The sequence below is a fragment of the Rattus norvegicus genome, chromosome 1 (assembly GCF_021556685.1).
Source record: "Rattus norvegicus strain SHRSP/BbbUtx chromosome 1, alternate assembly SHRSP_T2T, whole genome shotgun sequence".
NCBI lineage: Eukaryota > Metazoa > Chordata > Mammalia > Rodentia > Muridae > Rattus > Rattus norvegicus.
Window position 1 is genome coordinate 72,731,954 of NC_141534.1, and position 72,089 is coordinate 72,804,042.

The 72,089-nt window shown below is 38.6% G+C and overlaps 1 protein-coding gene and 1 pseudogene across 1 annotated transcript; both read left to right on the forward strand.

Moving 5' to 3' along the window:
* The first annotated feature begins 27,030 nt into the window (after positions 1-27,030).
* On the forward strand, positions 27,031-49,740 carry Vom2r12 (vomeronasal 2 receptor, 12). Its single transcript, NM_001099488.3, is given in 6 exon segments — positions 27,031-27,227; positions 29,093-29,384; positions 30,192-30,992; positions 38,147-38,374; positions 46,599-46,722; positions 48,821-49,740. Coding segments are annotated over 6 exon segments (2,562 nt in total).
* Positions 65,797-72,089, forward strand: part of Vom2r-ps25 (vomeronasal 2 receptor, pseudogene 25) — a 15,369-nt pseudogene continuing 9,076 nt past the window's right edge.

A 72,089-nucleotide genomic window follows, 5' to 3' on the forward strand; every position in this document is an offset into this window, starting at 1 on the left:
AAATGAATAAAACTGTCTAAGACCTGAATATGAAAATAGAAGCAATAAAGAAAACAGAAAATACGAAATCCTGGAGATGGAAAACCTAGGGAAGAGAACAGGAACTATGGACACAAGAATCACCAACATAATAAAAGAGATGGAAAAGAGAATATCAGTCATAGAAGATGCAATTGGAGAAATTGATACATTAGTCAAAGAAAATGTTAAATCTATAAAGTTCCTAGCAAGAAACACCCATAAATATCTGGAACAGTATGAAAAGACCAAACTTATGAAGAATAGGATTAGAAAAAAAATCTCTCATCTTCAAGACCCAGAAAATATTTTCAATAAAATCATAGAAGACAATTTTTCCAACCTAAGGAAAGTGATGCCTATAAACATACAAGAGGCTTACAGGATAGCAAATACCTTGAAACAGAAAGAAAATCCTCCTGCCACATAATAACCAAAAGACTAACTGTATGGAGCATTTTATTGAAATTAAACATTTTCTTTGACTGAGTCATCCTGCTCTTTTATCTTGTCTTCAAGCTTGATATTCTGTCTCTGAGTTATTAGATTTATTGTATTTTTTCATTTCTTGCTCCATCCCAGTTTGGTTTTTATGCGGTTTCTAACTATTCCATTTCAGTTTTCTTATCCTACTCTGTGCCTATTTCATTCACCTGCTCCTTCATGTTTTATTACACATCAATCATTTCACCTATAATAAGGCCCTTCATGACTCTGGGTTTTGAATGGGATACTATTTAAATTGCTATTTTTAGGGGATACAGTTATGATTGTGATTTGAGTCCAGTGCAATTTTTCTTATTTTTCACACTTTGTGTTGGTAATGAGATCAAAAGAAATCAGAGTGTATTTGGTTGTCTTTTGTGCCTTTTTAGCCCAGGACGCTTGTATTCTGAGATAAAATGTTGGGCTGTCTAACCTTTATCTGACGGGTTCAGAATTCACTAAGAGGATCAGATATCAGCGTGCTACTATATCCAGTTGAGGTCTAGGCTGTCAGAAGGCATGTGGGGAGGCTGTGCACACAGGGTACAGGGCAGCATAGCAGCTGGATCTGTGTGGCAGGAAGCCTGAGGATGAGTGGGAGGGAATGGTCTCTGCTGGGGAAGGATTCTCACAGGACCAGGAGAGAGAAGTAGAAAAGAAAATGCATGGGTAGACTCTCCAAAGTAGGAGGAGAAAGCACCTGGCTTGAAAAAGTTTAGAACTAACATATTTCAGGCACAGGGGTGAAGTGTGTAGTGGGTGAGTCTAGGACAGCTACTCCAAAGATACAGGCCAGAGTGACAGGAAAATCCATCATTTGCTTCTGTACCTGAGGAGCCAAGTGGTCCTCAACTGCAGGCAAGTTACCTGTGTTGGGGTTTAAATCTCAGCTCTCATCTGGACAAAGCACACCAAGCCAACATGGTTCCACATGGAGAGGTTTTAATGGGAGAACAAGACAAGGGGGAGGGATGAGAGAAAAAAGAGAAAGAGAAAGAGGGCAGGAAATGTCTGCCTTTTATTTGGAATATGACGTAACTGCTCTCAGGTGAAGGTGGGAACTAAGCCAAAGGTATGCTGGGAATGTATGCTGTTGCTGTGGCAACAGTGACCAGGTGGTATTGCTACTGGATGTGAAAGCAATTTCTGATACCAACATACCTCCCTTTTTCTTATCATAAAAAGAAGGAAAAAAAGGGAGGCGAAAGCTGTTGGTGAAAGGAGGGTACGGGCACAAAATCTTTTAGGCTACTTCCTGCTGTCTTGGGGAGTCATCAAGTTCAGGGTATACTTGACTTTCACCATCAAGGCCCTCTTAGTAAACATTCACAGCAGACTCCTCAATGGACATTGGCTGATAATCCTGTAACAGGAACTGATTAATAGAAATTTTCTTTATCTGTCGTTGAAGGAATGTAGAGACAACATTTATGAGGCAGGGAGAGGATAGTAATGCCAGAAAGATGACTAGAAAGGTGTTATGAAAGAGGTTATCCACTTTCATATAGGGTTTTTGAAAGTCCAGGAACTGGAAGCCTCACGTTCCTTGAAATTTTGCATGTCTGATTGAAGCTTCTGGATTTTATTTTCCACTATCCCAGATTGGTTGGTTGATACAGAAATAGCATTCTTCTTGGAGGAACAGGCAAAGACCACCTTCCTTAGCCTTCAGGACATCCAGCCCCTGTGGGTTCTGAAGCACCACAGCTGCCAAACGATTGGTCTGTTTCTGGATGGTAATCATTGTTTCAGACATTTTTGAAAACCATTGTCAAGCTTGTAAGTGAACTTATTATATTCGGTCATGGAAGTAGTTACCCTTGCAATCCCAGTGCCAGCACCTATGGCTATCCCTGCAGCAACCAAGAGTGGCACGACCTGAACTGCCCTCTTATGTTGGGCAGTTATATCTACAGCTGGGATTGGCAGGGTCTCATTTCCCTGGATTACTTTTAGTTCAGGGAAAAGGAGTACCAACATACAAACTCCTGACTACCTGTCAGGCAAATGATGATATACCTGGGTGCCACAGAAGATCGATGTGTTCTGGACTGCAGGGCATTGTGGCAGAGATGGGGTATCAAAGGTTGTGGTTCTATTGCAGTCTAGGGAAACTAGTATTCCTACATAATGTGTCCCGGAGGTTTTAAAACAGTTTCCACACCAAAAAGAGAAATAGAGAAAAGTTCTGGAGTCATGGCGACATCAGAGTCAGTGCAGCTGACAAAAGGTGAGATAAGGTTTTTGGGTTATATCACTGGAGAAGCCATAAATGGCAGCTGTGAGTTAGTTCCCAGGGGTACACACAGCCAGCAATCTTTGAAGCTACTAGGTTGGGTTAAGGACATGGTATGCTGAGGTCAAGGTCTGGAGCAAAAGGTTGAATGACAAGTTGGTGCCATTTATGAGGGGGGATATCAAAGAGGTAAGGACCTTGAAAGAGTGTTTGATTACCTCCCCTAGTTTTCTGATATTTAGAGGTTGGGCAATTGAGACATATTTTCTCTGAATGTGGACAGAACTTACTGGAGTACCTGCTTGATTTTTTTCTGGTAAAGCTTACTAACAACTCCTGTTTCCCACCTGGAATTCCATAAGTCTCCTATGTAGAAAAAGAGCATCTTGTGTGATTGATAGAAGAAGTGATTCGTCCATGATCCTAGCATATGTATCTGACAAGACCAATATGGGCAGCCCCCATATTTATCTGGCCATTCTTTACAATCATCTTTTGTCTGGTCAAAGAGAAAGCAAGTAAAGAGATCATAATACTTAGATGGGACAACCAATACAGGGATGACAGCAATTTGGATCCATTCCTGGCCCCTGGCCATGAAGCAGTCTCCACACCCTATTTGGAAAGACTGTTTGTTATCTGTGGGTGTTTCTTGAACCTCAAATTTCAGGATGTACGGGCTACCCTGTATAGAAACAAGCATCAAGGGGAGGATGAGAAGCCCATGTCTAGTCCTGTGGTGTTGAATGAAGCTAATGGAGTGCTGGTGTCTCATTTTCTGGAGTTGGGGACAAGGTGGGTGGTCTCAATATCTTCTGGAGCTTAACAGAGTGCAGTTCTGTTAGGGTCGATGTGTATGAAGAATATTCAGGAGGAGGGGTAAAAGATTTGAGGTGGAAAAGGTGGACCCAATGAGGTAGTCCCTCAAATTCAGCAGCTGTAGGTATCATGAAAATCATCTTAAAAGGGCCCTACCATTTACGGGAGAGATGAGGCCTGGTGGTCTGGAGGGATAGCAGAATTGTTCTCCAACGTTGATAGGCAGTGGACAAGGAACAGTGTATGGCAGAAGTAGATGGTGGTCAGCAAAGTTCTATAGGAGAGAACGAAGGTGGCAAAGCAATGGGGTGAGTAGATGGTCTGGGAGGGGAAAGCATTTAGGTGAGGCACCCGGTGTCCATACATGAGTTCAAAAGGTGAGACTTAGAGAGGTCACTTAGGGAGAGTCTGAAGAGAGCCAGAGGTAAGAGCTTTACCCAATGTAGTTGAAGTTCCTTTGACAGCTTGACAAGATTGATTTTTAAAGAATGGGTAGTTCTTTCTACCTTTCTTGATGATTGAGGGTGGTATGGAATATGAAAATGCCAGGGGATTTCTAGGGCCTTAGAATTTGAGAGATTTGGGAGGTAAACTCAGGTCCTTTGTCTGACTGGAAGGAGGCTGGGACACCAAATCGGGGGATGAGCTCTTGGAGGAGGAGATCAGAGACTGTCTGAGCCCTTTTGTTAGTTGTGGGAAATTCCTCTACCCACCCTGAGAAAGTGTCTACCAAGACCAGGAGGTACTTAGCACATTTGACACTGGGCATGTGGGTGAAGTTAAGTTGCCAGGCGGTTCCAAGAAGGGAGACTTTGGCCTGCTGGGTAGGGGGAAGGAGAAAATACATGCAGACAAGATCCATCAAACAGATTGAACATACCCTGCTTGGATCTGAGGCAGTACCTGACCATGATCCCTGATGGAATTATAATTCCACGGGTGGTATTTTTACCTAGAGATAGATTCATAGCCTGTCTCCTGGCCGGTCTCCACAGGGCAGTCTTAAAACCAGTGAATTTTGAAAAAAACTACAAGAGGTCATGCAAGGAAAACAGGAAAACCCATCCCAATTTTTAGAATGTCTTATAAAGACTTTATTATAATAGACTAATCTGGACCCTGAAAACCCAGAAGGTCAACAACTTCTGATGACCTATTTCTTTTCCCAGCTACCCTGACCTAAAGGACAAACTTAAAAAGCTAGAGAGTGGGCCCCTAACTCCACAGGCAGAAGATTTGGTGCTGGCCTTTAATGTATACCATGAGAGAGATGAGAAGGCTCGCAGACAAAAATACCACATGCTGGCAAAGGTTGTTTGACCAGCCTCAGCCACTGCCCTGGACTCCTGGTCTTCTAAAACTAAGGGACCACCAGCTCCTGCTACAAATGTAGTCACCAAGGTCATTGGGTGAGGGTTTGCCCTAACTTCCACAAGCCAGGGGGCCATGTCCTAGGAGTCATTAAGAGGGACACTGGGCTGTAAATTGATCTCATGTTGTGCACAGGCGGAAAGGGGAACATCACATCCAGATTACCCTCAAGCTGATCTCCTAGGCTTAGCTATGGACCATTAATGGGGACTGAGTTCCCTGGACCTGACTACTGCTATCACCAGCAGGGATCCCTGGGTAACTATCATGGTATGTGTGCAGCCCATCTCCCTCCTTTTGTACTCTGGGGCCAATTACTCAGTCCTAACAGAGTTTTGGGGACCTACTTCTCTCTCAAGTTTTCCCATTGTTGACGTAGGGGGGCAACCTTACCTTTCTCACCAAAACCAGTTTAGTTACATATTTAGGGCTGTACCTCTCACCCATTTATTTTTGGTAGTTTCAACATGCCCTGTCCCCTTATTGGGAAGGGATCTTCTAGCTAAGGTGGGAGCCTCTATTTTGCTCCACCCACTTGCCTAAACCCAAGCTCACCAGCAGCCCTTCTGCTCCTTCTAGCAATCTAACCTACTAACATGGACATGTTACTGCCTTTACCAACTTCTCAGGTAGACTCTCCGAATCTGGGAGGTTCAAAACCCCTCTGTTGCTAAATAGTCTTTCCAAATAGGATCTGGAAACTGCCTTTTCTATCTGTCTTTTTGTTGTGGCAAAGTGTTTTAAGACATCCAGGACATGTTCTGTAGGACAAATTCTTCCTTCTGGTCCACAAAAAACAAAACAAAACAAAAACCAACTTATCTTAAAGGATGTTCATGTTGTTAACTCATGTTTTCTCTTTAGTAAATTTATAAGCTACAGGAAACCCACTCAAACCTACCTCTCATGGACCAAATAGATACCACCCCAATAAGTGCATCTGCATAAAGTTCCCACCCACTACCTGTTCCAAAGGGTGGGATTCCTCTGGGTTTCAAATGTACACCTAAGAAAAAAATGTTTTTTTCTTTTCTCCCAAATTCACTTAATCTTATTCTCAACCTATATATATATATATATATATATATATATATATATATATATATATATATATATATATATATATAGAGAGAGAGAGAGAGAGAGAGAGAGAGTGTGTGTGTGTGTGTGTGTGTGTGTGTGTTTCAGCATCTTGTCAAGTCCAGCCACTTACTACACCTGGGACAGCTCCAGAGAAGCAACCTCCAGATGTTCCAATCTCTTCTTACAGACACTTCTATTGGGCCTGTTCCTTCTGACATATTCTCAGATGGTTCCACAGACACTGGACAACAAGGAAACAGCCAGCTCTTAAGACTGGACAACATCCCCATACCCATTTTTCTTGGTATATACACACCACCCCAAAGCAAACGGGAAGTAGTCAGAGATCACAATGACCCTATTCCTGCTCCACCATCGCCTTTCTAATTTTCTTTTTTAAACTAAACTAAAACAGGGGAATGTTGGAATTCTGTCTAAGATTCACTCTCACAGCTACCTGGCAACAGCCAGGTCTGCTCCACCCCGCAGTTGCCTGGCAACAGGCAGGTATGCCAGACTATAAACAGGGCTGCTTGTCCCCAGCTCCTCTCTCTTGCTCTTTGCTCTCTTCTCTTCCCTGCTCTTCCCCTTTGTCCCTTATTTCCCATTCTCCTCTGCCCTTCCCTCCACATGCTCATGGCTGGCCTTCCTCTTCTCTTCTACTCTTCTTCTCTCATTAAACGTCTCCACGTGGAACCATGTTAGCTTGGTGCTTTCTGTCTGGACACGAGTCAAGATTTAATCCCCAACAATCAAGGCCTGGTTCTCTAGGACTTTGAAAACTATTTTAAGAGGTAGTTTCCGGCTGAGGCTTGGATAACCTGCTCAGTGATCAGAACCCCAGCCTTTTGACCCTAGAACCTCCCAAGTCAGAAGAGTCACAGGGCTGGGAAATGGGTTGGAGTGGAGCAGGGGAGTGTATTCCTCAGCTGGTCTTAAGGATGCTACTCTCACAGTTCTTTTGTGGATATCTAGTATTGTAGCAAGATCCTATGATTTAATGTGCTTTTTTCCCATTTATGGTTACCAACATATTTTCCTAAAATGACAATGTAGCACATCTGCAGGATGTATAGTTTGTACATGAGGTTCTCTTTGCTACAGGAGTGACAAAGCTCCCGAAACTTAATGCATCCATGTTTTCTTAACTCCCCTGTCCCACCATTTGCCTATTCAAGAGAGTGGCCAATAGCCTGAGACATAGGCATCCCCAGATAGCTTTGTAGATACTAGTTGTATGAGGAACCAGTGAACATTTGGCTGAATCACAAGATAAACATTATAAAGCACCATAGTTGTGGCTGTAAACATTAGCTTTTACGGAGCAAAGTTTTACTCTTGATTAGAATTCCATCTTAGATTCATGTTCTCTTTGATGTAAACACAGCATTCAGACATGTGTCTTCATATGCTTAGTTATTAAGGTTACACGTTAGGGCTGAGTGAAAATGAAAAGATGACTGTGCCAAGGTGTGGCTGAGGAAAAGGCTTATTGCAGGTCATGATAATGCTCAGGTTTCCTGGAGAAAAGTCAATTACACCATTTGAGTGAGGGTTATTAAATGGTAAATACTGACCAAGAGATGGACTCTGGTCCCATGCTACAGGAGTTTATAAAGACAAACCTATAGGCCACTATATTTCCTCATGAAGCATTGCTATTTTCCCTAGCATTAGACCTCTCAGCATTCCAGGAAGTCACCTGGTTCTTGGGCTGGCGGTGATTGCTTATAGTGTAATTTGGGACTTTAGGCTATGAGTGAAAATACAGCCAGAGACATCTGGAAAGAGTAGGACTGAACTGTGCTATTTGAGGAGGTGTGAGTGTGGAGAAAGGAAGAAAAGGGAGGAGAGCCAAGGGGCCAAGAGAGGAAGCAGGAGCCAGGGAAGCACCTAGCCAAAGATGTCAAGTTTTTATGTTAATAGGCACCTCTGCCATTCTTCTTGAGTTTCTCTGAGACTTAACAATGTATAGGCCAACCCAGTATGCATCCTGTGAGAGGAGGATAGCAGGCTACACTATTTCATAGATAGAAATCTCAGTATAGATTAAAACAAAATAGGAAATCACCTTTGGAATAATTATGATTGCTGACTTACACCAGAAAAATGTCTCCATTGTTCAAGAAAAGCACTGGGTCTGTTGGTTTTTGTTTGGTAGTTTGTTGTTAGTAGTTTCTGTAACTGTAGACTTCTTGCAGTTGTGGGAATGCCTAGACCCTGCAGTCAGGGATTTTATTGTTTAGAGACCTCATGCTGGAGAAGTATGGATTATGTGGGTCAAAATAATTTTCTTGCAGTCTTCCTTGCTCCTCCTTAGGGATCCTGGGAAAACAACTCTGCATGTTTGTTTGAACTCCATTTGAATGAATTTCACATCCCCTACAGAAAAGTGAAATCTTCAGAGATATTTGGCATGATATTTTCTCTTTCCTTCATGTTTATCCTTTTGACAATTGTTAGAGCGTCATTCATTTTTATCCCTTGAAGTGTTCTAGGTGTTCTGTTAAGAATCTTCTTCATGCAAGTCTGCTACTGGTCACCAGATCTGCTCACTTGTAAACTAGAACTAAAAGTCTTAGGGTCCATGAGTTGCAGAAGAATGGAACCCCAGATTCAAACAATATGCAAAAGCAAGGAGTGTTTATTGAAGAAATTCCTGCATGTAGAGGCCCAATTACAAAAAGATGAAAAGTCCCCAACTGAATTCACTGATTCTGTTTTAAAGCCAAAAAGAGGAACATTAGAGAGGTGTAGGTGAGCTATCTTGAGGGAGGGTGGGTGAGATACCATGATTCAGATTAAGTATTCTTGCTTTGTATCAAGGAGTGGTAGCTCTTGACATCTTGGTAGGAAGCTTGGCTATCTGTTCTTTGGCAAGCTGGTAATAATTAGGCTAACAAGCTGAGGAGGGGTCTGTCTTACATAATCCTGCAGTTTGGACCGACTTACCCATTTCTGGAAAGTAGAACCTCAGGCCTGGTATCCTGAACTGCTAATTTGCAGCCAGTCATGGAGTCAGCCATTTTCACGCCAATTTTCTCATTTCAAGAGCCCTAGATGGTGAAGACAGGAGACTGTAACAAATGATTTAGATATGTTGTTCAAGGGATTGAGCAAGGGATGAGGAGGCACTCAAGTGAGAGTAGAAAGAGGACAAGGAATTGGCTTTGCCAGGCTCTCTTTCAATGATGATTCTGGAAAATTTCCCTGAAAATAACAGATGTGGTGATATTGATTTACCAGTTAAGGCACTGTAGTAAGCAGTCAGCTAGCAACTGTCTTTCAAGTACAGTGACTCCTGCTTCCAAATGTTGTCACTCCACTTCTGTTTTACTGTCTTTCCTGATCTGGCACTCACCCTGACACTGTAAGAAAGTGTCCTTGGTACTCCATGAATTCTGTTTCACTGATTTTTGATTTAAATGTCCACAGTAATTAGTTAAGGAACAATTAAAGGTCAGGACATGTGGCTTAGCTGTTAAGGGGACTCACTGTTCTTGAATTTCCGGATTCAATTTCCTATACATGCCTTGGGACTTTACATCCTCCCAGAACTCAGGATTCCGAGGATCTTTTTTTGCCTTTTATTGAATCTGCTATAAAATCTGCATGTGTAGGATCTGCACACATAGAATGCACAGACCGACATGTAGGCAAAGATACCACTCCAAGTAAAATTAAAATTAAAAACATTTATTTTAAAACACCAGTATAAATGATCTGGAGGTATTGCACATGGATTCAGGATAATAGTACAGGAAAGAACACAGAGGCAGTGCCGGAATGAACATAGAGGTGTCCTTGCTAGTATGAGAGTAAAGGCGAGCTGGCTATGTGACGGGACAACTTACACCTCATATCAACATTCAAAGTTAGGAATGATAATTGCCCTTGCCAGTTAGTGGACTGACCACTGACTGGCTGAAACATTGATTTCCTTTCAAAATTCTGAGTTCCTGAAATGACTTCCCCAAGTCAATATTTCTGACAGTGTAATTTCAGATTATTTGGTTGGCAGTAGTGAACATCTCCTAGGGAAGGGGAAAGATAGATTTTTAGTGTAACTCCATTTGCACAGTGACGGATATGGTTATCAAGCTTACAAAGAAAGTTCGCTAGGATAGTTACAGTGTCAAAATGTGAAATATTTTATGTAAGTGTAGAGAGCACAGCTAAAATTTCACTTTTACATTCAAGTGATACTTGCATGAAGCAATTTATTCTAGTTAGAATTTGTAATATGAAAAATCTGAATATAACAAAATTATTCTTACTCATCATTTTCTTTGACTGAGCCATCCAGCTCCTCTACCTTGTCTTCCAGCCTGATATTCTGTTTGCTATCTAATCTCTTAGAGATACTATTATTAGACTTATTGTATTTTTCTCAGAAATGTTCTGATTTATTGAATTTATCTTTTTTATTAGATATATTCCTTTACTTACATCAAATGTTATTCCCTTTCCCGGTTTCCTGTCCATAACAATCCCCCATACCCTCCTCCATACGGGTATTCCTTCCATCCATTCCCCTTACTGCCCCCCCTATATTCCTCTGTACCGGGGGTCCAACCATTGCAGAACCAAGGGCTTCCCCTTCCACTGCTTCTCCAACAAGGCTATTCTCTGCTATATATGTAGTGGGAGCCCTGGGTCAGTCCGTGTATAGTCTATTGGTAGTGGTTTAGTCCCTGGAAGCTCTGGTTGGTTGGCATTATTGTTCTTATGGGGTTGTAAGCTCCTTCAACTCTTTCAATCCTTCCTCTAATTCCACCCAAGGTGGTCCTGTTCTCAGTTCAATGGTTTGATGCACTGACCGCTGTATTGGACATGCACAGGCTGTGTCTCTCAGGAAAGGTCTGTATCCAGTCACTTTCAACATGCATTTTTTAGCTTCATTAATCTTATCTAGTTTTGGTGGCTGCGGCAGGTTCTGAATGGCTGTACCTTCAGTCGCTGCTCTAAACTTTGCTTCCATATCCCCTCCTATGGATATTATTTTTCTCTTTTTTAAGAATGAGTGGGAGCATCCCCATTTTGGTCATCCTTCTTGAGCTTCCTGTGGTTTGTGGATTGCAACTTGTGTAATTCAATCTTTTCAGCTAATATCCACTTATCTATGAGTGATACCAAGTGTATTTTTCTGTGAATGGGTTACCTCACACAGGATGATATTTTCTAGTTCATTTATTTGCCTATAAATTTCGCGAAGTCATTGTTTTTGATAGCCGAGTAATATTCCATTGTGTAAATGTACCACATTTTTTAATCCATTCCTCAGTTGAAGGGCATCTGGGTTATTCCCAGGTTCTGGCTATTAGAAATAAGGCTGCTATGAACATAGTGGAGCATGAGTCTTTGTTGTATGTTGGAATACCTTTTGGGTATATGCCCAGGAGAGATATAGCTGGGTCCTAAGGTAATGGAATGTCCAATTTCCTGAGGAACCTCCAGACTGATTTCCAGAGTAGTTGTACCAGTTTGACATCCTACCAACAATGGAGGAGTGTTCCTCTTTCTCCACATTCTCGCCAGCATTTGCTGTCACCTGAGTTTTTGATCTTAGCCATTCTCACTGGTGTGAGGTGAAATCTCAGGGTTGTTTTGATTTGCATTTCCCTTATGACTAAAGATGTTGAACATTTCTTTAGGTGTTTCTCAGCCATTCGGCATTCCTCAGCTGTGAATTCTTTGTTTAGCTCTGAACCCCATTTTTTAACAGGGTTATTTGTCTCCCTGCGATCAAACTTCTTGAGTTCTTTGTATATTTTGGATATAAGGCCTCTATCTGTTGTAGGATTGGTAAAGATCTTTTCCCAATCTGTTGGTTGCCGTTTTGTCCTAACAACAGTGTCCTTTGCCTTACAGAAGCTTTGCAGTTTTATGAGATCCCATTTGTCGATTCTTGATCTTAGAGCATAAGCCATTGGTGTTTTGTTCAGGAAATTTTTTCCAGTGCCCATGTGTTCCAGATGTTGCCCTAGTTTTTCTTCTATTAGTTTGAGTGTATCTGGTTTGATGTGGAGGTCCTTGATCCACTTGGACTTAAGCTTTGTATAGGGTGATAAGCATGAATCGATCTGCATTCTTCTATATGTTGACCTCCAGTTGAACCAGCACCATTTGCTGAAAATGCTATCTTTTTTCCATTGGATGGTTTTGGCTCCTTTGTCAAAAATCAAGTGACCATAGGTGTGTGGGTTCATTTCTGGGTCTTCAATTCTGTTCCATTGGTCTATCTGTCTGTCGCTGTATGAATACCATGCAGATTTTATCACTACTACTCAGAAATACTGCTTGAGTTCAGGGATAGTGATTCCCCCTGAAGTCCTTTTATTGTTGAGGATAGTTTTAGCTATTCTGGGTTTTTTGTTATTCCAGATGAATTTGCAAATAGTTCTGTCTAACTCTTTGAAGAATTGGATTGGTATTTTGATGGGGATTGCATTGAATCTGTAGATCGCTTTTGGTAAAATGGCCATTTTTACTATATTAATCCTGCCAATCTATGAGCATGGGAGATCTTTCCATCTTCTGAGGTCTTCTTCAATTTCTTTCTTTAGAGTATTGAAGTTCTTATTGTACAGATATTTTACTTGCTTGGTTAAAGTAACACCGAGGTACTTTATATTATTTGGGTCTATCATGAAGGGTGTCATTTCCCTAATTTCTTTCTCAGCTTGTTTCTCTTTTGTGTAGAGGAAGGCTACTGATTTATTTGAGTTAATTTTATACCCAGCCACTTTGCTGAAGTTGTTTATCAGCTTTAGTAGTTCTCTGGTGGAACTTTTGGGATCACTTAAATATACTATCATATCATCGGCAAATAGTGATATTTTGACTTCTTCTTTTCCGATCTGTATCCCCTTGATCTCATTTTGTTGTCTGATTGCTCTGGCTAGAACTTCAAGAACTATATTGAATAAGTAGGAAGAGAATGGGCAGCCTTGTCTAGTCCCTGATTTTAGTGGGATTGCTTCAAGTTTCTCTCCATTTAGTTTAATGTTAGCAACTGGTTTGCTGTATATGGCTTTTTACTATGTTTAGGTATGGGCCTTGAATTCCTATTCTTTCCAGGATTTTTATCATGAAGGGGTGTTGAATTTTGTCAAATGCTTTCTCAGCATCTAATGAAATGATCATGTCATTTTGTTCTTTCAGTTTGGTTATATAATGGATCACGTTGATGATTTTCTGTGTATTAAACCATCCCTGCATGCCTGGGATGAAGCCTACTTGATCATGGTGGATGATTGTTTTGATGTGCTCTTGGATTCGGTTTGCCAGAATTTTATTGAGTATTTTTGCGTCGGTATTCATAAGGGAAATTGGTCTGAAGTTCTCTTTCTTTGTTGGGTCTTTGTGTGGTTTAGGTATAAGAGTAATTGTAACTTCATAGAAGGAATTCGGTAGTGCTCCATCTGTTTCAATTTTGTGGAATAGTTTGGATAGTATTGGTATGAGGTCTTCTATGAAGGTCTGATAGAATTCTGCACTAAACCCATCTGGACCTGGGCTCTTTTTGGTTGGAAGACCTTTAATGACTGCTTCTATTTCCTTAGGAGTTATGGGGTTGTTTAAATGTTTTATCTGTTCCTGATTTAACTTCGGTACCTGGTATCTGTCTAGGAAATTGTCCATTTCCTGAAGATTTTTCAAGTTTTGTTGAATATAGGCTTTTATAGAAGATCTGATGATTTTTTGAATTTCCTCTGATTCTGTAGTTATGTCTCACTTTTCATTTCTGATTTTGTTAAATTGGACACACTCTCTGTGTCCTCTCATTAGTCTGGCTATGGGTTTATCTATCTTGTTGCTTTTCTCAAAGAACCAACTTTTGGTTCTGTTGATTCTTTCTATGGTCCTTTTTGTTTCTACTTGGTTGATTTCAGATCTGAGTTTGATTATTTCCTGTCTTCTACTCCTCTTGGGTGTATTTGCTTCTTTTTGTTCTAGAGCTTTTAGGTGTGCTGTCAAGCTGGTGACATATGCTCTCTCCTGTTTGTTTCTGCAGGCACTCAGAGGTATGAGTTTTCCTCTTAGCACAGCTTTCATTGTGTCCCATAAGTTTGGGTATGTTTTACCTTCATTTTCATTGAATTCTAAGAAGTCTTTAATTTCTTTCTTTATTTCTTCCTTGACCAGGTTATCGTTGAATAGAGCATTGTTCAACTTCCAGGTATATATGGGCGTTCTTCCCTTATTGTTATTGAAGACCAGCTTTAGGCTGTGGTGGTCTGATAGCACGCATGGGATTATTTCTATCTTTCTGTACCTGTTGAGGCCCGTTTTTTGACCAATTACATGGTCAATTTTGGAGAAAGTACCATGAGGAGCTGAGAAGAATGTATATCCTTTTGCTTTAGGATAGAATGTTCTATAAGTATCTGTTAAGTCCATTTGGTTCATGACTTCTCTTAGTCTGTCTATGTCTCTGTTTAATTTCTGTTTCCATGATCTGTCCATTGATGAACGTAGGGTGTTGAAATCTCCTACTATTATTGTGTGAGGTGCAATGTGTGTTTTGAGCTTTAGTAAGGTTTCTTTTACGTATGTAGGTGCCCTTGTATTTGGGGCATAGATATTTAGGATTGAGAGTTCATCTTGGTGGATTTTTCCTTTGATGAATATGAAGTGCCCTTCCTTATCTTTTTTGATGACTTTTAGTTGAAAGTTGATTTTATTTGATATTAGAATGGCTACTCCAGCTTGCTTCTTCCGACCATTTGCTTGGAAAATTGTTTTCCAGCCTTTCACTCTGAGGTAGTGTCTGTCTTTGTCTCTGACGTATGTTCCTGTAGGCAGCAGAATGGAGGGTCCTCGATGGGTATCCAGTTTGTTAATCTATGTCATTTTATTGGGGAGTTGAGATCATTGATGTTGAGAGATATTAAGAAATAGTGATTATTGTTTTCTGTTATATTCATATTTGGATGTGAGGTTATGTTTGTGCTTTTATTTTCTTTTTTTTTTGTTGCCAAGACAATTAGTTTCTTGCTTCTTCTAGGGTGTAGCTTGACTCCTTATGTTGGGCTTTACCATTTATTATCCTTTGTAGCGCTGGATTTGTAGAAAGATATTGTGTAAATTTGGTTTTGTCATGGAATATCTTGGTTTCTCCATCTATGTTAATTGAGAGTTTTGCATGATACAGAAACCTGGGCTGGCATTTGTGTTCTCCTAGGGTCTGTATGACATCTGTCTAGGATCTTCTGGCTTTCATAGTCTCTGGCGAACAGTCTGGTGTGATTCTGATAGGTCTGCCTTTATATGTTACTTGAACTTTTTCCCTTACTGCTTTTAATATTCTTTTTTTATTTCGTGCATTTGGTGTTTTGACTATTATGTGATGGGAGGACGTTCTTTTCTGGTCCAATCTATTTGGAGTTCTGTATGCTTCTTGTATGCTTATGGGTATCTCTTTCTTTAGCTTAGGGAAGTTTTCTTCTATAATTTTGTTGAAGATATTTACTGGTCCTTTGAGCTGGGAGTCTTCACTCTCTTCTATACCTATTATCCTTAGGTTTGATCTTCTCATTGAGTCCTGGATTTCCTGTATGATTTGGACCAGTAGCTTTTTCTGCTTTACATTATCTTTGACAGTTGAGTCAATGATTTCTATGGAATCTTCTGCTCCTGAGATTCTCTCTTCCATCTCTTGTATTCTGTTGGTGAAGCTTGTATCTACAGCTCCTTGTCTCTTCTTTTGGTTTTCTATATCCAGGGTTGTTTCCATGTGTTCCTTCTTGATTGCTTCTATTTCCATTTTTAATTCCTTCAACTGTTTGATTGTGTTTTCCTGGAATTCTTTCAGGGATTTCAGTGATCCCTCTCTATAGGCTTCTACTTGTTTATTTATGTTTTCCTTTGTTTCTCTAAGGGAGTTCTTCATGTCTTTCTTGAAGTCCTCCAGCATCATGATCAAATATGATTTTGAAACTAGATCTTGCTTTTCTGGTGTGTTTGGATATTCCGTGTTTGCTTTGGTGGGAGAATCGGGCTCCGATGGTGCCATGTAGTCTTGGTTTCTGTTGCTTGGGTTCCTGCGCTTGCCTCTTGCCATCAGATTATCTCTAGTGTTACTTTGTTCTTCTATTTCTGACAGTGGCTAGACTGTCCTATAAGCCTGTGTGTCAGGAGTGCTGTAGACCTGTTTTCCTGTTTTCTTTCAGCCAGTTATGGGAACAGAGTGTTCTGTTTTCGGGCGTGTAGTTTTTCCTCTCTACAAGTCTTCAGCTGTTCCTGTGGGCCTGTGTCTTGAGTTCATCAGGCAGGTCACTTGGAGCAGGAAGGTTTGTCTTACCTGTGGTCCCGAGGCTCAAGTTTGCTCGTGGGGTGTTGCTTATGAGCTCTCCGCGGTGGCAGCAAACAGGAAGATCTGTGCTGCTCTTTCCAGGAGCTTCCATGCACCAGGGTTCCAGATGGCGTTTGGTGTTTTCCTCTGGAATCAGTAATGTGGGCAGCGTGTAGTCTTTTCTGGTTTCCCAGGCGTGTCTGCCTCTCTGAATGTTTAGCTCTACCTCCCACGGGATTTGGGTGCAGAGAACTGTTTATCTGGTCAGTCCCTTCAGGTTCTGGCGGTGACTCAGATGCAGGGGACCTGCTGCTCCTGTGCCCTTATCTCCAGGAACCCAGAGGCCGTATACAGTTTCCTTTTGGGCCAGGGATGTGAGCAGTGTTGGGTAGTGTTGGTGGTCTCTTCCGCTCTGCAGTCTCAGGAGTGCCAACCTGTTTCAATATTTTTAATCAGAGTTTCAACTGTTCTTATAAATATAATAAAATCTATGTGGAAATTATATTGGAATACTAATTTTTGATCATTGAAAGTTTCCTTACAACACTGAGTCAGTATTTTTCTTTGTTTCAAACTACAGAATAATCCAGGGATAAATTTTGGTGTGAGACATTGCTAAAGAATAAGAATCTGGGTTAAGTCAGAGAAGATGCACCTAACTCTCAGTAAGTTTATAGGTTTAGTGGGGTGGGTGGAGTGGGGATATCCTTATGGACACATGGGGAGAGGGGTGGTATGGGATGTGGAACTGTGGTGGAGGGAACCAGGAGGGGAATAAAATCTGGAGTGTAAAAAATAAATGAATAAATAAAAATTTAAAACAAATTAATAATGACAAAACATAACAAAAGAAGAATAACAATTGTTTCTGGTGTTTATCTATAAAATGGATGATGAAATGGAGAACTGGGAACAGGAGCAACCAAACAGCTCCCTGCACCCAAATCCCGTGGGGAAGAGATCTGGACCCTCAGAAGTGTGGACACTCCTGAGAAATCTGAGGACACTACCCTCTGCCCACATTTCAGATCCACGAGGGAATCACCTAGTGCCAAATGTGTCCCCTGGGGACAAGAACCTAGGAGCAATCAGGGCAGGACCCTTTTGATTCCTGCCCTTGCCTGGAGCTGAAAGACAGTCACCAGGTGCACCTACACAGCTGAGAGCAGAGTTAAGACCCACTTTTCTGCTACAAGTAACCTGCCTGTTGGATTCAGGACACAAAGACGCAGAAGTCCTCTGGGTCAGGGCACTTCCTGTTTCTAGCTCTGCCAGGAACTGAACTGATACCGTCCTACAGTTCCTTGCAGCCAAGTCCCATGGGGAAGAGAGCTGAACACCCAGAAGTGCAGACATCCTGAGACCGCAGGACAGACTGCCACTTCTGCACACCTCTGCCCAAATCCCTGGTCCTAGGGGAAACTGCATAGTGCATCTGGACACAGGAACACTGGAAACGTCACTCGCAGGTACCTGCGGTTATGCTCTGCACCAAGACTGTACTGGACCAGTCAAAAAGCTCCCGACAACAAATCCTGTTTGGGAGAGACCTGAACCCTCAGAAGTGTGGACACTCCTGAAAAATCAGAGGAGACTACCCTCTACCCACATTCTAGACCCAAGAGGGAATCACCTAGTACCAACTGTGCCCCCTGTGCAAAAGGATCTAGGAGCAATCAGGGGCAGGACCCTTCTCATTTCTGCCCACACCAAGAGCTGAAAGACAGACACCAGGAGGGCATATACACCTGAGATCAGAGCACCTGTTCTCAGAAAAGGCTGAAAGGAAACAAGAAAAACAGTTCTACAGGTGTGCTGACACAGAGACCTATAGGAGTGTCAAGCCACTCTCAGAAACAGCAAGACAAGCAAACACCAGAGAGACCCCAATCGCTAGAGGCAAGAACAGGACCCTAAGCAACAGAAACCAAGACCACTTGGCATCACCTAGTTCTCCAACTGAAGAAAATATTGGATATCCAAACATACCAGAAAAGCAAAATTTAGATTTAAAATCACATTTTATAATAATGATGGACTACTTTAAGAAGGACCTAACCAACTTAAAGAAATACTGGCCAACACAAGTAAACAAGTAGAAGCCCTTAAAGAGGAAAGACAAAAATCCCTGAAAGAATTGCAGGAAAACGCAACCAAACAGGAGAAGGAATTGAACAAGATTATACAGGATTTAAAAATGGAAATAAAACAATAAAGAAAGCACAAAGGGAGAGAACACTGGAGATAGAAAACCTAAGGAAGAGACAAGGAGGTATTGATACCAAGTATCACAAATGGAATACAAGAGATAGAAGAGAGAATTGCAGGGGCAGAAGGTACCACAGAAAAAATTGACACAACCATTAAAGATAATGTAAAATGCAAAAAATTCCTAACCCAAAATATCCAGGAAATCCAGGACACAATGAGCACATCAAACCTAAGGATAATAGGCATAGAAAAGAGTGAAGATTGCCAACCTAAAGGGTCAGTAAATATCTTATAAATATTCTTAAATATTATTATATATAATATCTTACAAATATTATAAAATATTCTTAAAATTATAGACGAAAACTTCCCTAAGCTAAAGAACATACAGGAAGCCTACAGAACTCCAAATAGTTTGGATGAGAAGAGAAATTCCTCCCGTCACATAATACTTAAAACACCAAATGCACAAAAATAAAAGAAAGAATATTAAAAGCAGTGAGTGAAAAAGGTCACGTGACATATAAAGGCCTACCTATAAGACCTAGACCAGATTTCTCAAGAGAGAATATGAAAGCCAGAAGATCCTGGACAGATGTCATATAGACCCTAAGAGAACATAAATGCCAGCCCAAGTTGCTATATCCAGCAAAATTCTCAATTGACATAGATGGAGAAACCAAGATATTCCATGACAAAACCAAATTTGCACAATATCTTTCTACAAATCATGCCCTACAAAGGATAATAGATGGAAAACTCCAACATAAGGAGAGAAATTATACCATACAGAAAGCAAGAATATAATTTCCTTGCAATGAAACCTAAAGAGAGACAAACAAACATAATTCCACCTCTAACAACGAAAATAACAGGAAGTGACAATCACTATTCCTTAATATCACTCAACATCAATGGACTCAATTCCCCAATAAAAAGACATAGATTAAGAGACTGGATACATAAAGAGTACCCAGCATTTTGCTGAATGCAGGAAACACATTTCAGAGACAAAGACAGACACTACTTCATAGTAAATGGCTGGAAAACAACTTTCGAAGCAAATGGCCTAAAGAAAGAAGCTGGCCTTCAACAGAGGAATGGATACAGAAAATGTGGTACATCTACACAATGGAATATTACTCAGCTATCAAAAACAACGACTTTATGAAATTCGTAGGCAAATGGTTGGAACTGGAAAACATCATCCTGAGTGAGCTAACCCAATCACAGAAAGACATACATGGTATGCACTCATTGATAAGTGGCTATTAGCCCAAATGCTTGAATTACCCTAGATGCCTAGAGCAAATGAAACTCAAGACGGATGATCAAAATGTGAATGCTTCACTCCTTCTTTAAAAGGGGAACAAGAATACCCTTGGCAGGGAAGAGAGAGGCAAAGATTAAAACAGAGACTGAAGGAACACCCATTCAGAGTCTGCCCCACATGTGGCCCATACATATATAGCCACCCAATTAGACAAGATGGATGAAGCAAAGAAGTGCAAACCGACAGGAGCCGGATGTAGATCGTTCCTAAGAGACACAGCCAGAATACAGCAAATACAGAGGCGAATGCCAGCAGCAAACCACTGAACTGAGAATAGGACCCCCGTTGAAGGAATCAGAGAAAGAACTGGAAGAGCTTGAAGGGGCTCGAGACTCCATATGTACAACAATGCCAAGCAACCAGAGCTTCCAGGGACTAAGCCCCTACCCAAAGACTATACATGGACTGACCCTGGACTCTGACCTCATAGGTAGCAATGCATATCCTAGTAAGAGCACCAGTGGAAGGGGAAGCCCTGGGTCCTGCTAAGACTGAACCCCCAGTGAACTAGACTGGTGGGGGGAGGGCGGCAATGGGGGGAGGGTTGGGAGGGGAATACCCATAAGGAAGGGGAGGGGGGAGGGGGATGTTTGCCCGGATACCGGGAAAGGGAATAACACTTGAAATGTATATAAGAAATTCTCAAGTTAATAAAAAAAAAAAAAGAAAGAAGCTGGAGTTGCCATTCTAATATCAAATGAAATCGACTTTCAACCAAATGTCATTAATAAAGATAAGGAAGGACACTTCATATTCATCAAAGGGAAAATCCACCAAGTTGAACTCTCAATCCTCAATATCTATGCTCCAAATGCAAAGGAACCTAGATTCATAAAAGAAACCTTAGTAAAGCTCAAAGCATACATTACACCTCCCACGATAATTGTAGGAGATTTCAACATCCCATTCTCATCATGGAAACAGAAATTAAACAGAGACATAGAGAAACTAACAGAAGTTATGAACTTAATGGATTTAACAGATATTTATAGAACATTCCATCCTAAATCAAAAGGATATACCTTCTCAGCACCTCATGGAACCTTCTACAAAATTGAATATACAGCCAGTCACAAAACAGGCCTCAACAGATACAGGAGATAGAAATAATCCCATGTATCCTATCAGATCACCATGCACTAAGACTGGTCTTCAATAGGAACAGTAATGACAGAAAGCCCACATTTACATGGAAATTGAACAATGCTCTACTCAATGATAACCTGGTCAAGGAAGAAATAAAGAAAGAAATTAAAGACTTCTTAGAATTTAATGAAAATGAAGATATAGCATTCCCAAACTTATGGGACACAATGAAAGCGGTGCTAAGAGGAAAACTCATAGCTCTGAGTGCCTGCAGAAAGAAACAGGAGAGAGCATATTTCAGCAGCTTGACAGCATACCTAAAAGCTCTAGAACAAAAAGAAGTAAATGAATATAAAAGGAGTAGAAGGCAGGAAATAATCAAACTCAGGGTTGAAATCAACCAAGTAGAAACAAAAAGGACTATAAAATGAATTAAAAAACAAAAAACAAACAAAGAAACAAAGAAACAAAAACCAACCCCCCACCAAAACCAGGAACTGGTTCTTTGAAAAAACCAACAAGATAGATAAACCCTTAGCAAGACTAACCAGAGGTCACAGAGAATGTATCCAAATTAACAAGATCAGAAATGAAAAGGGAGACATAACAACAGAATCTGAAGAAATCAAAAACATCATCAGATCCTACTACGAAAGTCAATATTCAATAAAACTGGAAAATCTGGAGGAAATGGACAATTTTCTAGACAGATACCAGGTACCAGAGTTACATCAGAAACAAATCAACCATCTAAACAACCCCGTAACTCCTAAAGAAATAGAAGCAGTTATTAAAATCTCTCAACCAAAGGAGCCCAGGTCCAGATGGGTTCAGTGCAGAATTCTATCAGACCTTTTTAGAAGACCTTATACCAATATTGTCCAAGCTCTTCCACAAAATTGAAACAGAGCAGTACCAAATTCCTTCTGTGAAGCCACAATTACTCTTATACCCAAACCACACAGACTCAACAAAGAAAGAGAACTTCAGACGAATTTCTCTTATGAATATCGACGCAAAATTACTCAATGAAATTCTTGCAAACTGAATCCACGAGCACATTAAAACATTCATCCATCATGATCAAATAGGCTTCATCACAGTGATGTAGGGATGGTTTAATTTATGAAAATCCATCAGTGTAATCTACTATATAAACAAACTCAATGATAAGAACCACACGATTACTTCATTAGATGCTGAGAAAGCATTGGACAAAATTCAACACCCCTTTGTGATAAAAGTCCTGGAAAGATCTGGACTTCAAGGTCAATATCTAAACATAGTAAAAGCCATATACAGCAAACCAGTAGCTAACATCAAACTAAATGGAGAGAAACTTGAAGCAATCCCACTAAAATCAGGGACTAGGCAAGGATGCCCCCTCTCTCCCTACTTATTCAACATAGTACTTGAAGTTCTAGCAAGAGCAATCAGACAACAAAAGGAGGTAAAAGGGGTACTAATTGGAAGAGAAGAAATCAAAATACCACTATTTACAGATGTTACAATAGTGTACTTAAATGACCCAAAAGTTCTACAGAGAACTATTTATCCTGATAAACAACTTCAGCAACATGTCGGGGTATAAAATTAACTTAAACAAATCAGCAGCCTTCTTCTACTCAAAGGATAAAAAAGCCGAGGAAGAAATTAAGAAATGACACCCTTCACAATAGTCCCAAATAATATAAAATATCTTGGTTTGAATTTAATCAAGCAAGTGATAGATCTCTATGACAAGAACTTAAAGTCTCTGAATAAATAAATTGAGGAAGACATCAGAAGATGGAAAGATCTTCCATGCTCATGGATTGGCAGGATCAATATAGTAAAGATGGCCATTTTGCCAAAAGCAATCTAAAGATTCAATGCAATCCCCATCAAAATTCCTACTCAATTCTTTATAGAGATAAATTGATCAATTTGCAAATTCATTTGGAATAGCAAAATACCCAGGATAGCAAAAACTATACTCAACAAGAAACGTACTTCTGGGGGATCGCCATCTCTGACATAACGCAGTATTACAGAGGAATAGTGATAAAAACTGTATGGTATTAGTTCAGAGACAGACAGGTAGATCAGTGTAACAGAATTGAAGATTCAGAAATGAAGCCACACAGCTATGGTCACTTGATCTTTGACAAAGGACCTAAAACCATCCAATGGAATAAAGATAGCATTTTCAACAAATGGAGCTGGTTCAACTGGAGGTCAGCATGTAGAAGAATGCAAATTGATCCATTCTTATCACTCTGTCCAAAGCTTAAGTCCAATTGGATAAAGGACCTCCATATCAAACCAGATACAATCAAACTAATGCAAGAAAAATTGGGAAAGAGTCTCGAGCACATGGGCACTGGGGAAATTTTCCTGAACAAAAAACCAATGGTTCATGCTCTAAGATAAAGAATCGACAAATGGGACCTCATAAAATTGCAAAGCTTCTGCAAGACAAAAAACACTGTCATTAGGACAAAACAGCAACCAACAGATTGGGAAAAGGTCTTCACCAATCCTATATCTGATAGAGGGTAATATCCAAAATATACAAAGAACTCAAGAAGTTAGATTTCAGAGGGCCAAATAACCCTATTAAAAATGAAGTACAGAGCTAAAAAAACACATTCTCAGATGAGCATTATTGAATGGCTGAGAAGCACCTAAAGAAATGTTCAACATCCTTAGTCATCAGGGAAATGCAAATCAAAACAACCCTGAGTTTCCACCTCATACCAGTTAGAATGGCAAAGATAAAAAACTCAAGTGACATCAGATTCTGTCGATGATGTGGAGAAAGAGCAACACTCCTCTACTGTTGGTGGGATTACAAACTGGTACAACCACTCTGGATATCAGTCTGGAGGTTCTTCAAAAAATTGGACATTCCACTAACTTAGGACCCAGCTATACCTCTCTTGGGCATATACCCAAAAGATGCTCCAACATACAACAAAGACACATGCTCCACTATGTTCATAGAAGCCTTATTTATATTAGCCAGAAGCTAGAAAGAACCCAGATGCCTTTTGACAGAGGAATGGATAAAAAATGTTGTACATCTACACAATGGAGTACTACTCAGCTATCAAAAACAATGACTACATGAAATTCATAGGCATATGGAATGAACTAGAAAAGATAATCCTGAGTGAAGTAACTCAATCTCAGAGAAACGCACTTGGAATGCGCCCATTGATAAGTGGATATTACCTAAAATGTGGGAACGAACCAAGATGCAATCCATAGCCCACTCAAGCTCAAGAAGGTTGACCAAAATGTGGATGCTCCCACTCCTTCTTAAACGGGGAAAAAACATCCACAGGAGGGGATATGGAATCAAAGTTTAGAGCAGCAACTCAAGGACGACTATTCAGAGCCTGCCCCACACGTGGCCCATATATCTACAGCCACCAAAACTAGATAAAATTGATGAAGCTGAAATATGCATGCTGAAAGAGACTGGATATAGATCTCTCCTGAGAGACACCTCCAGAGCATGTCAAATCAGAGGTCAATGCTAGCAGCAAATCACCGAACTGAGAACAGGAACCTCTTGATGTGAAGTAGAGGAAGTATTGAAAGAGTTGAAGGAGCTTGCAAACCCATTAAAACAAGAATGCCAACCAACCAGACTTTCCAGGGACTAAACCACTACCGAAAGACAATTAATGGACTGACCCAGGGCTCCAACTGCATATGTAGCAGAGAATAAACTTGTTGGGGCACCAGTGGAAGTGGAAGCCCTTGGTACTGCCAAGGTTGGACCCCCAGTATAGGGAATATGGGGCCAATAAGGGGGATATATAGGGGAAACAGCCACATGGGGGGGAGGGGAGGAGAGGGATTGGGGACTTATGGACAGGAAACCTGGAAGGGGAATAACATTTAAAAGGTAGGTAAAGACATATATGTAACAAAATAAAAATAAATAAAAATGGAAAAATTTAGATTTGTTACATATTGCTGTGAATTTAACATTGTATGTAATAAACAAAGCAAAACACAAAAGATACTTATTTAATAGCATACCACAAGTCTGAAATCTGAAGTATATGGATATTGTCCTCAATACCACTTACTACAATCAAAGAATGTCAGCATACCAATTTACACAGAACTCTAACCAATAGTGAAATAGAACTCAATACATTCTCCTAACTGCTGACCCTCCCCAGAAATCTGAAACAAATAAATTTATGAAAGAATTATTTGAGACTTTCAAAAATGTAATACCATTATTCCTATATTATCCCAAACAATAGAAACAGAAGAAACATTGCCCAGTTCAGATTATGAGGCTACAGACAACATGATATTCATGCTACATAAAAAACTAACCAAGATGGAGATTAATATAGATTGATTTCTCTTATCAGCCTTGGTACGAATATACTCAATAATATATTTGCAAAGTGAATCCAAGAACAAATAAAAATATCTACTATCAATGTCACATAGGCTTTAACCCAGAAAGGCAAGGAAGATTCCATATAAAATGTTCAATAACTGTATATATGTGTATATGGGTGTGTATATGCACTCATTTTTACATGAAGTAAGTGGGTAACACATTTAGGGATGGGGTGCTATCTGAAGCCAGTTTGGAAAAATACACAAGAAAAAATGACACTTGTCTTATAAACTTAACACAAAGGTAATAAATTAAGAGGAAGGCTGTTTGAACTGAGGAATGGAATGAGTACTAAGATGAGCAAGAGATGTGGGTTTCAAATGGGGAAAAACTGGCAAAATACATAAAACATCCATGTGAATGTGTCATAATAAAATGTATTAATATAAAAATAACCATTTCACACAGATGAAACTGAATACAATGCTGAATCTGGACTCACAGCAATTTTATTTGTGCTCATCAAAGGTGAATGTGCTTTTCCTTCCTACGATAAACTCTCCATCATCTCATTTTTCTCTGTCTGTACATTTGCTACCTAGGACACAGGTTCAGGTTCATGCACACATAAAATGGTGTTATTTTAATGTACAATAAAATCTAGAAGAGAAAACAAACTCTGTTTGCCTCATCATAAATGCTAAATACTACATATCACAACACACAAGAAAGAGTTGCCCACATTTGTGATGCTTTCTCTGCAGTCCATATCTACATTCACGCATCTGACCACAATTAGAAGTAAACTCTCCCACATGGCTATGAAAATTGCATAAGAGTTTATTCATTAAACAAAAGTTCACTTCCCATAAACCATTTGCTTCTGAAATACTAATTATAAGAATAATAATGAGGCATTGATCTGTGAGAACTGAGTGTCAAATTTTGAAATCATGGTTTAGAACTCAAATATTCAGCTTAGCTTCTCATTAGAAATAATGGGGAACAAGAGTGCTAGGCCTTAGGTAGTATTTGAAATGAGGCATAAAGGTTTAACATTCTCTTTTTATTTTCTTAAATATTTTAAAAGCAACATTTACTATTATTCAGGATACTTCCGGATTTGCTATGATTTTTAATTCTCAAGACAATGTAAGCACATTTTTATGTTTAGGTATTCTGTTTGTGTCACTGCTGTACGTTGCCCATACGCTATTCTCAATGGATATCAAATGCTCTAAACATGAGGCTACTTTTCCCTGACATGGGATTTGTGAGACAATGGTCAGTGTGTAACCATGACTTCAGATTCTAAGAGTCTTTCCTGAAGGTGGATCAACTAACAAAATCCACTGATATTATTTCAAGTATTCACATAAACAGATTTTGAGGCAGTTCTGAGACCAAATTTCACAAAGTGGAATCTTTCCAGGGAGCTTCATTTCCACAAACATGTGTGATGTCATTCATGTAGCTACAACTCCCTCATCTATATATATCAACTAAGTTTATCACATGAACAGTGGACATCTGATGAACATTCCCAGGAGATAGTATCAAAGATTGCTCCAGGGTTGAGGAAACAGGTGTAAAAAAGGAAACAGAAATGCAGATGTAGCATCTCCCTTGGCCACAGTGATAATAGTACATGGGGATATGTGGGTGTCTGTTTGATTTGCTGATCTGTGTGGCACTTCACAAACCATTCTGCCCAGCCTCAGAGAAGGAAAACTATGTTCACTCTGATTTTGTCTTTCTTGCTCCTGAACATTCCACTTCAGGTGACTGGTTTTATTTATCCCACCTGCTCTTGGAGAATAAAAGAGAATAAAGACAAGAGTGGAAACGAGAGAATTGGCTGTTTCTTCTTGATTCAAGCAGTACAAAAGCCTGTGGAGAAAGAGTATTTCAGTCATTTTTTCAACACACAGTAAGTGCTTTTATATTTTCCATGTAGATGTGATCATGAATATTTCCTGAGCCTCTTGAGTTGTGGAGTAAAGCAATTCTAAGGGTCTTTTATACTGTGTTCTTAATCTGCAAAACAAGAAAGAACTCCAAATTATACTAGAGACAATGATATATTACCACATTAAATTGACAATTATTTTTTCAGCCTGCCTCCCACTTGCTGGGATGGACTTAGGTAATAAAACAGCTTCCAGGCTTTGTCAGTCACATGTATCCCTCTCCTAGACAGTTTCCACAGCACAGTAGCACAATGATATATTGTTGAAAGATGTAATTTTATGACTTTATTCTGTGTGTGTTCATGCAAATGAACAGAGTCAGCTGATTATCGTTCCATGAGTGCGCAACTTCTAGTGCTTATGCTGGGGCCAGCAATGTTGGAGACACCTCTAGCTGTGCAGAACTTTCATATAGATAGATACTCACTTACTTTCTTAAATTTGATCCATGTGGTCCCCATTTATGTACTGAAGCTGCCTCAAGATTTGATGTAAGAGAGCTGTCCTCTGTGAACTTCATAATTTGATCTATATAAATTCACTGGCATTTAGGTCTTATAAAGTCCAGTACTTTCCTCTCTCTTTAGAATAAAGAAGGAATGTAGTGACTATAAAAATATGTTTGCGTTCTTTGAAAAGTGATATTATTACTAATAGTGGTGGCTAGATACTTCCCTTGTTACTATCCTGGGTAATAACTGTGGTATATGATAGTTGGCAATATTAGAGAATAAGGATAGAGGAGTTACGTACTAGCTCATCTTTGCCATTATTTAAGGTGCATATGTCTTCCCTTTTTACCTCTCTGTTGTTTAACCTGACACTTTCAATATTTAGCTCTTTATTTCTCTTTTTCAGTAATCTTACAAAATATAGTTGTATATTTTCCCATGTGGGCACTGGGAACATTTTCTTTCTGTGGGCTTCTGATAATGTTTTTCAGACATAGTACTTTAGACCACAAAGCCACTATGATCATTCAAGTACATTATGTCTCTTAAGTTTAAATGTTCAGGATTTGTTTGATTTGTACAAGTACTAGTCTCAAAATCTGTCATTTGTTATTGAAATTTTTAAAGACACCTTTTTTGTGTATTCATAAAGAATATTCTAAAAGGGATTGTTTTTAATAAAATGACATGACAGATGTACAATTTCTGGTTGGAATGTAGATTTTACTCTTAGTAAAAATTAATAATATTTGATGTTTATCCATCAGATGTTAATTCTGAAGGTTTATGACACATTATTCTTTTTCTAAACATAAACACAAAGGAGAATTATTCTATTGGAATTGAATTTTGGAAAGAACATTTAAGGTTATGTAAGAATATGATAAACATATTGCCCCCTAATGAAAATGAATTTTAATGACATGAGCCAAGAATTGTCACACAAGACTTTTCTGCCTTAGCCAATACAGTCATTTTTGTACAAATATACCATAAATTCAATGGCACAAATACATTCAATGTATTTCACATATTTCTCACTAATTTCAAATGAATATGTGACCATTTTTACTGTTTGATCAAAGCATTTGGTGATTTGTTTATATTCTTAGCAAACATTTAAAAACATGAGAAGGAAAACTTTCTCAGTGAGAACATGATAATAGTACATCTCATTTACGGGACATGACCTCTCATGAGCTTGTCAAGGTTTTATGAACTTCCGGCTTATTTGTCTTCTCAACCTCATTACACAGGTCATTTCATATTTCAGGGGTGTGGGGGGGATACAATCCAGTACAGGATTGTCCTTCTATGAACTGAATATGATATTTGTAAATTGCTGTCTTTAAAAACACTGTAACATTTTACAGAAAACACACTGAAATCCACAAGTATTCTCTTGTCTTGGCTTTTTCCATGATTGAAGTCAACAGGAACCCTGATCTTTTGCCAAATATGTCTCTAGTATTTTCATTTCGAGAAATAATTTGTGGTTGGCAACCCGAATTATCAATTTTCATTGAAGTGAATTTAGATGATTATGGAGTTCTCCCTAATTATACCTGTAAAGATGACAGTCTGTGTGGAGTGGTACTTACAGGATTAAACTGGGCACCAACTCTGTTACTTTATACAATCCTAAACAACTTCAAATCTCAGCAGGTAAGTGTGTGTGTGTGTGTGTGTGTGTGTGTGTGTGTGTGTGTACTTGTGTGTGTGTGTGTGTGTGTGTGTGTGTGTGTGTGTGCGTGTGCGTGTACTTGTGTATTACGTGCCGGTTGGTAACTCATGAAATCAGGTATCATTTGGAGTCCCCATAATCTTTTTTTTTATTAACTTGAGTATTTCTTATATACATTTCAAGTGTTATTCCCTTTCCTGGTTCCCGGGCAAACATCCCCCTCCCCCCTCCCCTTCCTTATGGGTGTTCCCCTCCCAACCCTCCCCCCATTGCCGCCCTCCCCCCACCAGTCTAGTTCACTGGGGGTTCAGTCTTAGCAGGACCCAGGGCTTCCCCTTCCACTGGTGCTCTTACTAGGATATTCATTGCTACCTATGAGGTCAGAGTCCAGGGTCAGTCCATGTATAGTCTTTAGGTAGTGGCTTAGTCCCTGGAAGCTCTGGTTGCTTGACATTGTTGTACATATGGGGTCTCGAGCCCCTTCAAGCTCTTCCAGTTCTTTCTCTGATTCCTTCAACGGGGGACCTATTCTCAGTTCAGTGGTTTGCTGCTGGCATTCACCTCTGTATTTGCTGTATTCTGAGCCCCCATAATCTTACGAGGTCTGAGCCAATCTCTGTAGTTCAAGGGTCCTATTCAGAATCGTGATAGAGCTTTCAAATGTCCTTGTGTGATACAGAGATGAGGGAAGAAATAATAGCTATCTGAGATTTCTAGAAATCTCCAGGAAAAGGTGTTTATAAATTCTCAGGTATACATTGTATCTCATGCTGCTTTCTGTGTTCCAGTTCCCTCATCTTACTTACGGACACTATCATCCTGTTCCGAGTGATCATGAAAATTTTCCCTATCTATATCAGATGGCCTCTGATGATACATCTCTAGCCCTTGCCCTGGTCTCATTCATAATTCATTTTAGTTGGAACTGGATAGGGTTGGCCTTCTCAGACAATGATCAAGGGACCCATTTTCTCTCTTATTTGAAAAGAGGGATGGAAAAAAATGCAGTCTGTCTTGCTTTTGTGAGCATGATCCCAGTCGATATGCATTTATACATGTCAAGAGCTGAAGTGTATTACAGCCAAATCTTGACATCATCCGCAAATGTTGTTATCATTTATGGCGACACAGGCAGTACTTTAGCTGTGAGTTTTAGAATGTGGGAATCTCTAGGTTTACAGAGATTATGGATCACCACCACACAGTTGGATGTCACTCCTAGCATGAAAGACAATATATATGGGTTATTTGCTTTTGGACACCACCATGGTGTGATTTCTGGTTTTAAAAATTTTGTCCAGACATTGAATCCTGTCACATACTCAAATGACAATCTGGCAAAGCTGGAATGGATGCACTTTAACTGTGAAGTCTCAGCATCGAAATGGAAGACACTGAAGAACTTTTCATCTAATCACTCACTGGAATGGCTAATGGAAAATACTTTTGAAATGACCTTTAGTGAAGGAAGTTATAACATATACAATGCTGTGTATACTGTTGCGCATGTACTTCATAAGATGACTTTTCAAAAGTTTCATAATCTGCCCAATGCCAAAGGGAAAGTACAAAATTATGTCTGCAATAAGGTAGTGCTTCTTACATTATTTAACGTTTCCTGTTATCAGTTTCTTTAAGAGTCTCTTTGATGCCCAAACCAAGGGTCCTTGAGCCCCTTCAAGCTCTTCCAGTTCTTTCTGTGATTCCTTCAACGGGGGTCCTATTCTCAGTTCAGTGGTTTGCTGCTGGCATTCGCCTCTGTATTTGCTGTATTCTGGCTGTGTCTCTCAGGAGAGATCTACATCCGGCTCCTGTCGGCCTGTACTTCTTTGCTTCATCCATCTTGTCTAATTGGGTGGCTGTATATGTATGTGCCACATGTGGGGTAGGCTCTGAATGAATGTTCCTTCTCTCTCTGTTTTAATCTTTGCCTCTCTATTCCCTGCCAAGGGTATTCTTGTTCCCCCTTTTAAAGAAGGAGTGAAGCATTCACATTTTGATCATCCATCTTGAGTTTCATGTGTTCTATGCATCTAGGGTAATTCAAGCATTTGGGCTAATAGCCACTTATCAATGAGTGCATACCATGTGTCTTTTCCTGTGGTTGGGTTACCTCACTCAGGAAGGTATTTTCCAGTTCCATCTATTTGACTATGAATTTCATGAGGTCATTGTTTTTAATAGCTGAGTAATATTCCATTGTGTAGATATACCACATTTTCTGTATCCATTCCTCTGTTGAAGGGTATCTGGGTTCTTTCCAGCTTCTGTCTATTATAAATAAGGCTGCTATGAACATAGTGAAGCATGAGTCTTTGTTATATGTTGGGGCATCTTTAGGGTATATGAACAAGAGAGGTATACCTCGGTCCTCAGGTAGTTCAATATCCAATTTTCTGAGGAACCTTCAGACTGATTTCCAGAATGGTTGTACCAGTCTGCAATCCCACCAACAATGGAGGAGTGTTCCTCTTTCTCCACATCCTCGCCAGCATTTGCTGTCACCTGAGTTTTTGACCTTAGCCATTCTCACTGGTGTGACGTGAAATCTCTGGGTTGTTTTGATTCTCATTTCCGTTATGATTAAAGATGTTGAACATTTCTTTAGGTGTTTCTCAGCTGTGAATTCTTTGTTTATCTCTGAACTCATTTTTAATAGGGTTATTTATCTGCTTGCAGTCTAACTTCTTGAGTTTTTTGAATATTTTGGATATAAGGCCTGTATCTGTTGTAGGATTGGTAAAGATCTTTTCCAAATCTGTTGGTTGCCATTTTGTCCTAACAACAGTGTCCTTTGCCTTACAGAAGCTTTGCAGTTTTACGAGATCCCATTTGTCGATTCTTGATCTTAGAGCATAAGCCATTGGTGTTTTTTTCAGGAAATTTTCTCCAATGCCCATGTGTTTGAGAGGCTTTCCAACTTTTTCTTCTATTAGTTTGAGTGTATCTGGTTTGATGTGGAGGTCCTTGATCCACTTGGACTTAAGCTTTGTACAGGGTGATAAGCATGGAACGATCTTTATTCTTTTACATGATGACCTGCAGTTGAACCAGCACCATTGGATGAAAATGCTATCCTTTTTCCATTGGATGGTTTTGGCTCCTTTGTCAAAAATCAAGTGACCATAGGTGTGTGGATTCTTTTCTGGGTCTTCAATTCTATTCCTCTGGTCTATCTTTCTGTCTCTGTACCAATACCATGCAGATTTTATCAGTATTACTCTGTAATACTGCTTGAGTTCAGGGATAGTGATCCCCCCATAAGACCTTTATTGTTGAGGATAGATTTACCTATCCTGTTTTTTTTGTTATTCCAAATGAATTTGCAAATTGTTCTGTCTAATCTCTGAAGAATTGGATTGGTATTTTAATGGGGGATTGTCTTGAATCTGTAGATTGCTTTTGGTAAAATGGCCATTTTTACTATATTAATCCTGCCAATCCATGAGCATGGGAGATCTTTCCATATTCTGAGGTCTTCTTCAAATTCTTTCTTCAGAGGCTTTAAGTTCTTATCATACAGATCTTTCACTTGCTTGATTAAAGTCACAGCAACGTGTTTTATATTATTTGGGACTATTATGAAGGGTGTCGTTTCCCTAATTTCTTTCTCGGCTTCTTTCTCTTTTGTGTAGAGGAAGGCTACTGATTTATTTGAGTTAATTTTATACCCAGCCACTTTGGTGAAGGTGTTTATCAGGTTTATTAGTTCTCTGTTGAAATTTTTTGGGATCACTTCAATATACTATAATATCATCTGCAAATAGTGCTACTCTGAATTCTTCTTTTCCAATCTGTATCACCTTGATCTCCTTTACTTGTCTGATTGTTCTGACTAGAACTTCAAGAACTATATTGAATAAGTAGGGAGAGAGCGGGCAGCCTTGTCTAGTCCCTGATTTTAGTGGGATTGCTTCAAATTTCTCTCCATTTTTTTTAATGTTAGGTACTGGTTTGCTGTATATGGCTTTTACTATGTTTAGTTATGGGTCTTGAATTCCTATACTTTCCAGGACTTTTATCATGAAGGGTTGTTGAATTTTGTCAAATGCTTTCTCAGCATCTAATGAAATGATCATGTGGTTTTGTTCTTTATGTTTGTTTATATAATGGATTACATTGATGGTTTTCCATATATTAAACCATCCCTGCATGCCTGGGATGAAGCCTATTTGATCAATGATTGTTTTGATGTGCTCTTGGATTTGGTTTGCCAGAATTTTGTTGAGTATTTTTGCGTCGATATTCAAAAGGGAAATTGGTTTGAAGTTTTCTTTCTTTGTTGAGTCTTTGTGTGGTTTAGGTATAAGAGTAATTGTGGCTTCATAGAAGGAATTCGGTAGCACTCCATCTGCTTCAGTTTTGTGGAATAGTTTGGATAGTATTGATATGAGGTCTTCTATGAAGGTCTGATAGAATTATGCACTGAACCCATCGGGACCTGGCCTCTTTTTGGTTGGGAGACCGTTAATGATTGCTTCGATTGCTTTAGGTGTTATGGGATTGTTTAAATGGTTTATCCGTGACTGATTTAACTTCAGTACCTGGTATCTGTCTAGGAAATTGTCCATTTCCTGCAGATTTTCAAGTTTTGTTGAATATAGGCTTTTGTAGTAGGATCTGATGATTTTTTGAATAACCTCTGATTCTGTAGTTATGTCTCCCTTTTCATTTCTGATTTCGTTAATTTGAACACACTGTGTCCTCTCGTTAATCGGGCTAAGTGTTTTTCTATCTTGTTGATTTTCTCAAAGAACCAACTTTTGGTTCTGTTGATTCTTTGTATAGTCCTTTTTCTTTCTAGTTGGGTGATTTCAGCTCTGAGTTTGATTATTTCCTGCCTTTTACTTCTCCTGGGTGTATTTGCTTCTTTTTGTTCTAGAGCTTTTAGGTGTGCTGTCAAGCTGCTGACATATGCTCTCTCCTTTTTCTTTCTGAAGTCACTCCGAGTTATGGATTTTCTGCTTAGCATAGCTTTCATTTTGTCCCATAAGTTTGGGTATGTTGTACCTTCATTTTCATTAAATTCTAAGAAGTCTTTAATTTCTTTCTTTATTTCATCCTTGACAAGGTTGTCATTGAGTAGATCATTGTTCAACTTCCATGTATATGAGGGCGTTCTTCCCTTATTGTTATTGAAGACCACCTTTAGCCCCTGGTGGTCTGATAGGACACATGGGATTATTTCTATCTTTCTGTATCTGTTGAGGCCTGTTGTATGAGCAATTATATGGTCAATTTTAGAGAACGTACCATAAGGTGGTGAGCAGAAAGAATATCCTTTTGTTTTAGGATAGAATGTTCTATTAAATATCTGTTAAGTCCATTCGGTTCATGACTTCTCTTAGTCTGTCTATGTCTCTGATTAATTTCTGTTTCCATGATCTGTCCATTGATGAGGGTGGGGTGTTTAAATCTCCTACTATTATTGTGTGAGGTGTAATGTGTGCTTTGAGTTTTAGTAAGGTTTTTTTATGTATGTAGGTGCCCTTGTATTTGGAGCATAGATATTTAGGATTGAGAGTTCATCTTGGTGGATTTTTCCTTTGATGAATATGAAGTATCCTTCCTTATCTTGTGTGATGACTTATAGTTGAAAATTGATTTTATTCGATATTAGAATGGCTACTCGAGCTTGCTTCTCCTGACCATTTGCTTGGAAAATTGTTTTCCAGCCTTTCACTCTGAGGTAGTGTCTGTGTTTGTCTCTGAGGTGTGTTTCCTGTAGGCAGCAGGATGCACGGTCCTCATTGCATATCCAGTTTGTTAATTTATGTCTTTTTATTGGGGAGTTGAGATCATTGATGTTGAGAGATATTAAGGAATAGTGATTATTGCTTCCTGTTACATTCATATTTGTATGTGAAGTTATGTTTGTGTGCTTTTCTTCTCTTTCTTTTGTTTTCAAGAAAATTAGTTTCTTGCTTTTTCTAGGGTGTAGCTTGCCTCCTTATGTTGGGCTTTACCCTTTATTATCCTTTGTAGTGCTGGATTTGTAGAAACATATTGTTTAAATTTGGTTTCGTCATGGAATATCTTGGTTTCTCCATCTGTTTTAATTGAGAGTTTTGCTGGATATAGTAACCTGGGCTGGCATTTGTGTTCTCTTAGGGTTTGTATGACATCTGTCCAGGATCTTCTGGTTTTCATAGTCTCTGGTAAGAAATCTGGTGTGATTCTGATAGGTCTGCCTTCATATGTTACTTGACCTTTTTCCCTTACTGCTTTTAATATTCTTTGTTTTGTGCATTTGGTGTTTTGCCTATTATTTGACAGGAGGAGTTTCTTTTCTGGTCCAATCTATTTGGAGTTTTGTAGGCTTCTTTTATGTTTATGGGCATCTCTTTCTTTAGCTTAGGGAAGTTTTCTTCTATGATTTTGTTGAAGATATTTACCGGTGTTTTGAACTGGGAGTTTTTCACTCTCTTCTATACCTATTATCCTTAGGTTTGATCTTCTCATTGAGTCCTGGATTTCCTGTATATTTTGAACCAGTAGCTTTTTCTGTTTTACATTATCTTTAACCGTTGTGTTGATGATTTCTATGGAATCTTCTGCTCCTGTGATTCTCTCTTCTATTTCTTGTATTCTGTTGGTGATGCTTGTATCTGCGGCTCCTTGACTCTTCCTTTGGTTTTCTATATCCAGGGTTATTTCTATTTCTGCTTTCTTTATTGCTTCTATTTCCATTTTTAATTCCTTCAACTATTTGATTGTGTTTTCCTGGAATTCTTTCAGGGATTTTTGTGATTCCTCTCTATAGGCTTCTTCTTGTTTATTTATGTTTTCCTGTCTTTCTCTAATGGAGTTCTTCATGGCTTTCTTGAAGTCCTCCAGCATCATGACCAAATGTGATGTTAAATCTAGATCTTGCTTTTCTTGTGTTTTGGATATCCAGTGTTTGCATTGGTGGGAGAATTGTGCTCCCATGATGCCATGTAGTCTTGGTTTCTGTTGCTTGGGACCTGCACTTGCCTCTCGCCATTGGGTTGTCTCTGGTGTTACCTTGTTCTGCTATTTCTGACAGTGGCTAGACCGTCCTATTGGCCTGTGTGTCAGGAGTGCTGTATACTTGTTTTCCTGTCTTCTTTCAGCCAGTTTTGGGAGCTGAGTATTCTGCTTTCAGATGTGTAGTTTTTCCTGTCTACTGGTCTTCAGCTCTTACTATGGGCCTGTGCCCTGAGTCCACCAGGCAGGTTGCTTGGAGCAGAAAAGTTGGTCTTACCTGTGGTCCTGTGGCTCAAGTTGCTTGTAGGGGTCTGCTGTTGACCTCTCCATGAGGGCAGCATCCAGGAGGGACTGTACTGCCTTTTCCCAGGGCCCCCAGTGCACTGAGGTCCCAGATGGCATTAGGTGTTTTCCTCTGTAGTCAGAAATGTGGGCAGAGTGTAGCTCTTCTGGCTTCCAAGGCGTGTCTGCCCCTCTGAAGGTTTAGCTCTTCTTCCCAGGGGATTTGGGTGCAGAGAACTGTTGATCCGGTCCCTTCAGGTCCGGGTGGTGTCTGATTGTATAAATCTTGATGCTGGTATATACCTCTAATATAAAGAGAATGGAGTACAAAGCATAATTTGTCAATGTAGTATTGTGATTTGTTACAGATTACCTGATTATCATCATGCATGTTCTAATATTGATAACAAATCCAGTCCTTCCTAAAGAACCCACTGAATGATGAATCCTTGTTCATTAATTGTTAAGTATGTAGTAACCACTGTAGGGTATTGTTTTAAGTAGAGATCCCAATATATGCTGTTTCCACTGTAGGTCAGGGATATCACTTGGTGCTCTGAGAGTACTTACATAGAGAATAATGCAATGATTAAATACTACATTCGTGTGTGTTCATTTGTGTGGATGTATATTTCTCACTGTATATTTGTATGTTTTTGTTTTTCTGTATATCTGTGTGTTTGTCTGTATATCAATTTCTCTATATTCTGTCTACATCAATATCTATCTATCTATCTATCTATCTATCTATCTATCTATCATCTATGCTTTTTATATGTATCTATATATGTTGATTTAGGGTAATTAACATGAAGTTGACTGTTTTTCAATTGCTTTCTGTATTGTTGATTTTGTATAAATGTATACTCCTATGAATATTTATCAATGCATGTTTCTGCATGTGTCTATATGTTTTGTGTGGTTTTGTGAATGTTCTCTTATTTATGTATAATTCTTTTGCTTTACCTGTGTGTCTTTGTATGGGAGCATGAATTTGTCTGTGTGACAATGTCACTCTGTGTATGTGTCAGTATATATGTATGTCTATTTATGTATATTCTTCTGAGCATGTGTTTCCATGTAGTTCTATGTGTGTGCATCTGAGTAATTCTTTTGTGTGTTTTGGCATCTGTTTGACTATTTTGATGAATATTCTGTCAGTGTGTATCTGTATATTCATGTGTATTTGGGCCTGTATGTGTATGTTTCTGTAAATAACTATGTGCTCCAGATATATGTGCCTCTCTATACAGATGCAAGTCTCTCCCTTTTCATGTATCTATATTTTCATATTGCAAATATATGTTGGTGTCACATGCATGTTTGTGCTCATGTGGTAATTTCCTCTTAGAGAACAAAATAACAGAAACATTATAATTTTGTTTATCTCTTTGCTTTCACTGAGTTTTTCACCACCATACGGTCAATAAAGTTGCCTTTAATATGGAATAAGAATGCATTTTCTAACCTTAAGCAAGAAAATATACTCAATAGTATGCTGCTTGTCTTTCAGCTGGGTGCCCCTCTGAGAAAGATCCACTTCACTAATCCAGTTGGGGACAGAATAAATATGAATCGAGAAGACAAACTGCAGGAAGAATATGACATTTTCTACATTTGGAATTTTCCACAGGGACTTGCATTTAAAGTGAAAATAGGACTATTTAGTCCCTATTTTATAAATGGTCAACAGTTACATTTATCTGGAGATATGATAGAGTGGGCAAGAGGAAGTACACAGGTGGGTTTGGCCTTACTGTACTCATTTAAATTACACTGTCAAGTGTGTACATCCAACCTTCCTTGAAAGTTGTGAAATGAAGTTAATTGCCATGTGAGAGACTACTAAACTATGTTTCTTATTTTCATTTTCTTTCAAATGAGGTTTTACCAGTTCACTGAGGATTTCTAACATGAATGTAATGTATATTTATCAGATCAGAACTTGTTTCTTATTTTTCACATTAATGTAAACTATTTTAGAAAACAGTTTGAAGTTATTTCCAGTAAAGTTAGCAATATTCTATTGGTCCTATTCTTACTACTATAGAGTGATTTCCACTCATATGATGAACCTCTTCAAAAGATGTTTAAAGATCCTTGTTCACTGTAAGGATAGAGTAAATTCAACATAATCAAGTCATTGATTTTTATTGTGTGATATTAAGTCTGTTGACCAACTTTTCCTAAATTTCCAACATCTCTAGCTAATCAAAGCATAACATTTTAATGACAATTTTAGATATTTTGTGAACTACATCTTGTTTTTTTTCAGTTAAAAAACTATAGAAATTATAAAAATATGGGTATGGGTATTTTTCTGCATGTATATCAATGTAGCAGGTGCATGTATGGATATATGGATGAGTGAAGAGTTATTTGAATCTAAGATACTTGCAAAAGCTCCATGCTACTCTGTGGGTACTGGAAATCAATTTGGGTCCTCTTTACTGGTAGCAATTGTGCTTGAGAGCTGAGCTATGTCTGCACCACTGACTCATACCTTGGAAAAGATAATGTTGAATAAGGAAGATTTTGGACCCACTAATTCTTGCATAAATTATTCAACAAAACAAGGATATGCATAGTTCCCTTCTCAAAATGAGGTGAAATTGGTAGTAATAAAAATTTGACTTGAGGAACTTTGAGAATGAAATATTTCACACGCATACTAGATTTTCTATAGCTATGACATCTGATATCTTGGTTTTAATGTGTAATATTCAAACTGCCCCCAAAAAACACTGGGTAAATGTCTTCAGGTTTGATATGAAGTGATTCCCAGGTTACTCAGACAGTGTGAGATTTATAGTTGCTATTTGTCCTCAATAAGTTTAAGAATGTAATTCATACTGAAAAGTATGTAAGAACTAAAAGTGTAATTTTAGAGCTACATATCCATGTTAAAGATAGAATTGCAATCTTATGTGTTTTCTAATCAGGTCCTACTTCAAGCACATCTACTAGAAGTCTATAGATTTTTTTAAAATGCAACCAGAGTTCTATTCACATATATCATAAGCCCAGTAGGGAGACTCATAAATAAAAACATAAAGACCTCAGGGAAATATGATGCCAAACTTTAGAGTCATACAGTTTAGCGAGACTATATTCAATGTTATACTAAACAAAAAAGTAAAGAGGGAATATAAGAACCTTAAAAATATAAAAGAGTGCTGTCAAACCATCTGGGAGAATACAATGAAAGTATGAACACTTTTTACAATATGACATTGATTGGGTATATGACAGAGAACTTCTGGAGGTATAAAATAATGAAATAATTTCAAACTAAAATGTATAACAGAAAAACAAAATAAACCAAAATAATATCTTATTGACAAGACTCACAAAATGAATACTCCAAGTTGTGGAAAGGATGGCAAGGGTTGAAGACAAGGCACCAGAAATAGAAACTTCAAACCAAAACAGATATTAAACAACAAGGAAAAGTGAAAATCAGTGACCAAGTAAGTGTGATTAAGAGATCACTTTTAAAAACCTTGGGGGTTAATATAAGGATGGACATACTCTTTGTGTAAACAGTGAATCAATTATATGGACTAGTAGAGAAATGTAAATAGCAAATAATCAACTTTCAATATGAAAATTCCTTGTCGCATTTGACTAAAAATTTGTTTTGGAAAAAAGGAAAAATATGAAAGCTGCAGGAGAGAACCTGGTGTCATAGAAAGTCCCTCTCTGGAAAATAGCAGGTTCCATCAGCATCACTCTTTTTAAAATGAAAGCAGTTAATTCATTTATTCATTGATTAGCTTGACATTGGGACACTAGTTACACTACCTACTCTGTTCCTAGTCCTTCAATCTTTCCCCTCCTTTCCATCCAATAAATCTTCCTCTTTCAGAAAAGGGGAGGCCCCACCACTCATATATCAAAAAGTTTGGCATATCATGTTGTATAATAACTAAGAACAGTTTCATGTTCTCTTATGAGGACACAGGAGGCTACCCACTAGGAATAAAGCTTCCCAAAGTCAGACAACAAAGTCAGACACAGAACCTGCTAACATATAATGACCAAGTTTCACAAAGGCTTTATTTATTTAGAAGACCTACGTTAGTCCCATGCATCATTTGCAGTAAGTGGTTCAGTCTGTGAACCCTTAGGACACCAGGTAAGTTGATTATGTATGTTTTCTTGTGTCCTTACTCCCTCTGGTTCCTACAATCCTTCTTTTCCCTCTTATCTAGGATTCCTCAACATTGCCTATAGATTCTCTGAATCTGTTTCCATCAGCTGTTGGATAAATTCTCTCTGAACATGGTTTTGCTAGGTACTTGCCCGCAAATGTAAGAAAATATTATTACCAGCATCAGTTGTGGCCTTTCTCTCATGGCAAGGTTCTCAAGCTGCTCCAGTCACTGGTTAACTATCCTCTGATCTTCTGCTACAGTTTTACTCCCCCCCAACTTTATACAGGGTAAATTGTAGGTTGAAAGTTTTGTGGATGTGGTGGTGTCTCAATCCCAACACTGGAAATCTTGCCTAGTTATCGGACATGGCTATTCCAGGCTCTATCTCCCTCTTTTCGCAGAGACTTAGTCAGGGTATTCCTCATAGATTTGGGAGTTTCCATTGCCGTATAAATCTAGCTTGACTCAGAGATACCACCCTATCTTAGTGCTCTCTCTAAACAATCTGTTTCTTTGTCTTCCCCTTCTGTTCTCATCCCACTGCACTCCCATTTAGTCTCCAAACCAACGATTCACCAACGATGTCTATTCTATCTCCCCGTCTCAGGGTGATACCTGTCTCCCATCTTGTGCTATCCTTGTTACTTAGCTTCTTTAGTTATGTGCATTGTAACTCACCATGGATATTCTTAAGGGAGAATTAATAACAAGAATACCCTTGGGAGGGAAGAGGGAGGAAAAGTTTAGAACATAGGCAGAAGGAACACCCATTTACAACCTGCCCCACATGTGGCCCATACATATACAGCCACCAAACTAGACAAGACAGATGAAGCAAAGAAATGGAGGTTGACAGGAACCGGATGTAGATCTCTCCTGAGAGACACAGCCAGAATTCAGCAAATACATAGGCAAATGCCATCGTTAAACCACTGAACTGAGAACGGGACCCCCATTGAAGGAATCTTAGAAAGGACTGAAAGAGCTTGAAGGGGCTTGAGACCCCATATGAACAACATTGCCAACCAACCAGAGCTTCTAGGGACTAAGCCACTAACCAAAGACTATACATGGACTGACCCTGGACTCCAACCTCATAGGTAGCAATGGATAGCTTAGTAAGAGCACCAGTGGAAGGCGAAGCCCTTGGTCCTGCCAAGACTGAAACCCCAGTGAACTTGATTGTAATGGGGGGAGGATGGGGAGGGGAACACCCATAGGAAGGGGAATAACAATCGAAATGTAAATAAGAAATACCCAAGTTAATGAAGATGAGAAAAAACCATTTAGAGACATACCTGCTAATACAATGTCTCTATTCTTTATGGAAAGAGACAGAAGAAATTTCAAGATGAACACAATTGCAATAAATCATAACTAATAAAGGAGCACTATGAAAGACATTGAAGGAACTCCACCATATTTAAATGTAAGGTGAACACAAGAGGTCAAAAATAACATGTAAATACCACTTGAACTTGTGATAAGAAAAACAAATATTAAAAAATATCAAATATTTAACCAAAAACTAAATCATAATTTATGCATAACTTTTAGGAATAAGTGAGGGTTTGTGGATAAAATTAACCTAGTCCATTGGGATCTGTATTATCCTGCTCCTTCACATTTTTTTTCTTGATTTTCTCCCATTTTTCCTCTTCCTGTCTCATATATAGACTCCCCCCATACCAGTTCCCCTCCCAAGCCTTTCTTGTCATCCAATGAATGGTTTCATGTTATCCTGACCTGCCTTGCTGTAAAATGACAACATTCTACACTCTAAGACCTTACCAGAAAAAAAAACTAGTAGGAAAACATCAAATATTGAAATAACAACTAAAACACAATTTACAAATATGTTTTAGTAATAATTGAATTTCGTGGTCACCTTCTCTAATTAAAAGTCACAGATAATGTGTTTGGTTTATTTTTAACATAATATTTTTATTTACTCTTCAAATTTCCATTTATGCACTTTGATCATATTCAATTCCCAGTCCTTTCATGTTTGTCTCTCTATGACAGCACCCCACCAAAATAAAAATTAACGTTAAAAAGTCCAAATTTTCTTATTCATGTACTCACTGGATGAGATGGCTTGTATATGGTTGACCCAGGGAGTGGCACTATTTCAAGGTGTGACCTTGTTGGGTATGTGTGTCACTCTGAGTGTGGGCTTTAAAACCCTCATCCTAGCTGCCTAGAACTCAGTATTCTGCTAGCAGCTTTAAGATGAAGATGTAGATTTCTCAGCTTTGCCTGGATGTTGCTATGTTCCTGCCTTAACATTAATGGACTGAACCTCTGAACCTGTAAGCCAGGCCAAATTAAATGTTGTCCTTAGAAGATTTGTCTTGGTTATGGTGTTTGCTCACAGGAGTAAATTCCTAAATAAGACACTGGAGCACAGTCAAATTCTGCCCCATAAGTAGAACTTAACTGTTCCATCCCAAACTCAAGAAGCCCTCAATTTTGCAAGGCTAACTTTATATTTTTTACCATATATTTAAAGAGTTCTTTTTATGGCTTCCTGTTTAAACTAATATTCTTTCTTGGATTGTGGGGGAAGCATAGGGATTGGGATGATAAGACGAGTTGTCACAGAAAACTTTCATGTACCTCCTTCACATCTATGAATCTACAACCATTCATATCACTGCTAAAGTCGTCTCTTAGTATTAATAAAAAAGCAGGGAGCAAAGATAATGGCATTCTACATGGTTTCTGGTAGTTACAGAGAAAAGCACATGGGGCCTAGCTGCAACAGAGCTACAGACCCAGACAAGGCCCTCAAACTGAGCACAGAGCATGAACATCCACATGGTTTCAGGCTGAAGTCAAGAGCATAAAAATTCCATAAATTCCTCAGTCGAAATATGTGCTGTGGAAATCAACATTTTCTCTAAATGCAATAGGACCATGGATCCAGACACAGCCACCAGTAGCAGCAGAGATCTGGATATCTCCGTTACCTCAAGTGGCATTGTGGTTCTCTCAGATTAGTAAGGCTTGCTAAAACAGAACTCATGGACCTCAGCTTGACTTCAGTTATCAACGCAGTCTAAGGGCACACACATTGCATTTGGTGGTAACACTGATCATGGACATCAATACATATCCCATTGACAGCAGGACCTCTGGCCTAGACATCCACCATTATGGCAGCAGCCACCATATATATTTGCACACATTTTGGTAGGAACACATACCACAGACATCAAAAAAGATTCTGGGTGCTGTAGGATAACAGGTCCAGATATGGCTTTTGTTAGCAATGTGCAGCTGGATATCACCATGGTCAGCCATAACAGAACAGGCCACTCACATAAATATGAAATATGGCCAGTGTAGGTAGACTGGTTATAAAACTAGACATTCTTTTGTAGCCTCCATGGGCAGGAAGGGTCAGGGGAAGCAACAAAATGAAGTAGAACCAAAGAATCATATTTAGAGTACAACGTCATTTATCATTTGTGGACATGCCTGAAATAATCTTGACTAAACATCTTCTGACAGATGGTAATATCACAAATGAAAGATCAGTCACTGTGTGTTTTATTATGTATTAATTAATCCCATGTAGTTGGTTTGCTAACATCCTCAATTGTTTATGTTACCAAATGAAAGAAATACACACATAGTCTTTTTATTTTAATGTGCTTTAAACAGCACAGTAACTGAGCAACTGCCCAATCTCCACGCTGTTAATCCTGAGTGATTATTTACTAATTCTATATTCCATTTCAGTTGTTCTTGACTCTACTTAGAGAGCTGTCTTGGTCACATTTTTTGGCCCAGAACATGGAGCACTCTTCTTGCTTTTCTACCTCATTTGGATATAGTCTCTCCTCTCTTTGCACTCTTGTTCAGCATGACAGACCTCTTTCTTCCTCCTTCTCCTCTGCCGAAGTTCAAGGAACCAAGGAATTCTGTCTCTATCTGTCATACCCAGCTATTGTCTCTTGGTATCTTTAAATGGCAGAACCAACTGGGGGCAGATTCCCCGAAGCTACTTGAAGATACTCTAGTGCAAACAGGTTTTTTTGGAAACACAATTAGCTTCCATAACATTAGCAGCTTCAGCTGTGCAAAAATTACTTTATGCCAAGGTTCAACATATGTGTATCATTTAAGTGTAAAACATCTCAAGATAAACTTAATCATAGCATTATATTATCCAAAAGCATGTAGAAAAGGCTCTTAACAAAGTCTAGGATCCATTCAGAATTTAAAAAGGAGAACAAACAAAAACTGACAAACTAAGAGAACATATATTGCCATAATAAAGTTTTCCACAGGAAACTTATTGATGGCATTGCAGTTTATGGATAGGAGAATCAAAGAAATTCCATTTAACCTAGAAATTAGGTCAAGTTTTTATAGTAACACATGTCTTTAATCTACATTCTGTGAATCAAAAGTCAGGATAATTTCTCTCCACTCATGGCTAGTCTGCCTTTTCTACTTAATCTACCCAAAACAGGATTGAAATGGATACTCTGCCTTAAATAAAATGAGCAGGATATGGGTAAGGAATGTACTTTCTCAACTCATCATCAAAATAGTCTTTAAAACCTTACTAAGTCTGAAAATAAATAATAAAAACATAAATACAGAAAAAGAAGTAAAACACTCTGCCCTGATCTATAGGAGGTTGAGATCTACTAATACTACACAGTGAGACCCCGTTTGAACAATATCAAAAATAACAACAACAATAACAACAACAATAAAGCAAAAAGGAAAAGTTGTGCTTAATCATATTTCTGGAGAACATGATGTGAGTCTGTGAAGAATAGACGCTGCGATGGAAACATCAAACTCACCTGAAACAAAAGATGCAAGTTCAGCATGCAAAAATCAGCAAAATTCCAGTGCAGCATACGGACATCCATCACAAGATTTAATGCCAAGATTTCCTTAATTTAATAAATGCCTCAATTAATTTTAAGCAACCTCAATTTTCACGCTATTTTCAGGCTCCCCATAGCCTGTTCACTTCAGTAAACACTCAGTTCATTGTACAGAAAGTGAGCAACTCCTCATTGTAAAAACAATGGCCCTCTTCCTATGTAGATCTTATTCTATTTCCATTTAGTTTGTTTTAGTTTTCAGTCATAATGTAGTTGAGGTTATTTTGGTTATCTGGTATTTGAAGTATTTTTTCCCATTTTTGTATGTTCTTTACTTGTAATTTGCTTCTATGTTGCTGTTATTTAACATTAAGTATAAGCAAAGTGAGGAGGAAAAGGTTGAATTGGCTCGTGGGTTACACTCAAGAAAAGACAAGGCATGGATCTGTATAGTGCAACTGAAACATAGTCACTCAAGGAACTCAGCTTACTGGCTTGTTCTGCATGATTTCTAAGATACCACTGCCTACATGGAACACTGTTCCCAATAACCTGCGTACTCCTACATCAATTACCAATTTAAAATAAGCTTCACAGGTATGATGACAGGCTAGTCTGATGGAGATAATTTCTTTATTAGGTTCTCTTTGCCTTTATCCTATACTGTGTGTTAAGGAGACAAGGATTAAGTAAAATAACCACCTTGCAATCCCGGCACTCTTTGCAAACAGGACACTATCAACTCTTCTTTCTGAATTCCAAGTTGATGGGAAACAATTCAACATTTCCTTAATTTTTTCATACATTGATGTCTGTCATCAGACAATATAGTAAATGAAACTGGTAACTTTGTTGGTGTATATGAATTAAGTGTTTTAATATCACATGCTAATACAATATGATTTTTGAAGGTGTAAGTAAAACTTCTGATAGCAGGATATGTCTGTTTTTTTAGATGCCGACCTCTGTGTGCAGTGCTGATTGTGGTCCAGGATTTAGAAAATTCAGAAAGAAGGAAATGTCAGCCTGTTGTTTTGATTGCAGTCCCTGCCCAGAAAATGAAATTTCTAATGAGACAAGTGTGTATTTCCTGCAGGGCTAGGTTCTTCAATTTGATTATCATCTTACACACATATTGGAATAGTGAATTGATCTAAAAAGAAATGTTAAAAAAAGAATATATATATATGACTTTCCTAGGTTAATAGTTATATGAATACAATAATTTAAAATGTCATTATTGAAATATAACTTATCATATATATTTCACTCATTGAAAATTTTTAGTAGATAAAATATTCTCAAACAGTTTTGCTTAGAAACCTTCAGTGTTACTGGGTTCTAGGAAAAATCATTCCTAGTGATTTATCCTCTATAAAAACATATGTAGATCATGAATCTCTAAAGGATTTATTTACATTTTCTTGATGTACATACCTTTACATAAGTTTATGCACACCTATCAAGTACAGAAGCACATGGAGGACAGAATCAGGAATGTGGCTAGAGGGAACCAAATCCAATTCCACTTTAAGACTCCTGAAAAGGGCAAATAATAATTTGTAATACTATCAAAAACTGTTACGAAGGAGATAGGAGATTTTGCATAATAAAAGATATACGTTTGTCTAATGCTTGGTGATATTTGAAATGTAGAAAATTGAGAATCACTGTTGGCACATGATGTGTAAATATTAGAAGTCCTCCTTTAAATGCTAGTATGAATACTACCTAGTAAATATTTGCATGACAGCATACATTAGAATTGTTCCAACAAGAGCTTCCAGGGACTAAGTCATTACCCAAAGACTATATATGGACTGATCCTGGGCTCCAACCGCATAGACAGCAATGAATAGTCTAGTAAGAGCACCAGTGGAAGGGGAAGCCCTTGGTCCTGCCAAGACTGAATCCCCAGTGAACATGATTGTTGGCGGAAGGGTGTTAATGGGGGTTGGATGGGGAGGGGAACACCTGTAGAGAAGGGGAAGGGGAGGGTAGGGGGATGTTGGCCCAGAGACTGGGAAAAGGAATAACAGTCAAAGTGTAAATAAGAAATAGCCAAGTTAATAAAGATGTAGAAAAAAAAAGACTTGTTTTGTCCGGAAAGGAATTACCACAATTTTCAAATGGTATTGGTCCTTACACAGCCAATATTTGTCAAAAAGCAATCTAGTCAGGAAGAACTGAATATAATTGGCTGTCATGCATTTATTCCCTTTTTTGATGTGTTATCCTATACAATTAAAGTATTTAAAGGTTTTCATGGCCTGTAAGATGACTTAGCAGTTAAATCCTCTCCCATTAAGTATAATGGTCTTAGTTTTTCTCCAGAACACCTATAATGGGAGGTAACCAACTCCTACTTGTTATTTTCTGGAATTTTCTGATAAGTATGAAGCAAAATGTACACATAAGTAGTTCAGAAAGGCTGTTTGGATACACATGGCATTGGTGCTGGGAATCAAAGTTAAGTCCTCTCTAAGACCAACACATTCTCTTCACAACCAAGTTGAATTCCTATTTCCTGAAACAAATTTAATTTAATGATAACAAATGTCAGTAAAAGAATTGCTTCATATAAAAGACTTCAGACTTGGGAAGCATATCCCTTATGGCAATTATGCAATGATTCAGTGTTATGGCAACCAGACTTCATGGTTTTCAGACACAATGGTGGAAATTACAGAGCTTTTTACCTTTAGTGATACGGTTACTGCTTTTTATGAAAAAGCCTTAGGAATGTGGTGTTGCTACGGTCAAAACAGGTCAAATCTACAAACGATCTTTGTTTATTTTTGCAGTTACAAACATTGATATTATACTCATAGAAACTCCTCATTCTCAGAATCATAACTCACCTATATAAACCCAACTACTCTCATATTCATGAAAATATGTATTACTTTTACGAGTAAACACACTTATAAATATACAGACCCATGATAAATGATCACAGCAATATGGTAAAATAGACAAAAATATTTGTGGTTTTTATATACCATAACAACAAGAAGCATTAAAAATGGAAACAGTTATTTGATATTGCTAAGACATTCAATGTATTCTCAGCAACCAGATTCACATGTTAAAATATTTCTTCCAGATTCTTAAACGAAATATCCTGACAATAAAATTGCTGAAGCTACACTAATAATGCCTTAATTTTTCCATTAGACATGGAGATGTGTGTCCTGTGCCCAGAGGACAAATATGCCAACACAGGACAGAATGACTGCATTCCAAAAGCTCTTATCTTTCTCAGTTATGAAGACCACCTGGGGATGGCACTTTCTTTAATGGCCCTGGGCTTCTCTGCATTCACAGCTGTGGTTCTTGGCATCTTTGTGAAGCACCACAGTACTCCCATTGTTAAGGCCAATAACAGAACTCTCACTTACATCTTGCTCCTCTCCCTCATTTTTTGTTTCCTTTGCCCCTTGCTCTTCATTGGGCATCCAGACTCGGTCACATGCATCCTACAGCAAATCACATTTGGAGTTCTATTCACCGTGGCTATTTCCACAGTGTTAGCCAAAACAATTACTGTTATTCTGGCATTCAAAGTCACAGCCCCTCAAAGAATGATGAAGTACTTTCTTCTTTCAGGAGTATCTATGTACATCATTCCCATCTGCACTCTCATCCAAGTTATTGTCTGTGCAGTCTGTTTAGGAGTTTCTCCTCCTTCTGTTGACATTGATGCTCAATCTGAGCATGGTCACATTATCGTTGTTTGCAACAATGGTTCAGTTACTTGTTTTTACAGTGTTCTGGGATACCTGGCCTGCCTGACCTTTGTGAGCTTCACTCTGGCTTTCCTTTCCAGAAACCTGCCTGGTGCCTTCAATGAAGCCAAGTCAATAACATTCAGCATGCTGGTGGTCTGCAGTGTCTGGGTTACTTTCCTCCCCGTTTACCATAGCACAAAAGGCAAGATCATGGTGGCTGTTGAGATCATTTCCATTTTGGCTTCCAGTTCAGGGATGCTGGTATGCATTTTCATTCCCAAATGTTACATAATACTTTTTAGACCAGAAAAAAATTCTCTTAAAATGATCAGGGAGAAATCACCTTCCCATACTCACATTTCATAAATTCTGACCGGCACATATCTAGTTGGTTTATAATCACCAGATATTGGATTACATTACCATACCTATTTATTTTTGGAATGACATACCTGTTTCCTTTATGATTTTATTTAGCAATATCATGTTTACTGAGGTCTAATTGTCTCCTATAATCATCCAGAATGTTTGACAATTGTCCTTTTTGTCAGAAAGAGCTAAGAGAATCCTGATCCATTTTAGGAGTTAGAAGAGTTCTTCTATGAACATAGTGGAGAGAGGAATATTTTTAAAAACATGGTGATAGAATATTTCAGAAGATGAATTGATGTCTCAGCAATTAAAACGATGTCGTGTACTTATGGAGCAACTGATTCAATACTCAACCCCACAAACTTTTATTAACAACCTCCTGTAACAGTAGCTACAAAGGATCAGATGGTCTCTTCTGGGCTCCAAATTTACCTGAATGTTTTTATGCACATAATAACACAACACACACAAAATAAAATTACATAAATTTTTAAAAATATAGAAGAGTATTACAAACTCTTTTCACTGGCATTTTACTCTTCAATGTTCTACTGTGGTGTTACAATTACAGGAACCTACAGAGAAAAGGTGGAATATGAGTAGAGATGACTGGGTTTTTCTTTAGGCATTTTCCATAAGAACCATCAACTTAAGTATATCATAAAAGACACACTTGTTAAATTGACAGGGAAAATAAGGCTTATTGGAGTAACCTTCTCTATGTGTGAAATTTAGATGACTGTGCAAAAATCTACCTTGACACCACAGAGTAATCTGAGGTAGCCAGGTAGTGGGAGTCAGTGCTGAGAGCAGCTGATTAGGATTAGTCCAGAAATCACCTGGGGTTGATGGTTCTGGCAGCCAGCATTTAGTGAAGAGAAAGTGCAGAAAGTAACCATTAACTCACTCACAGAGAGAGAGGGCAGTGTGGGGAATAGAGAGGGGGAGGGAGGTAGAAAGGGAGGGAGGGGTAGAGCAACAGACATACTCACAGACAGACAGATAGGAAGACACATACATATTCACATATTTAGAAGACTGGAGCAGTGCTCTGAAAGTCAGGTTCTAAGCTTTACACATATACACACACATACATATAAACATTTACTGGTGCGTGAATGAAACAAAATTCCAACAAACAGGCTTCAAGCATTTCACACATAATATACATATATATATATATATATATATATATATATACATAATGTATGTACATATATGCACACAATTGGTGGAACATGCAAGCTTCAACACACACCCAAACAAGCTTTACATATATACATATGTATAGATATATGGGGGGATTGAAGTTCCATCACACTCTCATACACTTTACACATGTACATACATACACATAGTTGGTAAGTGAAAAGAACAATGTTTTGACTACTTCTTTCTTTCTCCGATGGATTATATAGCCATAAAAACTCTTTCAGGCAGTACAAGATAAAGTTTCAGTTTTCTCCTACTCAATGACTATGAAAAAAAAACAATTTTCTCAGTATGTTTACAGAAATAGTATAAGCCATATTATAGGTAAAAAAACCCAAGAAACTTGTTATAGATTAACAAAGTATAATGAATCAAGGTTTTTATTCTCAGTCAATTCTCTTACTAGTAGACAGCATTCTGCAAAGTTACAAAGAAAGGAGTGATTATTTTATTATTTATCTTTAAAAGTAACCTCGTAAGAATCTTAAAAGTATCACAAATCTTAACTTTTCTTTAAAAGTCCGATATACTTATATTAAATCCTGTGAATGCAAATATACTAGTTAACAATTCTTATAAAATCATAATCACAAAGCTAAGGGCAAAATGGGTATAAGAAATCAATCATCAGCTGATCCCAGCCCACAGCTCACTGATACCAAACGCTTTGGGAGAGAGGGCTCACTGCCCGGAGAGGTGGGCACTCCTGAGACTGCAGAGAAGAAGGGACCACCAATACTGCCCACCCTTGGCCACATCCATGGCCCAAGAGGAAACTGTAAAGGGCATTTAGGAACAGGAAGATAGCGGCACTCAAGCAGCAAGTCCCCTGTGTTCCAGACACTGCCAGGACTTGAAGGGACCCAGCCAACAGTTCTCAGCACCCAAATCCCGTGGGGGGGGGGAGAGCTAAACCATCAGAGGGGCAGGCACGCCTGGGAAGCCAGAAGAGACTACACTCTGCCCACATTTCTGACTCCAGAAGAAAACACCTAATGCCATATGGGACTCTGGTGCACAGGGGCCCCAGGAAAATGCGGCGCAGGTCCTCCTGGTTGCCGCCCTCACGGAGAGCTCACAAGCAGCCTTGCAAAAGCCACCTGAGCCACTGGACCACAGGTAAGACCAACCTTTCTGGTCAAAGCGACTTGCCTGGTGGATTCAGTACACAGGACCACAGGAACAGCTGAAGACCAGTAGACAGGAAAGATTACACGCTTGAAAGCAGAACACTCTGTTCCCATAACTGGCTGAAAGAAAACAGGAAAACAGGTCTACAGAACTGATGATACACAGGCTTATAGAAAGGTCTGGCCACTGTCAGAAATAGCAGAACAAGTTAACACCAGAGACAACCTGATGGGGAGAGGCAAGCACAGGAACCCAAGCAACAGAAACCAAGACTACATGGCATCATCAGAGCACAATTCTCCCACCAAAGCAAACAGTGAATATCCAAAGACACCAGAAAAGCAAGACCTTGATTTAAAATCACATTTGATCAAGATGGTGGAGGACTTCAAGAAAGACATGAACTTCCTTAGAGAAATGCAGGAAAACATAAATAAACAAGAAGAAACATATAGAGAGGAATCAAAAAGATACTGAAAGAATTCCAGGAAAACACAATCAAATTGGTAAAGGAATTAAAAATGGAAATAGAAGCAATAAAGAAAGCACAAAGGGATACAACCCTGGATGTAGAAAACCAAAGGAAGTGACAAGGAGCCACTGCAAGGATACAAGCATCACCAACAGAATACAAGAGATAGAAGAGAGAATCTCAGGAGAAGAAGATTCCATAGAAATCATCGAAACAACGGTAAAAGATAATGTAAAACGGAAAAAGCTACTGGTCCAAAACATACCGGAAATCCAGGATTCAATGAGAAGATCAAAGCTAAGGATAATAGGTATAGAAGAGACTGAAGACTCCCAGCTCAAAGGACCAGTAATTATCTTCAACAAAATCATAGAAAAATACATTCCTAATCTAAAGAAAAAGATGCCCATAAACATACAAGAAGCCTACAGAACTCCAAATTGATTGCCCAGAAAGGAAACTTCTCCCATCACATAATAGTCAAAACACCAAATGCACAAAATGAAGAAAGAATATTACATGAAGAAAGGGAAAAAGGTCAAATAACACATAAAGGCAGACCTATCAGAATCATACCGGACTTCTCACAAGAGACTGTGAAAGCCAGAAGATTCTGGACAGATGTCATACAGACCCTAAGAAAAGACAAATGCCAGCCCAGGTTACTGTATCCAGCAAAACTCTCAATTAATATAGATGGAGAAACCAAGATATTCAATGACAAAACCAAGTTTATATGATATCTTTCTACAAATCTGGCCCTACAAAAATAATAAATGGTAAAGCCCAACATAAGGAGGCAAGGTACACCCTAGAAAAAGCAAGAAACTAATCATCTTGAAAACAAAACAAAGAGAAGAAAATTATACAAACATAATCCCACATCCAAATATGAATATAACAGGAAGCAACAATCACTATTCCTTAATATCTCTCAACATCAATGATCTCAACTCCCCTATAAAAAGAAATAGATTAAAAACTGGATACATAATGAGTACCTTGCATTCTGCTGCCTACAGGAAACACACCTCAGAGACCAAGACAGACACTACCTCAGAGTGAAAGGCTGGAAAACAACTATCCAAGTAAATGGTCTGAAGAAACATGCTGGAGTAGCCATTCTAATATTGAATAAAATCGATTTTCAAAAAAGACATCGAAAAATATAAGGAAGGACACTTCATATTCATCAAAGGAAAAGTCCACCAAGATGAACTCTCAATCCTAAATATCTATGCCACAAATACAGGGGTATGTACATACATAAAAGAAACCTTAATAAAGCTCATAGCACACATTGCACATCAAACAATAATGGTAGGAAATTTCAACACCCAACTCTCATCAATGGAGAGATCATGGAAACAGAAATTAAACAGAGACATAGACAGACTAAGAGAAGTCATGAACCAAATAGACTTAACAGATATTTATAGAACTATGTATCCTAAAACAAAAGAATATTCTTTCTGCTCACCACCTCATGGTACTTTGTCCAAAATTGACCCTATAATTGGTCATTAAACAGGCCTCGACAGATACAGAAAGATAGAAATAATTCCATGTGTCCTATCAGACCACCACGGGCTAAACTTGGTCTTCAATAACAATAAGGGAAGAACGACCGCATATACATGGAAGTTGAACAAAGCTCTACTCAATGATAACCTGGTCAAGGAAGAAATAAAGAAAGAAATTAAAGACTTCTTAGAATTTAATGAAAAAGAAGGTACAACATACCCAAACTATGAGACACAATGAAAGCTGTGCTAAGAGGAAAACTCATAGAACTGTGTGCCTGCAGAAAGAAACAGGAGAGAGCATATATCAGCAGCTTGACAGCACACCTAAAAGCTCTAGAACAAAAAGAAGCAAATACACCCAGGAGGAGTAGAAGGCAGGAAATAATCAAACTTAGAGCTGAAATCAACCAAGTAGAAACAAAAAGTACCATACAAAGAATCAAAAGAACCAAAAGTTGGTTCTTTGAGAAAATCAACAAGATAAATAAACACTTAGCCACTCTAATGATAGGACACAGAGAGTGCTTGCAAATTAACAAAATCGGAAATGGAAAGGAGACATAACTATAGATTCAGAGGAAATTCAAAAAATCACCAGATCCTATTACACAAGCCTATATTCAACAAGACTTGAAAATCTTCAGTAAATGGACAATTTCCTAGACACATATCAGCTACTGAAGTAAATCAGGAACAGATAAACCATTTAAACAACCCCATAATTCCTAGCTAAATAGAAGCAGTCATTAAAGGTCTCCAAGGAAAAAGAGCCCAGGTCCAGAAAGGTTTAGTGCAGAATTCTATCAGAACTTCATAGAAGTCCTAATACCAATACTATCCAAACTATTCCAAAAATGAAGCAGATGGATCACTCCCGAATTCCTTCTATTAAGCCACAATTACTCTTATACCTAAACCACACAAAGACCCAACAAAGAAAGAGAACTTCAGACCAATTTCCCTTATGAATATCGACGCAAAAATACTCAATAAAATTCTGGCAAACTGAATCCAAGAGCACATCAAATCAATCATCCACCATGATCATGTAGGCTTCATCCCAGGCATGCAGGAATTGTTCAATATACGGAAAACCATCAACGTGATCCATTATATAAACAAACTGAAAGAACAAAACCACATGATCATTTCATTAGATGCTGAGAAAGCATTTGACAAAATTCAACACCCCTTCATGATAAAAGTCCTGGAAAGAATAGGAATTCAAGGCCCATACCTAAGCATAGTAAAAGCCATATACACCAAACCAGTCGTTAACATTAAACTAAATTGAGAGAAACCTGAAGCAATCCCACTAAAATCAGGGACTAGACAAGGCTGCCCACTCTCTCCCTACTTATTCAATATAGTTCTTGAAGTTCTAGCCAGAGCAATTAGACAACAAAAGGAGATCAAGGGGATACAGATCGGAAAAGAAGAAGTCAAAATATCACTATTTGCAGTTCATATGATAGTATATTTAAGTGATCCCATAAGTTCCACCAGAGAAATACTAAAGCTGATAAACAACTTCAGCAAAGTGGCTGGGTATAAAATTAACTGAAATAAATCAGTAGCCCTCCTCTACACAAAAGAGAAACAAACCGAGAAAGAAATTAGGGAAATGACACCCTTCATAATAGTCCCAAATAATATAAAGTACCTTGGTGTGACTTTACCCAAGCAAATAAAAGATCTGTACAATAAGAACTTCAAGCCTCTGAAGAAAGAAATTGAAGAAGACCTCAGAAGATGGAAAGATCTCCCATGCTCATGGATTGGCAGGATTTATATAGTAAAAATGTCCATTTTACCAAAAGCGATCTACAGATTCAATGCAATCCCCATCAAAATACCAATCCAATTCTTCAAAGAGTTAGACAGAACAATTTGCAAATTCATCTGGAGTAACAAAAAACCCAGGATAGCTAAAACTATCCTCAACAATAAAAGGACTTCAGGGGGAATCACTATCCCTGAACTCAAGCAGTATTTCAGAGCAATAGTGATAAAAACTGCATGGTATTGGTACAGAGACAGACAGATATACCAATGGAATAGAATTGAAGATCCAGAAATGAACCCACACACCTATGGTCACTATTTTTGACAAAGGAGCCAAAACAATCCAATGGAAAAAAGATAGCATTTTCAGCAAATGGTGCTGGTTCCACTGCAGGTCAACATGTAAAAGAATGCAGATCGATCCATGCTTATCACCCTGTACAAAGCTTAAGTCCAAGTGGATCAAGGACCTCCACATCAAAGTGGGGAAGCCTCTCAAACACATGGGCATTGGAGAAAATTTCCTGAACAAAACACCAATGGCTTATGCTCTAAGATCAAGAATCGACAAATGGGATCTCATAAAACTGCAAAGCTTCTGTAAGGCAAAGTACACTGTGGTTAGGACAAAACGGCAAGCAACAGATTTGGAAAAGATCTTTTCCAATCCTACAACAGATAGAGGGCTTATATTAAAAATATGCAAAGAACTCAAGAAGTTAGACCGCAGGAGACAAATAACCCTATTCAAAATGGGGTTCAGAGCTAAACAAAGAATTCACAACTGAGGAATGCTGAATGGCTTAGAAACACCTGTAGAAATGTTCAGCATCTTTAGTCATAAGGTCAATTCAAATCAAAACAACACTGAGATTACACCTCACACCAGTCAGAATGGCTAAGATAAAAAACTTCGGTGACAGTAGATGATGGGAAGGATGTGGAGAAAGAGGAACACTCCTCCATTTTTGGTGGGATTGCAGACTGGTACAACCATTCTGGAAATCAGTCTGGAGGTTCCTCAGTAAATTGGACATTGAACTACCTGAGGATCCAGCTATACCTCTCTTGGGCATATACCCTAAAGATGCCCCAACATATAAAAAAGACACGTGCTCCACTATGTTCATAGCAGCCTCATTTATAATAGCCAGAATGTGGAAAGAACCCAGATGCCCTTCAGCAGAGGAATGGATACAGAAAATGTGGTCCATCTACACAATGGAATATTACTCAGCTATCAAAATCAATGACTTTGTGAAATTCATAGGCAAATGGAGGCAACTGGAAAATATCATCCTGAGTGAGGTAACCCAATCACAGAAAAACACACATGGTATGCACTCATTGATAAGTGGCTATTAGCCCAAATGCTTGAATTGCCCTAGATGCCTAGAACACATGAAACTCAAGATGGATGATCAAAATGCGAATGCTTCACTCCTTCTTTAAAAGGGGAACAAGAATTCCTTTGTAGGGAATAGGGACGCAAAGATTAAAACAGAGGCAGAAGGAACACCCATTCAGAGCCTGCCCCACATGTGGCCCATACATATACAGCCACCCAATTAGACAAGATAGATCAAGCAAAGAAGTGCATGCCGACAGGAACCGGATGTAGATCTTTCCTGAAAGACACAGCCAGAATACAGCAAATACAGAGGCGAATGCCAGCAGCAAACCACTGAATTGAGAACGGGACCCCTGTTGAAGGAATCTTAGAAAGGACTGGAGGAGCTTGAAGGGGCTGGATACCTCATATGAACAACAATGCCAACCAACCAGAGCTTCCAGGGACTAAGCCACTACCCAAAGAATATACATGAACTGACCCTGGCTCTAACCTCATAGGTAGCAATGAATAGCCTAGTAAGAGCACCAGTGGAAGGGGAAGCCCTTGGTCTTACTAAGACTGAACTCCCCGTGAACGTGATTGTTGAGGGGAGGGCGGTTATGGCGGGAGGATGGGGAGGGGAACACCCATAAAGAAGGGGAGGGGGAGGGGCTAGGGGGATGTTGGCCCCGAAACTGGGAAAAGGAATAACATTCGAAATGTAAATAAGAAATACTCAAGTTAATAAAGAAAAAAGGAAAAAAATCATTTGTATTGATATGGAGACAAAAGAGAGATATGAATTGGATGGAGATGTTACTGTCATGCCCAGTAATTAATATTTTCTAGAATACTCTAAAATATGTTTTCTTTTCATTAGTTATTTTATTTATTTGCATTTCAAATGTTATTCACCTTCCTAGTTTCTCCTCCACACACTCCCTATTCTACCCCTTCCCCCTGCTTCTGTGAGAGTCCTCCCCCTCTCACCCACCCCTTCCTACCTTATTGTCCTAGCATTCCCTATGCTGGGGTGTCAAACCTTTATAGGAGCAAAGGACCTCCCTTTTCACTGATAAGGCCATCTTCACGTACACTTTTAACTGGAACCATTGGTTCTTTCATGTGTACTCTTTGATTGGTGGTTTAATGCCTGGGAGCTGGGGGCTGGGGCAGGGAGATCTGGTTGGTTGATATTTGTTGTTCTTCCTATGCAGTCGCAAACACCTTCAGGCCCTTCAGTCCTTTCCCTAACTGCTCCATTGGGGTCCCTGTGCTCAGTCAGATGGTTGACTGCAAGCATCCACATTTGTATAGGTAAGGCTCTGGTAGAGCCTCTCAGGAGACAGCTATATAAGGATTTTGTCAGGAAGCAATTCTTGTCATCAGGAATAGTGACCAGGTTTGGTAGACACATACAGGATGAATCCTCCTATGGGGCAGTCTCTCCGTCCCTGTATTTACTTTAGGCAGGAGCAATCCTTGGTTAAAATTGTTTTTCTTCTTTTCTTTTATTGGATTTTTCTTTATTTACATTTCAAATGTATCCCCTTTCCCAGTTTCCCTTCCGCAGCCCTTCATCCCATCCTCCTAATCCTTGCCTCCATAAGGGTGCTTCCCCACATACCCACTCACTCCAGCCTCCCGGACTTGACATTCTGCTATATATGGAGCTGAACCCATGGGAAGTTCCTTGTGTACTCTTTGGATGGTGGTTTAGTCCCTGGTATTTGATTGGTTGATACTGTTGTTTTTCCTATGGAGTTGCAAACCCTTTCAACTACTTCAGTCCTTTCTCCAACTCCTCCTTTGGGGACTCTGTTCTCAATCCAATGGTTCGATGTGAGCATCCACCTCTCATTTGTCAGGATCTGGCAGAGTCTTTAAAAGGCAGCTATAGCAGACTCCTGTCACTATGAACCTCTTGGCATTCCCAATAGTGTCTGGGCTGGGTGACTGCATGTGGAATGGACCACCACATGTGACATTGTATGGATGGCCTTTCCTTCAGTCTCTGTATGTACACTATGTCTCTGTATTTCCTTATGTATTTTGCTTCCCCTTCTAAGAAGGACTGAAGCATCCACACTTTGGATTTTCTTCTTCTTGAGTTTCATGTGGTCTGTAAATTGTTCTTGGGTTCTGAGCTTTTGGGCTAATATCCCCTTATCAGTGAGTACATATACATGTGACTGGGGTACCTCACTTAGAATGACATTTTCTAGTTCCATCCACTTGTCTAATAATTTCATGAAATCATGGTTTTTAATAGCTGAGTAGTACTCTATTGTGTAAATGTACCACATTTTTAGTATCCATTCTTCTGTTGAAGGGCTTCTGGGTTGTTTCCAGCTTCCAGCTATTATAAGTAGGGCAGTTATGAACAGGTACTTCTCAGCCATTCGATATTCCTCAGCTGAGAATACTTTGTTTAACTCTGTACCCCATTTTTTAAATCACGTTATTTGATTCTCTGGAGTCTGACTTCTAGATTCTTTGTATATGTTGACTATTAGTCCTCTATCAGATTTAGGATTGGTAAAGATCTTTTCCCAATCTGTTGGTTGCCATTTTGTCTTAATGACAGTGTCCTTTGCCTTACAGAACTTTGCAGTTTTAGGAGGTCCCATGTGTCAATCTTAGAGCATAAGGCATTAGTGTTTTGCTCAGGAAATTTTCCCCAGTGCCCATGTGTTCGAGGCTCTTCCACAGTTTTATTCTTTCAGTTTGAGTGTATCTGGTTTTATGTGGAGGTTCTTGATCCACTTGGAATTGTCCTTGTGAGGGCTAATATTTTTCCACCAGCTTCAGACAGCCTTTCCCATCCAGGAGGGAGTGCATCAATCTTGTCTGGGGCAGTTCCTGAGGCCACAAGGAGCCCTGTCCTCACAGCAGGACTGTCGTAACATTATCTAAAAGAATGCATTTCAAGGACTCTGATACTGTCCTGGTATGTAGTGACCTAAGGGGCAATTGAGCTCAACAATGCCCATGTAGGCACAATCTCTATTGGTATAACATGCCCTTTATGAAATGTATAAAACTGTATTTTACGCATTCTTTGAGGTCCCCATTCCTCATGAGGTAGACAGACCTCAGCCTGCTGGAATATTAAAAAAATCTTCATGCCATTGCAGCAGCCTCTGGTCTCATGTCTCATTCATGGGAGTCTCCTGGTAATTAAGACTCAGGCTGAGTCTTACAACATTTGTTTGGGGAAATAAGAATGCATCAATTTGCATTCTTCTATATGTGGACATCCAGTTGAACCAGCACCATTTGTTGAAAATGCTGCCTTTCCCCCCTCTGGATGGCTTTAGCTCCTTTGTTCTTATTTCTGAGTCTTCAATTCTATTCCATTGATCTACCTGCCTGTCTCTGTACCAATACCATACACTTTTCATCACTATTGCTCTGTAATACAGCTTGAGGTCAGGGGTGGTGATTTCCCCAGAAATTCTTTTATTGTTGAGGATAGGTTTTGCTATCCTGGGATTTTTGTTATTTAAATGAATTTGCAAATTGCTCTTTATAACTCTATGACGAATTGAGTTGAAATTTTGATGGAGATTGCATCGAATCTGTAGATTGCTTTTGGAAAAATGGTCATTTTTACTATATTAATCTTGCCAATCCGTGAGCATGGAGATCTTTCCATCTTCTGAGATCTTCAATTTCTTTCTTCAGAGACTTGAAGTACTTGTCATATAGATCTTTCACTTGCTTGATTAGAGTCCCACTGAGGTATTTTATGTTATTTGTGACTATTATGAAAGGTGTCATTTCCATATTTTCTTTCTCAGCCTGTTTATCCTTTGAGTAGAGGAAGGCTACTGATATTTTTGGGTTAATTTTTACACCCAGCCTCTTTGCTGATGTTATTTATCAGGCTTAGTTCTCTAGTGGAACTTCGTGGATCACTTAAGTATAGTATAATATCATCTGCAAATAGTGATATTTTGACTTCTTCCTTTCCAATTTGTATCCCTTTGATCTCCTTTTGTTGTCTGATTGCTCTGGCTAGGACTTCAAGTACTATATTGAATAAGTAGGGAGAGAGTAGGCAGCCTTGTCTAATTCCTGATTTTAGTGGGATTGCTTCAAGATTCTCTCCATTTAGTTTAATGTTAGCTACTGGTTTGCTGTATATGGCTTTTACTATGTTTAGGTATGGGCCTTGAATTCCTATTCTTTCCAGGACTTTTATCATGAAGGGGTGTTGAATTTTGTCAAATGCTTTCTCAGCATCTAATGAAATGATCATGTGGCTACTTTTTCTTTGAGTTTGTTTATATATTGGATTATGTTGATGGATTTCTGTATATTAAACCATCCCTGCATCCCTGGGATGAAGCCTACTTGAACATGATAGATGATTGTTTTGATGTGTTTTTGGGTCCAGTCCATATACGTACAGCAACCAAACCCAGACAATATTGCTGATTCCAAGAAATGCATGCTGACAGGAGCCTAATATATCTTTCTCCTGAGAGACACTGCCAGTGAGTGACAAATACAGAGGCAGACTCTTGCAGCCAACCATTGAACTGAGAATGGGGTCGCCATTGGAGGAATTAGAGAAAGGATTGAAGGAGATGACAGGGCTTGTAATCCCATAAGAACAACAATACCAACCAACCAGAGCTCCCACGGACTATACCACCCATGGCTCCAACTGCATATATAGTAGAGGATGGCTTTTATGGGCCCCAGAGAGAGGAGAATCCCTTGGTCCTGCCAAGGCTGAAGCCCCCAGTGTAGGGGAATATCAGGTTGGGGAGGTGGGAAGGGATGGGTGGTTGGGTGGGGGAAAGGGATGGCATTTGAAATGTAAATTTAATAATATCCAATAAAAAGGAAGAGATGGAACTGATATTCCAGAATATGCAAATAACACAAAGCAATCAGAGGCAGTCTCAATGACAGTGTGATGACAGATGCACGAAGCACTGTATTCTGCTTGAATGAGGTAGGAAGATGTGGATTAGCTGGGATCTCTGATATTGATGAAAATGAAAGGCCAACCAGAGATTGCCCCACCTAGGGATAAATCCCCTCTGCAGACACCAAAGTCCCACACTATTACTGAAACCAAGAAGTGCTTGCTGATTGGAACCTGGTATGGCTATTTCATGAGAGGTTATATCAGCACCTGGCCAATACAGATGCAGATATTCACAGTCAACCATCAGACTGAGCCCAGAGACTCCAATGGAAGAGATAGGGGAAGTATTGAAGGAGCTGAAATGAATTGCAATCACTTAGGAAGAACAATATCAACTAACTGCAACACCCAGAGCTCCCAGCGACTAAACACCATCCAAACAGTATACATGGAGGGAGCCTTGCTCTAGATGCATATATATTAGAGTATGGCAGTATCTGACATCAGTGGGAGGGGAGGGCCTTGGTACTGTGGAGGCATGATAACCCAGCAGTGAGGAAGGAGTGGGTGAGTGGGTGAAGGAGCGCCCTTGTAGAGGCAAATGGGAGGGAGGAGGGGTGGAAAAGGAGAGGGGTTTGTGGAGGAGTAAATGGGAAGAAGGATATCATTTGAAGTGCAAATGAATAAAATGATTAATAACAAAAAGAAAAAAAGGTAAACCCACAGTAAGATCTGTAAGTGGGAAGGCATCTGAGGTACTTTCCAGTACAGACTCTTAGTAATATTTCAAGATTGCTAAAGGAACTATGATTCAGAGTCCGTAACTCATATAGAAAAGACGGTATTTTGCATCTATCGATGAAGTTCATATAGAGCAGTGTGCTATCCTCAGCAGCTTTGTTTACCAATGCCATTTATTTCATTCCCTATTATTGCTAACTTCATTGTTTATACTGTGAATGTAGCAAAGGTATTTGGCAAGGGATATTTAGAGCATTGTCTCTGTGTGCTGGCCTTTGTGTTCTACTCTGTTATCACTTCTTTAATGTCATCAGGTACCTCCTCATTTTCTGGAGTTCAAACTTATATTTCCATCTTTGCACCCTGAAAATTTATCATCAGGACCAATGTTGCTAGGGTCGGCAATCAATCTTTCTTCCCAGGATTTAGGTAGGGACTTTCTTTAGTATGACTGGGAATCATATCTACCTGCCTGGAGAGATTGATCTGGAGAGAGGTAGGCGCTGCCTAGCATCTTTAAGGTAGATGCACACCTACAAAAATTAATCACTGGGGAGCATAAAAAACATAATTTTCTAGCCTTTTAAGGGTCCTCAGTTCCAGGCTTAGAAGGGATAAACAGTAAATGTGATCGTAATGGACTGAGTTAAAATGCCTTTCAGTCTGATAGATAGCAGCATGGAGGTCAACACCAGTATTTAATCATTAAGAAGCTGACGATTACGTTTTAGAATTCATTATATGTCTTTATATTACAACATTACATAATTTCTCTAAGATTTTCTCCTTTTATACATTTCCAAATAACCAAACTTGCCAATATGTTAGTTTTTATTGTGTCTTATTTTTTCCAATTATTCATATTATATTATGTTATATTATATTATATTATATTATATTATATCATATTATATTTATTATAACCCCCTTAGAAGTCTGTTTGATTTCTAATGAGTGACAAAAACAAAGTCGATATGGAGAGAAAGTGATGAAGAATTTGGAGAAACAGAGGGTGGAGAAAACATAATCAAATATATCATATAAAAACTATTTTCAATAAAAGTAAAAAGCATTATAAAGTTTTTTGTGGCATAATTACACATCTTTTATACAGTAATTATTTTCAAAACGCTCTTGCAGAAACAACATTAAAGAACATCAAAGAGTTTAGAAGACACACACACACACATATATATACATATATATACATAAATATATATACACAAATATATATATATATATATATATATATATTTGTACAGACCACTAAGAAGACAGTTTTATGAAATAAAACTTACAGTGGCTGGTTAAATGTTCTTGCTAGTAATTATGAACACTGTAGGTCCATCAAGTATAAAATTTATATAGAATATTGAGATTCCTTTCTTGCATTCCATAGCAGAATATTTCAGGATATGAGATGATAAAGCCTGGATGGGGATAAAGGACTCATCAATACAAACTGGGCTTCATGGTTTGAAGGTTTTATGGGAAAAACTTGGAAGAATTGTTACCAACAAACCTATTTGGCTATGTGCTTTGGATGTTACTTAAGTAACATATCATGCCTATTATGACCCATTTTGTGAAAAAGCCTATGTGTATATTCAGTTTCAAGTGATTGGAGAAACAATAAACAGCATCCAACTACTGGGAAAACAGGGCAAGAATTTTTAACTAATGAATGATATCAAACATTTAATGAAAATATTACACCAATTTTTTAATATTGTATATTAATTACTAAGGGGATAGAAACTATCACATGTTCTATACAGCCCAATATTGCATCAGATATTTAATACCAAAAAGAAATAAAGATACAATAAATCAGAAGGAATCCCTAAAATAATTATCTATTAAACATGGAAGCAAATTTTTATTTTAAATATTCATCAAGTATCATAGTGAATACATTGAGATTATCTGCCAAAAGAATAACCTACAAGGAAAAAAGAAATCAAGGCTTTTCCTTGATAATCAGTAAGGATGCTGTGGTGTGTGATGTATATTCTATTCACCAAGTCAAATCAATAAAATGACCTTAGGCAAAAAAAATGTGCAAGTAACACTACTAGTATTCCAAGCAACCTGGTATATGTCTCTGTAGAAAACAAAATGGAGGCTCACTTCTCAGTCTGGGCAAAAACAAATCCAACATTATTGAAAGACCTCAATATTTGGCCTATAGACTTGATATGAGTACTTTATGAATCCCAATCCAGTGTTCATATACGCCAAATGACATCCCAAAATTCTGCCAAAGCTCAGGATGTCATTTTAATAGCTACTACATGAGATGATGCTGTCACAAAGGAGTGAAGAGTCAACCATCATAATAGATAGCATGCAAATTCCCGATTCATTTGATATGACATCACCTTCCAGAATACAAAAGGACAGAAAATTAAAAATATCAAGCCAATTAACTCATCTAATCAGTAAATATACAAAAGTTCAAAAAATTAAACTGATAAAGACATAATTCAACCAATGTATAAAACAAATTCTAATTCACAGCAACTAAGAAAATTTAGTAAACTCCATATCAACATTCTATTATAGCCCAGTGAAGTACCGACCATTGAGAAAATGTATCCAGTATCGATGGATAGATGTGGTTAAGGACTTCACTTGTTTTCTAGTGGAAATATAACTCACTGTAGCCATTATGACATTAGAACAAGGTAGTTTAAAACTTATAAATCAAATTCAATGCCCATATTTCTTACTCATTGTAATCTAACCAAGTTACATAAATTAGTATATTAGACATACATTTGTGATGTTTCGATGTACTATAAGTCAGTACTATATCAAAACAAATAACAACTAGATATGAATAAAAATATTAGTATATACTAAAAGGAATAAAGTTCTCTCATTTCATTTGAGTAAAAATATTCCTCATATGGATGTTTCATCCTCTCTTCCTTATCCTTTAGGTTTTCTTTGGACTATTTAGTCTAACTTGAGTGACAATGACCAATTTCCCTACGTCTGTCAGATAGCAACCAAAGATACATGTTTGTCTCATGCCATGGTGTCTTTGATGCTTCATTTTAAATGGACTTGTATAGGAGTAGTCATTCCAAATGATGACGACGGTATACAGTTTCTGTCAGACTTGAGAGAAGAAATGCAAAGACATGAGATCTGTTTAGCTTTTGTGAATGTGATACCAGAAACCATGCAGATATACATGGCAAGGGCTATGATATATGATAAACAAATTATGACATCATCAGCAAAGGTTGTTATCATTTATGGTGAAATGAATTCTACTCTAGAAGTCAGCTTTAGAAGATGGGGAGATTTAGGAGTTCGGAGAATCTGGATTACAACTTCACAATGGGATGTCATCCCAAATAAAAGAGATTTCAGCCTTGATTTCTTCCACGGGACTGTCACTTTTGCACACCACCATGATGAGATTTCTAGATTTTGGGATTTTATGCAAATGGTGGACACTTCCATATACCCAATAGACCTTTTTCAAACTAAACTGGGGTGGAATTATTTTAATTGTTCAACCTTTAAAAACAAAAATAGCAAAATTGATCATTTTATATTCAACAACACTCGGGAATGGATAGCAGAGCAGAGATTGCACATGGACCTGAGTGAAGAAGGTTACAATTTGTACAATGCTGTGTATGCTGTAGCCCATACCTACCATAAACTCATTTTTCAAGAAGTAGACTCTCAGAAAATGACAAAACACAAAGGATTGTTTTTAGACTGTCTGCAGGTAACGTTTCTTACATTTCATTATGTTTAGATTTAGTAATGTGATATTTTAAATGGCCCTGGACAAACTCACATACATTTGTTAGAGATTAGTCTCTCAATAAAAACATTTCTGTTCTACAAAACTCCTTAATGAATCTTTTACAAGGATAATATTTAATAGGGAAGACTATTTTTTGAATGAATTATCAGTGACTTTTGAAAAATTTGTCTCAACATTTTAACAAAGGAGTTTAATATTTAAAGTAGGAGCTAAGAGATTTATCATAAGAGCCTTAAATGATGACTAGACTAGAATAATTTTCTCAAGAATCGATATATGCACTGTGATTAATAGTTATCCATTTAAAGTAACATTTATAGAAACATAAATGGTGAAGACTGTAAATTTTATTAAGTTTATGTTTATTTCACATATGAATAGTATATGTTCATGAATAACCAAGCGCCCAAATGCCAATCTTTGTTTCCACAATGTCCACACACACACACACACACACACACACACACACACACACACACACACACACACACAAACACACACACACACACTTCTTTTTTTTTTTATTAACTTGAGTATTTCTTATATACATTTCGAGTTTTATTCCCTTTACCGGTTTCCGGGCAAACATCCCCCTCCCCCCTCCCCTTCCTTATGGGTGTTCCCATCCCAACCCTCCCCCCATTGCCGCCCTCCCCCCCACAGTCTAGTTCACTGGAGGTTCAGTCTTAGCAGGACCCAGGGCTTCCCCTTCCACTGGTGCTCTTACTAGGATATTCATTGCTACCTATGAGGTCAGAGTCCAGGGTCAGTCCATGTATAGTCTTTAGGTAGTGGCTTAGTCCCTGGAAGCTCTGGTTGCTTGGCATTGTTGTACATATGGGGTCTCGAGCCCCTTTAAGCTCTTCCAGTTCTTTCTCTGATTCCTTCAACGGGGGTCCTATTCTCAGTTCAGTGGTTTGCTGCTGGCATTCGCCTCTGTATTTGCTGTATTCTGGCTGTGTCTCTCAGGAGCGATCTACATCCGGCTCCTGTCAGTCTGCGCTTCATTGCTTCATCCATCTTGTCTAATTGGGTGGCTGTATATGTATGGGCCACATGTGGGGCAGGCTCTGAATGGGTGTTCCTTCAGTCTCTGTTTTAATCTTTGCCTCTCCCTTCCCTGCCAAGGGTATTCTTTTTCCTCATTTAAATAAGGAGTGAAGCATTCACATTTTGATCATCCAAAGTCTTGAGTTTCGTTTGTTCTAGGGATCTAGGGTAATTCAAGCATTTGGGCTAATAGCCACTTATCAATGAGTGCATACCATGTATGTCTTTCTGTGATTGGGTTAGCTCACTCAGGATGATATTTTCCGGTTCCAACCATTTGCCTACGAATTTCATAAACTTGTTGTTTTTGATAGCTGAGTAATATTCCATTGTGTAGATGTACCACATTTTCTGTATCCATTCCTCTGTTGAAGGGCATCTGGATTCTTTCCAGTTTCTGGCTATTATAAATAAGGCTGCGATGAACATAGTGGAGCACGTGTCTCTTTTATATGTTGAGGCATCTTTTGGGTATATGCCCAAGAGAGGTATAGCTGGATCCTCAGGCAGTTCAATGTCCAATTTTCTGAGGAACCTCCAGACTGATTTCCAGAATGGTTTTACCAGTCTGCAATCCCACCAACAATGGAGGAATGTTCCTCTTTCTCCACATCCTCGCCAGCATCTGCTGTCACCTGAGTTTTTGATCTTAGCCGTTCTCACTGGTGTGAGGTGAAATCTCAGTGTTGTTTTGATTTGCATTTCCCTTATGACTAAAGATGTTGAACATTTCTTTAGGTGTTTCTCAGCCATTCGGCATTCCTCAGCTGTGAATTCTTTGTTTAGCTCTGAACCCCATTTTTAATAGGGTTATTTGTTTCCCTGCGGTCTAACTTCTTGAGTTCTTTGCATATTTTGGATATAAGGCCTCTATCTGTTGTAGGATTGGTAAAGATCTTTTCCCAATCTGTTGGTTGCCGTTTTGTCCTAACCTCAGTGTCCTTTGCCTTACAGAAGCTTTGCAGTTTTATGAGATCCCATTTGTCGATTCTTGATCTTAGAGCGTAAGCCATTGGTGTTTTGTTCAGGAAATTTTTTCCAGTGCCCATGTGTTCTAGATGCTTCCCTAGTTTTTCTTCTATTAGTTTGAGTGTGTCTGGTTTGATGTGGAGGTCCTTGATCCACTTGGACTTAAGCTTTGTACAGGGTGATAAGCATGGATCGATCTGCATTCTTCTACATGTTGATCTCCAGTTGAACCAGCACCATTTTCTGAAAATGCTATCTTTTTCCATCGGATGGTTTTGGCTCCTTTTTCAAAAATCAAGTGACCATAGGTGTGTGGGTTCATTTCTGGGTCTTCAATTCTATTCCATTGGTCTATCTGTCTGTCTCTGTACCAATACCATGCAGTTTTTATCACTATTGGTCTGTAATACTGCTTGAGTTCGGGATAGTGATTCCCCCTGAAGTCCTTTTATTGTTGAGGATAGTTTTAGCTATCCTGGGTTTTTTGTTATTCCAGATGAATTTGCAAATTGTTCTGTCTAACTCTTTGAAGAATTGGATTGGTATTTTGATGGGGATTGCAGTGAATCTGTAGATTGCTTTTGGTAAAATGGCCATTTTTACTATATTAATCCTGCCAATCCATGAGCATGGGAGATCTTTCCATCTTCTGAGGTCTTCTTCAATTTCTTTCCTCAGTGTCTTGAAGTTCTTATTGTACAGATCTTTTACTTGCTTGGTTAAAGTCACACCGAGGTACTTTATATTATTTGGGCCTATTATGAAGGGTGTCGTTTCCCTAATTTCTTTCTCGGCTTGTTTCTCTTTTGTATAGAGGAAGGCAACTGATTTATTTGAGTTAATTTTATACCCAGCCACTTTGCTGAAGTTGTTTATTAACTTTAGTATTTCTCTGGTGGAACTTATGGGATCACTTAAATATACTATCATATGAACTGCAAATAGTGATATTTTGACTTCTTCTTTTCCGATCTGTATCCCCTTGATCTCCTTTTGTTCTCTGATTGCTCTGGCTTGAACTTCAAGAACTATATTGAATAAGTAGGGATAGAGTGGGCAGCCTTGTCTAGTCCCTGATTTTAGTGGGATTGCTTCAAGTTTCTCTCCATTTAGTGTAATGTTAGCAACTGCTGTCGATAGCTTGGTGCTGTTTGTATTTTGGTGCTAATTCCACTTCCCCAGGAAGGGATGCCTGGGAAGAAGAGTGATGCCTGTACTCAAGTGACTTCCTGAGAACCTTCCTGTAATAAATAAAGATTTCTTGGAACCAATCACTGGACAAGGAGTAGGTGGGACTTCCGGGTCAGAGATGGGAAGAGGAGAGGCAGGATAAAGGACTAGTTTTTGGACAGGGAGAGCTTTCAGGACAAAATGTAGCTAGGAAGAGGCCTCCAGTTTAGATGGCCTGAATTTGCTACTGGAGGAGTTATATTTACAATAGCTTATAAAATTAGGATGCTAATTGCTGTGCTCAGTGATTGAGTTACCTGTTGATTCTAAACTAAGTTTGTGTGGTGTTTTCCTTCACGCTGCAACTCAACTAAGTTACAGAGAAAGACATGTTGGTGGGGCACCCCAGCCAGACATAAAATTTTGGAAACGTGCGGCTGTCCTGGCAGCTACCCACTATGGGAACTTGGTGAGCCAGGCCAAGAGATTTCAGAAGTCTGGGGTCAGAGAGTCTGTAGGGCTGAGAACAGGCCAGGCTGACCTGACCTCCAGTGCCTTGCTAGTGGTAGTGTGGGTGCTTGGAGGCCAAGGACGCGGTGAGATGGCTGGGGCCAGAGAGTAGCAGTCAGCATGGGAATCATATTTTTTTTATTTTTTCATCTTTATTAACTTGACTATTTCTTATTTACATTTCGATTGTTATTCCCCTTCCTTTAATATTTCCTACTACACTTGTTATTTGGTAAGCTTTGTTATTTGTTAAGTTGTTCTAGCACTTTTTACCCTGAAACTTCAATGTGAAATAAATTAATTTTTAATTACCCATGAGAGAGATTACATTTTATTACATGGAATAACTTTGATACACCTGTCTTTTCTGGAAGCCATTTAAATATTAGGGGACAATCTCAATTTCACATTGATATGCATATGTAATCATCTAATGATGCATCTCATTTAGGTGACTTCCGTGCTGAAGACCAGAGTATTTACTAACCCTCTAGGAGAATTGGTGAAGATGAATCATAGAGAAAGTCAGTGTGCAGTATAGGACATTTTTGACATTTGGAATTTTCCACAAGGTCTTGGATTAAAAGTGAAAATAGGAACCTATTTTCCTTATTTCCCACATAGCCAGAACTTCATATATCTGAAGACTTGGAGTGGGCCACAGGAATAACATCGGTGTGTATGTCACAATTTTCATTCTTTTCAGTATAGCTAAATTTAAAAATATATGGCAAAGAAGCCTTAGCTCTGTGGTTAAGATCAATTGCTGCTCTTGCAAAAGGCCTAACTTCAGTCACCAGCATCAATATTTGGTAGCACACAACCTCTTACAAATCAAGGTCACAGCGATCAAAGGCCTCTGGTTTACATGGTCAACTGCAGACATACGAGTATTCACACTACACTACAGAAACACATGTATGAAATATAAAGTTATACATATAATTAAAATTGTGAAACTACATATAAACTGTAAAATTTTGTTATTCTGTCTAAACATCTTGATAGCCTAAAGAAGAAGAGCTTATACCCATTAACAGAAATATTTCCCCACATCCAAGATATGCTTTTAAGCTTAGGAAAACTTTATTAATTCTGTGAGAACGTTATACAACATACTTTGTTCATAGTCATCAAACAAAGTTTTCCTGATTTACCTATCGTCCCTCCCCAGTAAAGTCTGTATCCTAATTTTTTTTATTTATAAATTATGTGAAAGAAACTGTTGCCACATAAATATTCCGTTTAGATTTAATCATTTTAGAAAGGAATTTTTTACCATCACTACAACCCAAACATTATACATATAATATCAGATGATGTAGTAAATAATGTGTAACACTGAGGGCATTGTAAGCTTATATAAAATAAAAAAGTACCTGAAATTAATATGTGATGCTGGTTAACAGTGAAATATGTACAGTCATATCTGTTAATAACCATGTATGTATATATATTTTTGTATGTGTATATTTGTGCATATATACATTATGTATATTATGTATGATATAATATATCTATACCTATATCTATATTGCCTCAGATCCCCACCGCCATGTGTAGTGTGACATGCATGATTGGATTCAGGAAATTAATCAGGAACAAACAGCAGACTGCTGCTTTGATTGTGCTCAGTGCCCAGAAAATGAGATTTCCAATGAAACAGGTACATGCTTGCATGCAGGAAATAAATTCTGATTTTGAGTATCTTCCCTTTCCAATCTAGAAATGTAAAATGGCCTAGATGGAAACTGAAGACCTAAAAT